We start from the raw sequence: 72089 nt of genomic DNA, 5'->3' as shown, positions 1-72089 counted from the left end.
CATGTTCAGGTGTGCTCCTGTTTGGCCGCCTGGTAAACCTTCTCTGAGCAGTGTGTGGTGGAGGAGGTGCGCTCAGTGGCTGCACACAGGTTCCACTCACTCCAGCCCAAGGGTACTTCGACAAGTAAGCTCTGGGCTCCACACCTGTTCCTACCAGACCAGCCCTCTTGAAGCCCCGGGAGCCCTGTAGCAAGAGTAGAGTGGAGGATAGATCATCATGAGGAAATATGTTTTTAAATGAAAAAAGAAAACATGTTTTGAATCTTATACATTATTTTGCACACAAAGCTGAAATGAGTTTGAGTGCATATGAGGGATGCAGTGTCCATGTCCATAAGTATGTGTGTGCATAAGTGAGTGAGTGAATGGACAAGGGAAGGGGAACATGCCTGCACCGGTAACATGCTGGCACACATTGTGGGTAATATCATGAAGCTGTGTGCAGTTGCACTATTGGCATAGATTTGGGCACAGCCAGAATTCTGGAAGCAGACACAGGCAGCCTGGTGCTTTACAGTGCTTCACAGCAGCAATGCTGGCGTACACGGTGGGCACCATCATGGCAGTGTTTTTCGCTGCAAATAATGGAATATATACGGGCATAAACATCGTGAACACGTTTTCTACAGGGCCATGTTGACATATGTTGTAGACAGTCATTTAACAATGACAGATCGGGTATGAATTGTGGGCTCCATCATAAACTATATTTTATAGTGGGAATACTGGCATACATTCTGGATGTAGATATCATGAAAAAGATTACCAACGCTCCTGTATACAGTTAGTTACCTGGCATACTCCTAATTATTATTTTGTGTTACCCTACTGAATTGACCGCGAATTCAATGGTGTTGTACCCAGTTTTGCACACATTGCAATTACAAAGCTGCAATTTAATGCATTATTTAAACAAAGTTCTAGGGGCCCTCTCTCCGCCTCGAGCCCTCTTACATTGCTTTTGATTGCCTTGCTATGCTCGGTCGCTTGCAGTAATCTGTGGATATGTCAATGCACATTCAATGAAAAAGAAACGATGTAGAAGACCTGATTCAATTATAATGGAGGTGCCTCCCCTTGATCTTTCATTTTTGCAGCACCGAAAGCATCCTCTGTCACAAGTATGGAACTCTTTGTACCTAATTCGCTGTCAAAACATAACTATGAGAACATCAAATACATTCACCTGGGCCCTTACAGTTTAAATTCCGGCTAAATAAGTTACAGAGGGTGCTCATTACCAATTCAGAAACTTCAAAAGACCACACTGTGTAGTATTGGCAACCAGAGCTAAGCTGAGCACAATACAATGACAGTGTTTCCACAAGAGGCTTATGCATCATACTACTAATACGGAGCAAACAGCCCCAAACCTAACACGTTAGTATTCACAGGTCAAATATTCAAATGTCCCACGAGTCATGAATATCCCTGGGTCTCTTCTGTGGATGTGAAACAGTCCCGCCCCACACCTCTCAACCACCGCTATACCCACCGCCCCCACTGCTCCCCGTAGCCTCCCCTACCGCACATGAAGAATCATTGAAACTTGCTTTCAATTTCTGTGTAAGAGGCTGTTTAACATGCACCACTGCTCTTCATGTGCTTTGCTGTCGCAGAAGGGGCAGTAGGGCATGATGTGTGGCCCGCTAGGGAATGGCAGCAGCGTTCAGTGTGTGACAGCATGACTTCTGAGGGAGCAATGATTACAGAAAAGAGGGTGCTTGGGTCAAGGGAAAGCTACCAAATATACAATGTGATCCTGGGAATGGTATATGGAAGATCAAAGGAAACCACAGTCTCGGATCACTGCCTTCACCTTAGTCCTTCTCCTTCCTCACAGTCCTTCAACAGAGACCCTCTTCATCACAGTATTTCTCTTTGCCACAATCCTTCATGACAGTTTTCTCCTTTATGACGGTGTTTTACTTCATGTTAGTTTTGTCTAAAAATCATTCTCTGTTGTCAGTCCTTCCCCTTCATCACCATCCTTCTTCATTGGCTGTCCTTTTCCTTTATCATAGTCCTTATTATTATTTTATTTTTTTACATTCCTTCAATATAGTCCAGGTTTGCATTGTCTTTTTCATCATCCTTCCCTGTCTTCAAAATCCTTCATCTCAGTTCTTCTCCTTTGGAATAGTCCATGACATTACATCAGTCTTTCTCTTTCATCTGTCTTCATCACAGGCCTTCTCTTTGATCACACTCTTTCTCCTTTGTCACAGTTTTTTTTTCCTTCAACACAGTCCTTCTTCGTAATCATCCTTCTCCTTGCTATACTCCTTTGTCACAGTTATTGGTCACAGTCCCTTTTTGTCAAAGTCCTTCATTTTAGGATTTCGTCTTTGTTGTAGTCCTTATCACTCCGTCTTGTTAGTCACAATTCCTCTTCATCACAGTCTCAAAGTGGTATTGGAATAGTATGACGAGGTTAATGGCTACAGTGGGGCAAACACGACCAGAGTGTGTGGAGCAAAAAGTCGACTTCACCAGGGATATGTGGTCCACTGCTCAGAGCATTGGCTGCATGTCTTTCACAGTACACTGGGTGGTCAACCATCTCTACAACAGCCAAGAGGGTTGCCAAAGTAATTACAGTTAAAATGTGTGTCATTTTGCACCAGGCAACCTTGTGCATGTCAGAATTTTAGGCCTGAACCAACAAGGGAGTTGATATCTGGGAGAAGCTGAAATAAATGAAAGCACAGTGGCTAAGGTTTCATAGTTTGCATGTTGGCTTTACTGAAGAAGACAATGGATGAAATGTCCTTTCTGTGTTATAAAGACAATGCACATCCTCTACTTTGAGCATGCCCTTCGGCTCATGGTTACAGCAATGTTGAGACTCTCAACAAAATGGTTTGCGGCAGAGAAGATAAGCTCACATTTCCACCAGGCTCACCATGCCAACAATCACCTGAACCAATTCAAGTATTACCCAATTGTTCATTGCTTATCCTGAAGACCTTTGTGGCCACCCATTGGACTATACTTTGCACATGCTGGTCAGGCTATGTGAGCCACTTGAATTACTTTTGTATAGGCGCGTTATAAATGCCATATCATATCAATCTGACAGACCACTGCGACACTCATAGCAGAGCTCTAGATGGGTCATTGTTATCATTTTGCCAACGGCTGCTGTTGCATAATACCTGCTCTGTATTAAAACCTTTTTTTGAGGAGGTCATCAAGCTGGTTAACCATCAGAGCCCTGAGTAAGGCTCTCCTTTGGTCGATCTGCTTCAGCTCAACCTGAAAACATGGGAAGTAGGTGGTTCTGATGTAATACAGCCAGTTAGCGATGTGCTTCCAGCTTTGTCTGGTAATGCACGGGTACCTGGATTTAAAGGTAACATTGAGCACCCACTGGCTTGCTTTGTCAACTGATCTTTCAAAGTAAAAGTAGTCGCTTTGCATATGCTTGTATAAGGGGATGAGGTCTTGCAGCAAGCATCACAAGATAAAGATACTGTGCAAACATGCAAGATTGCTTTTCTGAAGTGCTTGCAACATCAATTGAATACCGGCAGCAGGAGCAGCACAAACAAGCCCAAATATTGCCAATTTTGCACTCTGCTTGTTACCCCTAGGCAAGCCAGGCATGTCGATGTCACTAATGGCAGTGGTGTCACTGGGCAAATAACTGACAACTGTAGGTACATAATTGACAACTGACGAAGGCATTAAGAGCATTTTAGGTACATCCTACTAACTACATAGAGGAGAATCTGTGGGACACCCTCCTTACTGAATCAAACATCTTGAATACAGATGTGTCATCAACAAACAGACAGTGGACCATAAACTGCACAGGTGTGTGATACCTATTTACTTATGGGAAGGAAGGATGACCCATTGCAGTATTGGTACAGCGAGCAGCCAGTATGGCTAGCAGCCTGTGTGCACGTTGCTGTATAATTTCTAAGCTGCCCCCACACGTGTGCAGTCAAATAGAACTTTTCGTTTTAGTGTGACCCTGGCCATTTTCTCTAACAGCATGAGAAACCTAGAAGTACAGCACATTGAACAATGTATATGTATGCATCTGAACAGTAATTTAATTGTGGAAGGCTATGGGACATCTCCCCATAGTCAGCACACTGGGCTCAGAAGAAGCAGAAGATGATGATGATGATGATTTGTTACCCAGTACATGTCAGGCGCTGCAATGTGTAGAGGAGTTGTTTTATGGTGTGTGTGGCTGGAAACATAGTTTTAGTAGTGCATGTTACTGAGCATCTTTGACCAGTTGCTGCATTACACATTCCATGGTATTGACTCTATTGTAAGTAATGTTTTGAATACTGATTACAGACTTTTCACATGTTTCCATGTCCTTGACACTACAGCCACCCCTTAAGGTTCTCAGGTTTTTCTTACAGGGGGTGCCACCCACTAAGTCCCTCCGGTATTTTTACAGAGCACAGCTATCCTCCAAGATTCTCTTTTATTATGACAGGGCACAGTCACTCACTAAATTCATCAGGTATTCTCACAGGGCACATTGACAGCTTAAGGTTGTCGGCTCTTCTGCATGGTTCAGTGCCCAGTAAAGTTGTCCTGCTCTGCAACAGACACCTGACACTCTGACCATGAATGTTTTAATTCCTCCCACCCTGCACAACAATCTACAGGAGCAAAAGGAAGTAGAGCTGCATTTGTCTCCTCAGGATGACTAACATCACTATGCAAACCAGCTACCCATTGCTAACAAAATCTTGGCAATTCATGCAGGAGGTCTCCACATGCTTACATGATCTTGTCCAAGGGGTCCTGTGAAAAGCTGATTGCTGTTGGTGGTGGTACTCCACCCAACTACTTGTAAGGTTGGCACATGCAAAAGGAGTCTGTCACTGGCCACTGATGTTGACTGGGGAGGCTGGATGAGTTAGGCAGTTTTTCCATGATGCTTGGTATCATGTCTGTGCTGCAACTCAGCCCTGGGATGTGCTAGGACACTCCTCCATGCAGCTGGAGGGGATGGTAGAGGGAGCATTGCCTCAGTCCCTTTGAGGCTACATGTGCCTGGCATGGCTTCCTGTGCCACTGGCACAAGGGGTTACTCCTTGATGTGGTACCTATGTGATGACTCCCTTGTCACTTATCTTCTGTCCATGCTTGACTTGCCTCCCAAAGCAATCCCATGCAGGAGATCCCAAGCCCCGTTCTTATGATTCTTTTCCTGGACACAGGGAAAAATAGTGTGTTACCCAGGACTCTGTGGGACGAGTCGGATGGTTGCGCTTGCCACTCTCTTAGTCTTGTCCTGGCTTTCTCTCTCCACCAAGGCAAGAAGAGGCTTTGTCATAGTCCTTCTACTTCACCCCATCCCCTATCCATCATATTCCTTCTCCATCTTCACAGTTCTTCTACATCACAGTCCTTCTCCTTTGTAAAGGCCATTCTCATTCATCACAGTTGTTCATCACAGTTCTTCTCCTTTGTCTCAGACATTCTCCGTGGTTAGTGCTTTATCTCAGTCCTCCTTCATCAGATCTTTGACACAGTCCTTTTCCTTTCTCACAGTGATTCCCATTCTGCACAGTCATCCTGCATCACAGTCCTTTGCCTTCATTACTGAATCTTCTTGCATAAAAGACCTTCTCCTTTGTCATAGTCTTTCTCCTTTTTCATAGACCTAGCCTTCCCCATAGGCCTGCTTCTTTATCACAGTCCTTATCTGTCCTTGCAGTCATCTCCTTCAAATTCCTACAACACAGATCTTCCCCTTAATCACAGTCTTTCTCCTTCATTTTAGTCCTTCTCCATTTTCACAGTTTCTCCCTTTCATCAGAGACTTTCTCCTTGATCATAGTTCTTTTCAGCATGATCATTCTCTTTTCGTGAAGTTCCACTCTTTCATCAACGTCCTTCTTCACTGTTGTTCTCTTTTGTCTCTGAATGTCTCCTCGGTCACTGGAGACGTGAATGAAGCCATAGGCGTAAAGGTAGGAATCCCGAGGCCAATGGTGCCTTTGGGTAGGAGACACAGAGGGCGCCTAATTGAAAAGAAAAATGGGGAGGATGATGAGTATATTAGTGAGCTCACTCCTGATCATTTAATACATATTGTGCAAAGCACGAGGTACTGTCTTACTTATATTAAGGCAGCTGGGGAGCTGTCTTAATCGTATTCTGCAGCGTAATTTTCATAGATGTGCCCTAGATGAAATGCAGAAAAACAAAACAGCATCAGGATGTGTGCTGTTATGATTAGGGCAATGCAAGAAGTCAGTGTGTCAACTTGAATTAATGTATCTGTCATTTGTCCTGATGGCACAAGAAACCATATGGTGCATGTTACAAAAATGTACAAAAATTAACAAAGCGGGCTTCCCTATCTTGTGGTAGCCGCGGAGTGGAATTGTTGATCGCTTTCATGAGTATCGACATAAATTCGAGGACATGCCCTGGATGTGCAAGCACATAGGGGGTCGAGTCAAGGTCTATGTAAATACATGTGCGGGCATCGGCATGTATACTCAAAAACATGCTGGTGACAAATGGTAAGGGCATTGATTACGAACCTAGTGGGGTTGAACTTGTATTACCCCCGGTAGCCGGTTGGATCGGCAGAAAAGTGCCTCAATGATCTGATGTGGACACTAGGGCCGTGAGGTATGTAGTCAGCAGCTCTGCTCACTAGCACGGTAACCCAGCAATGAGGACGCCATTGCTAGGAGCGACTGCTACACATAGCGCAAAGGATACTTAATACAAAACATAGTCTGCAGTGCGACTATCCGGGTACTGAAGAATTGTTGGAGGAGAGATTATGGACTACACAATTGTAGTGTACTTTGTACAATGTGTGTGTACCCGTTGCCATGCTAATGGTGCACGTAACAAAACGGGCCACAACTGTTGTCTAAATACACTGAAAATGGCTTACGATCTGTGACGGGGCAAAACGTTGTGTGGTGACCGGGCTGAACATAGCTCGGTGAAGACAAACAGCGGCCATTACGGACCGTTGATGGATTTAATATTAACGAGCGCTGGTGCATATGTGTTAGCCCGGCATGTGAAAAATGCACGACGGACCACAACACGTGTGGGAGACAGCCGCGTGGCAAGTGTCCAAAACCCAAATATGGTGCTAGAGCACAGGTCCTCCTGTGGCAAGGATTATATCCAATGTGATGTCACTGGGGTCAACACCAAGTGGTGGTGTGGATCTGAGAAAGGGGAAAACAGGTAGGGTTGGTCCATCCGTTGTCCCTCATGCATTCAATTAGGCTAAGCATACATGCGTTATACAAATGTGTTACACAGCTTATTTACACAGCTTTACAGTATAAATCACAGTACATGACTGATAGTGGAAGCATTGAAAGGTAAATACTAGATCCAGCTGAGTGTTGTCTTACCCAGGGGAACAAATTGGATTAGCCCACCAATTGTCTGTTATGCACTGTGTTTCGCTAGACATACATGAGTTGTACACAGATGATTCACAACTTATTTCATCAGTTTTTAGTATACATCTCAGTGCATGAAGTGTTGATGAATAGAAGAATGGACACTCGGCCAAAGAGAATGTTGCCCTACCCAGGAAGGTTGTGCTCTGGAATAGTCTCATCTTTCTCATTTTCTGACCGATGGGTACAGTGTTTCCCCCAAAATCAGTTTTGTCACAGGGAACAAACATCAATTCATAAGAAGGATTTACATTCCACAGATATGTTGAGACCTGATTGTACCATGTCTATTCTATGGACCCATCTCTGTTCTAATTGTGTTAAAGCATTGTTCAAATCCCCTCCTCTCACAGAGGGTTTGTATTTCTGTAGACAAAAATGGTCCACTAGAGGTTTTTCAGGGATCTTATTCCTGATGCACGATCGATGTTCCGATATCCGCATTTTGATGGGACGGATGGTTTTGCCTACATACAGCAGGCAACAGGGGCACTCAATGATATAGATCACTCCCTTGGTGTTACAATTTGTGTGTTCCTTCATTGTCCACTTCACGTTCTTGTGTTCAAAAGCTTTTTTCTGTAGGGTTAGGGCACATGCCACACATTTACCACATTTGTAGTGTCCGACCACAGCGGGTAGGTTCCATAGAGTGTTCTCAACGGGAAGGGCTGGTTCCAGAAAGGTGTGCACTAGAGCATCTTTAAGATTCTTGTTCTTTTTGAAGGCAAAACAAGGGAATTTACGCAGTGTCCCTGTTTGTTTGACCAGATGCCAATTTTTCTTGATGATTTTCTGTATAAAGTCACTTAATGGGCTGAAAGTAGTGATGCAAACCAGTCTGTCAAGTTCCTTTTTGGATTTGGTTTCAAGACAGATGTCTCTCGGAGTATGTGTGGCTCATTTTCTGGCATCCCTGATTACCTTTCTTGGATACCCTCTTTCTGCTAGTCTAGCATGTAGGTCTTCTGCATGTATTTTAAATTTTTCAACGTCAGTGCAGTTTCTTCGGATCTTGAAGAACTGGCCATAGGTTAGATTATATTTCAGGCCATGTGGATGGTAACTTTGGAAATGAAGGAAACTGTTCCGGTCGGTTGGTTTACGATATAATTCGGTCTTGAGGAGGTCTCCTGTTTTATACATATGTACAACAACTGCAACAACCCTTTATTCAACCCAACCACAACTACCTTTTTTTCATTGAGGGGGCCAAAGCGGGAGACCCAAGAGGAGACCAACACCCTCGGTCCAACAAATGCACACCCGGCAGTGGTATTAAAATCAGGGTCCACAGGCGGGATACCAGTCTTCAACATATCCAAAAGTCTGATCACCTCGGCTGAACTGAGGCTCCTGGGAAAAGGACTGTACTATGTACCCGCCCAAAAAGCACAACCTTTTGAAACAGAATCAGAACTATGGAGGTTTTTTAGGAAAGTTTCACCTAAAATACTTTTTTGAGACCTATCTACCTGCAATGAACGGATTCGAGAGCAAAGTGGAATCCTGAAGAAGAGACACCATCACGGGACTAAAACCTAAGTCTACTTTTTATCCACCACCACATACTATCCCATGAAAAATTGAAGCATTTGAACGAATAGTTACCAAGACAGTGATGGCAGGCTTAAAAAAACAGAACTTTTATCAAGACAATCTGGAACAAGAAGAAAGAGCGGCACTACAAACTCTAAGAATGACAAAGCAATCACGATAAAACCAGCCGATAAGGGCAGTGGCATAGTCATCATGGACACCATTGACTATGACACTGAATGCCTACGGCACCTGGGTGACCTAAATGCTTACAAACCTCTCAATCACAACCCGACTGCAGACCTACAAGAGGAAATCAAAAGTCTAATCTTACATGATGTGGAAGAAGGCTGAATATGCGAAGACGAGCAACATTTCTTGAACAACACACACCCACACACACCAGCGTTCTACAGCCTACCTAAACTCCATAAGGATGCTACCAAGCCCCCAGGCAGACCCATTGTGTCTGCATGTGACTCACTGCTGTAACCATTGTCACTGTACACAAATTTCTTCCTAAAACCTTTTTGTTATCCAGATGCCTTTGCATCTAAAAGACACCACTAATACCATAAGTTTACTCAATCACATCCATCTGAGACAAGACAGCCTTCTAGTCACTATGGACGCTGAGGCTCTCTATACCTCTATTCCACAAGCAGAAGACCAGGAAGCCATCCATGGGGTTCTAGACCAGAGAACTGACACCTCGACAACCACCAACTTCATTCTGGAATATACCAGACTCTCCATGTCCGAAAAGTTCTATTTATTTAACAAACAGATTTACAAACAAGTCCAAGGGGTTAGCATGGGGGCCACTTTCGCCCCCGACATTGCAAACCTGTTCATGGCGCAATATGAAAAGAGCAATGTCTTCTCTGATGAGAATCCTTTTCTATAACAAATCTGCCTCTGAAACGATATGTAGATGATTTCATCTTGATTTGGAACCGAGCGTCGAGCAAACTACAGGACTTTCACCAATGGATAAACCAACGTGATCTTCACATTCATTTAACCATGCAATATGATCACCACCAGATTGATTTTCATGATCTACATATATATAAAACATGAGACCTCCTCAAGACCAAATTATACCATAAGCCAACTGACCGGTATAGTTTGCTTCATTTCCAAAGTTACCATCCACACGGCCTGAAATATAATCTACCCTATGGCTGGGTCTTGAGGATCCGAAGAAACTGCACTGACGTTGAAAAGACATGCAGAAGACCAACATGCTAGACTAGCAGAAAGAGGGTATGCCAGAAAGGCAATCAGGGACGCCAGAAAAAGAGCCACACATACTCCGAGACACATCTGTCTTGAAACCAAATCCAAAAAGGAACTTGAAAGACTGGTTTGCATCACTACTTTCACCCCATTAAGTGACATCATACAGAAAACAGTCAAGAAAAATTGGCATCTGGTCAAACAAACAGGGACACTGAGTAAATTCCCTTGTTTTGCCTTCAAAAAGAACAAGAATCTTAAAGATGCTCTAGTGCACACCTTTCTGGAACCAGCCCTTCCCATTGAAAACACTTTATGGAACCTACCCGCTGTGGATGGACACTACAAATGTGTTAAATGTTTGGCATGTGCCCTTATCCTACAGAAAAAAAAGCTTTTGAACATGAGAATGTGAAGTGCACAATGAAGGAACACATGAATTGTAACACCAAGGGAGTTATCTATACCATTTAGAGCCCCTGTGGCCTGCTGTATGTAGGCAAAACCATCCATCCCATCAAAATGTGGATATCGGAACATCGATCGTGCATCAGGAATAAGATCCCTGATAAATCTCTAGTAGACCTTTTTTGCCTACAGAAACACAAAGATACGGACCTCAGATGGGTTGTTATTCAAAAACTTGCAGCACCCACTGTGAGAGGAGGGGATTTGAACAAGGCTTTAACACAATTAGAGCAGAGATGGGTCCATAGACTAGACATGGTACAATCAGGTCTCAACATATCTGTGGCATGGAAATCCTTCTTATGAATTGATGTTTGTTCCCTGTGACAAAACTGATTTTGGGGGAAACACTGTACACATTGGTCAGAAAATAAGAAAGATGAGACTATTCCAGAGCACGACCCTCCTGGGTAGGGCAACATTCTCTTTGGCCCAGTGTCCATTCTTCTATTCATCAACACTTCATGCACTGAGACCTATACTAAAAACTGATGAAATAAGTTGTTAATCATCTGTGTACAACTCATGTATGTGTAGTGGAACACAGCACATAAGAGACAATTGGTGGGCCAATCCAATTTGTTCCCATGGGTAATAGCAATACTCAACTAGATCTAGTATTTACCTTTCAATGCTTCCACTATCAGTCATGCACTGTGATTTATACTGTAAAGCTGTGTAAATAAGCTGTGTAACACATTTGTACAGCTCATGTATGTTTAGCCTAATTGAATGCATGAGGGACAACGGATGGACCAACCCTACATGTTTTCCTCTTTCTCAGATCCACACCACCACTTGGTGGTGTCCCCAGTGACATCACATTGGATATAATCCTTGCCACAGGAGGACCTGTGCTCTAGCACCATATTTGGGTTTTGGACATTTGCCACACGGCTGTGTCCCACACGGGTTGTGGCCTGTCATGGATTTTTAACGTGCCGGGCTAACACATATGCACCAGCGCTCGTTAATATTAAATCCATCAACAATCCGTAAGGGCCGCTGTTTGTCTTCACCGAGCTATGTTCAGCCCGGTCACCACACAAAGTTTTGCCCTGTCACAGATCGTAAACCATTTTCAGTATATTTAGACAACAGTTGTGGCCCGTTTTGTTACGCGCACCATTACCATGGTAACGGGTACAAACACATCGTACAAAGTACACTACAATTGTGTAGTCCATAATCTCTCCTCCAACAATTCTTCAGAACCCAGCTATTCACACTACAGACTCTGTTTTGTATTAAGTATCGTTCCATAAGCAGATACTATTCTAAAATGGCTGCCCCTATATGTAGCAGTCACTCCTAGCAATGGTGTCCTTATTGCTGGGTTACCGTGCTAGTGAGCGGAGCTGCTGACTACACACCCCGCGGCCCCCGTTTCCACATCAGATCATTGAGGCACTTTTCTGCCTATCCCACCGGCTACTGGTGCTAATACACGTTCATCCCCACTAGGTATATAATCAATGTCCTTACCGTTTGTCACCAGTATGTTTTTGAGTATACATGCCGATGCCCGCACATGTATTTACATAGAGCTTGACTCGTGCCCCTATGTGTTTCCAGACCCCGGGCATTTCTTTGAATTTATGTTGATACTCATGAAAGCGATCGACATTTCTGATCCGCAAGATAGGTAAGTCTGCTTTGCTAATTTTTTGTACATTTTTTAAAAAATTTGGTACATGCACCATATGGTGTTTTGTGCGATCAGGACAAAATGACAGATACATTCATTCAAGTTGACACACTGACTTCTTGCATTGCCCTAATCATAACAGCACACATCCTGATGCTGTTTTGTTTTTCTGCACATAATCTAGGGAACATCTATGAAAATTACGCTGCAGAATATGATTAAGTCAACTCCGGCGCTGCCTTAATATAGGTCAGAAAACACCTTGTGCGTTGCACAATATATATCAAATGGTCTGGAGTGAGCTCACTAATATACTCTGCATCCTCCCCATTTTTTTGTTCAATTAGGCACCCTCTGTGACTCCTACCCAAAGGCACCATTGGCCACGGGATTCCTACCTTAACGCCTATGGCTTCATTCACATCTCCATATGTAAGTGATGTCCATCTACCACATGAAAGAAATTAAGTGATTCATTCACATGTTTTCCCTGCTATTATGCCTCGAGCTTCCCCTCACTATCCTTCATTCATCTTACACGGCATCTGAACATCCAGACTATATAGTCCGCCTCTGTCCTGACGAAGGCCCTAAGAAGAAACTGGCTCACCACAGCCCCGATATAGGGCCAAAACACCGGGTGTAGACATATTTTTCCTCCAAACACAGTGTTACCAATGTTTATTGTTTTACACTAATGCATGTATTATATACTTGTTTTTCACTTGTCTATCGGATCTTGACCCCTGTGGCCAACCCTGGGGTAGCGACAGTAGAAACTGTACTATGTCCATTGTATAGAATTTTGTGCAAGAGAGCCAACTTGCTACTGTTTTGTCTTACTGTGCAAACTTTGATAACTTGTTTTTCATAATTAATGATGTTCAGTACTATATCTAAACTACAGAGATAGGAGATATCAAAAACTATATAAAAATGAGTTTGAAATTGAGGTGTTATCTTCCTGCACTTTGATGTGCACATTTTCGAATGAACAGCAAGGGCGCCTAATTGAAAAGAAAAATGGGGAGGATGATGAGTATATTAGTGAGCTCACTCCTGATCATTTAATACATATTGTGCAAAGCACGAGGTACTGTCTTACTTATATTAAGGCAGCTGGGGAGCTGTCTTAATCGTATTCTGCAGCGTAATTTTCATAGATGTGCCCTAGATGAAATGCAGAAAAACAAAACAGCATCAGGATGTGTGCTGTTATGATTAGGGCAATGCAAGAAGTCAGTGTGTCAACTTGAATTAATGTATCTGTCATTTGTCCTGATGGCACAAGAAACCATATGGTGCATGTTACAAAAATGTACAAAAATTAACAAAGCGGGCTTCCCTATCTTGTGGTAGCCGCGGAGTGGAATTGTTGATCGCTTTCATGAGTATCGACATAAATTCGAGGACATGCCCTGGATGTGCAAGCACATAGGGGGTCGAGTCAAGGTCTATGTAAATACATGTGCGGGCATCGGCATGTATACTCAAAAACATGCTGGTGACAAATGGTAAGGGCATTGATTACGAACCTAGTGGGGTTGAACTTGTATTACCCCCGGTAGCCGGTTGGATCGGCAGAAAAGTGCCTCAATGATCTGATGTGGACACTAGGGCCGTGAGGTATGTAGTCAGCAGCTCTGCTCACTAGCACGGTAACCCAGCAATGAGGACGCCATTGCTAGGAGCGACTGCTACACATAGCGCAAAGGATACTTAATACAAAACATAGTCTGCAGTGCGACTATCCGGGTACTGAAGAATTGTTGGAGGAGAGATTATGGACTACACAATTGTAGTGTACTTTGTACAATGTGTGTGTACCCGTTGCCATGCTAATGGTGCACGTAACAAAACGGGCCACAACTGTTGTCTAAATACACTGAAAATGGCTTACGATCTGTGACGGGGCAAAACGTTGTGTGGTGACCGGGCTGAACATAGCTCGGTGAAGACAAACAGCGGCCATTACGGACCGTTGATGGATTTAATATTAACGAGCGCTGGTGCATATGTGTTAGCCCGGCATGTGAAAAATGCACGACGGACCACAACACGTGTGGGAGACAGCCGCGTGGCAAGTGTCCAAAACCCAAATATGGTGCTAGAGCACAGGTCCTCCTGTGGCAAGGATTATATCCAATGTGATGTCACTGGGGTCAACACCAAGTGGTGGTGTGGATCTGAGAAAGGGGAAAACAGGTAGGGTTGGTCCATCCGTTGTCCCTCATGCATTCAATTAGGCTAAGCATACATGCGTTATACAAATGTGTTACACAGCTTATTTACACAGCTTTACAGTATAAATCACAGTACATGACTGATAGTGGAAGCATTGAAAGGTAAATACTAGATCCAGCTGAGTGTTGTCTTACCCAGGGGAACAAATTGGATTAGCCCACCAATTGTCTGTTATGCACTGTGTTTCGCTAGACATACATGAGTTGTACACAGATGATTCACAACTTATTTCATCAGTTTTTAGTATACATCTCAGTGCATGAAGTGTTGATGAATAGAAGAATGGACACTCGGCCAAAGAGAATGTTGCCCTACCCAGGAAGGTTGTGCTCTGGAATAGTCTCATCTTTCTCATTTTCTGACCGATGGGTACAGTGTTTCCCCCAAAATCAGTTTTGTCACAGGGAACAAACATCAATTCATAAGAAGGATTTACATTCCACAGATATGTTGAGACCTGATTGTACCATGTCTATTCTATGGACCCATCTCTGTTCTAATTGTGTTAAAGCATTGTTCAAATCCCCTCCTCTCACAGAGGGTTTGTATTTCTGTAGACAAAAATGGTCCACTAGAGGTTTTTCAGGGATCTTATTCCTGATGCACGATCGATGTTCCGATATCCGCATTTTGATGGGACGGATGGTTTTGCCTACATACAGCAGGCAACAGGGGCACTCAATGATATAGATCACTCCCTTGGTGTTACAATTTGTGTGTTCCTTCATTGTCCACTTCACGTTCTTGTGTTCAAAAGCTTTTTTCTGTAGGGTTAGGGCACATGCCACACATTTACCACATTTGTAGTGTCCGACCACAGCGGGTAGGTTCCATAGAGTGTTCTCAACGGGAAGGGCTGGTTCCAGAAAGGTGTGCACTAGAGCATCTTTAAGATTCTTGTTCTTTTTGAAGGCAAAACAAGGGAATTTACGCAGTGTCCCTGTTTGTTTGACCAGATGCCAATTTTTCTTGATGATTTTCTGTATAAAGTCACTTAATGGGCTGAAAGTAGTGATGCAAACCAGTCTGTCAAGTTCCTTTTTGGATTTGGTTTCAAGACAGATGTCTCTCGGAGTATGTGTGGCTCATTTTCTGGCATCCCTGATTACCTTTCTTGGATACCCTCTTTCTGCTAGTCTAGCATGTAGGTCTTCTGCATGTATTTTAAATTTTTCAACGTCAGTGCAGTTTCTTCGGATCTTGAAGAACTGGCCATAGGTTAGATTATATTTCAGGCCATGTGGATGGTAACTTTGGAAATGAAGGAAACTGTTCCGGTCGGTTGGTTTACGATATAATTCGGTCTTGAGGAGGTCTCCTGTTTTATACATATGTACAACAACTGCAACAACCCTTTATTCAACCCAACCACAACTACCTTTTTTTCATTGAGGGGGCCAAAGCGGGAGACCCAAGAGGAGACCAACACCCTCGGTCCAACAAATGCACACCCGGCAGTGGTATTAAAATCAGGGTCCACAGGCGGGATACCAGTCTTCAACATATCCAAAAGTCTGATCACCTCGGCTGAACTGAGGCTCCTGGGAAAAGGACTGTACTATGTACCCGCCCAAAAAGCACAACCTTTTGAAACAGAATCAGAACTATGGAGGTTTTTTAGGAAAGTTTCACCTAAAATACTTTTTTGAGACCTATCTACCTGCAATGAACGGATTCGAGAGCAAAGTGGAATCCTGAAGAAGAGACACCATCACGGGACTAAAACCTAAGTCTACTTTTTATCCACCACCACATACTATCCCATGAAAAATTGAAGCATTTGAACGAATAGTTACCAAGACAGTGATGGCAGGCTTAAAAAAACAGAACTTTTATCAAGACAATCTGGAACAAGAAGAAAGAGCGGCACTACAAACTCTAAGAATGACAAAGCAATCACGATAAAACCAGCCGATAAGGGCAGTGGCATAGTCATCATGGACACCATTGACTATGACACTGAATGCCTACGGCACCTGGGTGACCTAAATGCTTACAAACCTCTCAATCACAACCCGACTGCAGACCTACAAGAGGAAATCAAAAGTCTAATCTTACATGATGTGGAAGAAGGCTGAATATGCGAAGACGAGCAACATTTCTTGAACAACACACACCCACACACACCAGCGTTCTACAGCCTACCTAAACTCCATAAGGATGCTACCAAGCCCCCAGGCAGACCCATTGTGTCTGCATGTGACTCACTGCTGTAACCATTGTCACTGTACACAAATTTCTTCCTAAAACCTTTTTGTTATCCAGATGCCTTTGCATCTAAAAGACACCACTAATACCATAAGTTTACTCAATCACATCCATCTGAGACAAGACAGCCTTCTAGTCACTATGGACGCTGAGGCTCTCTATACCTCTATTCCACAAGCAGAAGACCAGGAAGCCATCCATGGGGTTCTAGACCAGAGAACTGACACCTCGACAACCACCAACTTCATTCTGGAATATACCAGACTCTCCATGTCCGAAAAGTTCTATTTATTTAACAAACAGATTTACAAACAAGTCCAAGGGGTTAGCATGGGGGCCACTTTCGCCCCCGACATTGCAAACCTGTTCATGGCGCAATATGAAAAGAGCAATGTCTTCTCTGATGAGAATCCTTTTCTATAACAAATCTGCCTCTGAAACGATATGTAGATGATTTCATCTTGATTTGGAACCGAGCGTCGAGCAAACTACAGGACTTTCACCAATGGATAAACCAACGTGATCTTCACATTCATTTAACCATGCAATATGATCACCACCAGATTGATTTTCATGATCTACATATATATAAAACATGAGACCTCCTCAAGACCAAATTATACCATAAGCCAACTGACCGGTATAGTTTGCTTCATTTCCAAAGTTACCATCCACACGGCCTGAAATATAATCTACCCTATGGCTGGGTCTTGAGGATCCGAAGAAACTGCACTGACGTTGAAAAGACATGCAGAAGACCAACATGCTAGACTAGCAGAAAGAGGGTATGCCAGAAAGGCAATCAGGGACGCCAGAAAAAGAGCCACACATACTCCGAGACACATCTGTCTTGAAACCAAATCCAAAAAGGAACTTGAAAGACTGGTTTGCATCACTACTTTCACCCCATTAAGTGACATCATACAGAAAACAGTCAAGAAAAATTGGCATCTGGTCAAACAAACAGGGACACTGAGTAAATTCCCTTGTTTTGCCTTCAAAAAGAACAAGAATCTTAAAGATGCTCTAGTGCACACCTTTCTGGAACCAGCCCTTCCCATTGAAAACACTTTATGGAACCTACCCGCTGTGGATGGACACTACAAATGTGTTAAATGTTTGGCATGTGCCCTTATCCTACAGAAAAAAAAGCTTTTGAACATGAGAATGTGAAGTGCACAATGAAGGAACACATGAATTGTAACACCAAGGGAGTTATCTATACCATTTAGAGCCCCTGTGGCCTGCTGTATGTAGGCAAAACCATCCATCCCATCAAAATGTGGATATCGGAACATCGATCGTGCATCAGGAATAAGATCCCTGATAAATCTCTAGTAGACCTTTTTTGCCTACAGAAACACAAAGATACGGACCTCAGATGGGTTGTTATTCAAAAACTTGCAGCACCCACTGTGAGAGGAGGGGATTTGAACAAGGCTTTAACACAATTAGAGCAGAGATGGGTCCATAGACTAGACATGGTACAATCAGGTCTCAACATATCTGTGGCATGGAAATCCTTCTTATGAATTGATGTTTGTTCCCTGTGACAAAACTGATTTTGGGGGAAACACTGTACACATTGGTCAGAAAATAAGAAAGATGAGACTATTCCAGAGCACGACCCTCCTGGGTAGGGCAACATTCTCTTTGGCCCAGTGTCCATTCTTCTATTCATCAACACTTCATGCACTGAGACCTATACTAAAAACTGATGAAATAAGTTGTTAATCATCTGTGTACAACTCATGTATGTGTAGTGGAACACAGCACATAAGAGACAATTGGTGGGCCAATCCAATTTGTTCCCATGGGTAATAGCAATACTCAACTAGATCTAGTATTTACCTTTCAATGCTTCCACTATCAGTCATGCACTGTGATTTATACTGTAAAGCTGTGTAAATAAGCTGTGTAACACATTTGTACAGCTCATGTATGTTTAGCCTAATTGAATGCATGAGGGACAACGGATGGACCAACCCTACATGTTTTCCTCTTTCTCAGATCCACACCACCACTTGGTGGTGTCCCCAGTGACATCACATTGGATATAATCCTTGCCACAGGAGGACCTGTGCTCTAGCACCATATTTGGGTTTTGGACATTTGCCACACGGCTGTGTCCCACACGGGTTGTGGCCTGTCATGGATTTTTAACGTGCCGGGCTAACACATATGCACCAGCGCTCGTTAATATTAAATCCATCAACAATCCGTAAGGGCCGCTGTTTGTCTTCACCGAGCTATGTTCAGCCCGGTCACCACACAAAGTTTTGCCCTGTCACAGATCGTAAACCATTTTCAGTATATTTAGACAACAGTTGTGGCCCGTTTTGTTACGCGCACCATTACCATGGTAACGGGTACAAACACATCGTACAAAGTACACTACAATTGTGTAGTCCATAATCTCTCCTCCAACAATTCTTCAGAACCCAGCTATTCACACTACAGACTCTGTTTTGTATTAAGTATCGTTCCATAAGCAGATACTATTCTAAAATGGCTGCCCCTATATGTAGCAGTCACTCCTAGCAATGGTGTCCTTATTGCTGGGTTACCGTGCTAGTGAGCGGAGCTGCTGACTACACACCCCGCGGCCCCCGTTTCCACATCAGATCATTGAGGCACTTTTCTGCCTATCCCACCGGCTACTGGTGCTAATACACGTTCATCCCCACTAGGTATATAATCAATGTCCTTACCGTTTGTCACCAGTATGTTTTTGAGTATACATGCCGATGCCCGCACATGTATTTACATAGAGCTTGACTCGTGCCCCTATGTGTTTCCAGACCCCGGGCATTTCTTTGAATTTATGTTGATACTCATGAAAGCGATCGACATTTCTGATCCGCAAGATAGGTAAGTCTGCTTTGCTAATTTTTTGTACATTTTTTAAAAAATTTGGTACATGCACCATATGGTGTTTTGTGCGATCAGGACAAAATGACAGATACATTCATTCAAGTTGACACACTGACTTCTTGCATTGCCCTAATCATAACAGCACACATCCTGATGCTGTTTTGTTTTTCTGCACATAATCTAGGGAACATCTATGAAAATTACGCTGCAGAATATGATTAAGTCAACTCCGGCGCTGCCTTAATATAGGTCAGAAAACACCTTGTGCGTTGCACAATATATATCAAATGGTCTGGAGTGAGCTCACTAATATACTCTGCATCCTCCCCATTTTTTTGTTCAATTAGGCACCCTCTGTGACTCCTACCCAAAGGCACCATTGGCCACGGGATTCCTACCTTAACGCCTATGGCTTCATTCACATCTCCATATGTAAGTGATGTCCATCTACCACATGAAAGAAATTAAGTGATTCATTCACATGTTTTCCCTGCTATTATGCCTCGAGCTTCCCCTCACTATCCTTCATTCATCTTACACGGCATCTGAACATCCAGACTATATAGTCCGCCTCTGTCCTGACGAAGGCCCTAAGAAGAAACTGGCTCACCACAGCCCCGATATAGGGCCAAAACACCGGGTGTAGACATATTTTTCCTCCAAACACAGTGTTACCAATGTTTATTGTTTTACACTAATGCATGTATTATATACTTGTTTTTCACTTGTCTATCGGATCTTGACCCCTGTGGCCAACCCTGGGGTAGCGACAGTAGAAACTGTACTATGTCCATTGTATAGAATTTTGTGCAAGAGAGCCAACTTGCTACTGTTTTGTCTTACTGTGCAAACTTTGATAACTTGTTTTTCATAATTAATGATGTTCAGTACTATATCTAAACTACAGAGATAGGAGATATCAAAAACTATATAAAAATGAGTTTGAAATTGAGGTGTTATCTTCCTGCACTTTGATGTGCACATTTTCGAATGAACAGCAAGGGTGAAGCTCTTTATTTGTTTTATTTTCTCGAGCCTTTCATCTGTGTTTTATAAACTAATGCCCTCCTGGGAAGAATAGGGTACATCCTCCATGAGCCCTTTTTTTATACATACCTAGTTCTTCTCCTCAGACATTGACAATTATGATGTTTCCTTCATTACAAACCTTATTCCTTTTAGTCCTTATTTATTGTCAATGCTTCATCACAGTCGTTCTTCTTCATCATTTTTTTTTCTCCATCACTGTCCTTTTACTTAATCTCAGCACTTCACCTCAATGACGGTTAATTTCCTTTATCAAGGTCTACCAGTCATTCTCCTTCATCAAAGTACATTTTTAAAACAGACCTTTATCACAATCAGGCCACATTACATGTTTGGCCGTCCTGATATAAGGGTGCCGGTAACAATGTACCAGCACCATTTACGGACCAACAAAGTGTGAGTTTGCTGGTAGGGGCATGAACTCCCAGTAGTCCTAACCTTGCCGTGATTTCAGGTCCCTAACAGCATTGTTTTCATTGAAGCTCCAGATCCGTTAGCAACAGTGCTGGTGCTTTAGTGTCCCCAATCCCAGTCCTATAGGACTCCATGGGAATGGGGATTTACCATTCCGTCACCGCTCATGATATCTCGGTAGCACTGGGATGTCAGGCAGAGGTAACAGTGTTATGGGGTAGGCGTTAGCCGGGCTCATACCAGCGGGTTTTATCTACAACCTCATAATGAAGCCCCTCACAGTTATTATTCTTTGTCAAAGTCCTTCAAAGTCCTTTCTTTATCTCAGTTTTTCTCTTTGACCAGAGTCAGTTGCCACATTACTTCTTGTAGACGGAAATGTTATAAGTGCACTGTGTAAGAAACAGGCACAGGCTGTTTAGACACACAATAAACAATCTTTCAATTATGACCATATAACTCACACATGTCAGCCCACATGTCACCTTTCCTTGCATGCACTCCTGGGTGTTAAAGCCACTGAGGGTTTGTGCTCAGGGATAGGTGTAGATGCAGGTTCAGCAAGGCATGGAAGCATAATGGCAGGATAAGGTGAGGTTCTACAATTACTTTAAATCAGTCCACAGGAGCATTTTTAATACACTATAAAGGCACTATCTACATAAGGATGTAACAGGACAAAACATCTCTTTACAGAAGAGAAGTTTTTGTACTTACCCTTCACGCTTTTTTGAACACAACGCACAATTAAACAGAGGTCAAAAAGACTGCTATCTATACAAAAAACAGTTCACCTTAACATAGGGCATCATTATATGTTTGGCGGTAGCCTTGCCGGTAAAACCGGCAGGCTCCCCCAAACTTCTGAAAATTTCCGGTGCCCGCGAATGGGCAATTACCGTTTAATTATGGCCCTGCCAGACCCGGTAATTGCCCATTCACGGGCGCCATAATGAAATGCTCCCCATTTCCATTTGAGCCCCATAGGGCTCAATGGGAATAGGGAGGTTGGATGCACCGGCACCATTCACAATGGTGCCGGTGCATCAGACATGCTCGGCTCGCGGGTGCCATTCCTCCCACCAGGTCAGACCTGGCAGGAGAAAAGACACCCACGAGCAGTACTCGTAGTTTGCCTGTCCGGTAACTATGGTACCGGCAAGCTTACCGGTACCATAGTTACTGGAGCGGCAAACTTATAATGAGGCCCTATGTCAATAGATGTGTACAAAACCCTAATATATTTAGCAGCTGCTAAAATATTACAAAAGAAAATAAAGTGTGTGATTTGAAAATAAATAGTATTAAAATGTGGGCTTACTATTTTTAATAATGTTTGCAGCCTTGCTTATTCTGCATGGATGTCCAAATTCTCCAAACAATTGGCAAAGGATTCAACTTGACGCCCTACCTTGTCCCATTGATTGCCAGTTGGAACAAGGAAGAAGTGGCCCAGGTGAACTGAAGCTGCTGGAGATCATGCCTTGTGAAGCCCTTGAGCATCTATGCTAGGGGTGGACCTGCTGAAGAGGAGTAGAAGAGGTGGCCTGGCAAGGACATGACCAAGTCTTGGGCTGCACTCATCAGGAGTGGCCTTGGTGAAGAGAAGGTGGGGAGGAGCATCAGAGTCATCAGTAGATCATGGAAGGGTCATATGAAATGCTCCCACAGACACAGGGAGTGCCACTGGGAATAGCTGTCAGGATTACCAGCTTTTAAAGAAGAAGAGGGCCACTGTGGAGGGCATCAGATTAGGCTATTAGGGTGCTGCTCAAATGGTCCTCCAGGCAGGAGGGTGTGATTTTAACTGTCAACAGTACTGCATTTTACTTATTTTTTAAATTACTCACTTGTTTTTTTTTGTTTTTTTTTTTAAGGGGTGCACAAACAGCCCATTGGGTGCAGGATTGATTCACCATGTACAGCCGAGTTGAACTTCGGCAGTATCAGCAATGAGCAGTAAACATTGTTTACTTTCAATGAAATTCAAATTCATTTTACCAGATATGTAAATACACGCATGTGCTTAAGCTGTAACCACACTTTTCAGAAGAAGGTTACACACACCCCTCTCCCCCTTTAAACTATCCTAACCACTGAGGATAGCCCATTCTTGATTGGTAAAGGCATACAATTATGATGTATATTTAGTTGCCATTGATTACAGCCCACTATCATGAATCTTGGGCATGTACAACAGAACTGTTGATGTCCTGGGAATGTGCCCAAGTTAAGGCGGGACCGAGGACTCAGTAGAATAGACAATAGGATCCGTGCACTGCAACCTGGGAAATCATACAATCCTGCATCACCTACAAAGCAGTTAGGCCAGAACTCAGTGCCAAAACATTGCCATGCTGGAAAAAAAAAACAGACAGCAAGTGGGTAACAAATAGAAACAGAGATGTTCCTGCTAAGCATCCAGTCTATGGTCCATTTTACCAAAGTCAGATACAAATTGCCCCCTTCATCCTAATAATTCTGGAACGATTTGAAGACCCTACTCTTCAAAGAAAATCTTGTTAATCACTAACCACTCCACTCAACCCTTTCTCCTCATCTGGATTCCCCTTCTCCCTTTTTCCCACTATACATCCCATCTCCTATGCTTCTCCTGTACCCTGCTGTAACCCCTAGGTGTATCCCCTTTGTACAGGGCTCCATTGTTTCCCAGCTATATCTGTGCATTATACATACCATACATACATATTTTGTATTCTTTTTTTATATTTTCAAGCACAGACCTAGCTCGAGAGTATGGGGTGTGGGTAGCCAGCATTTGGCCAGCCATCGTTTAACAGTAGCAAAGTACTGTGAGGCCTGTGCATCACCCTACATGATCATTGGAATCAGGTGTTGTTGAAAGAGCCATGTTCTGAGAGATTTGCGAAATTGGAGAATTATGGGGCATTCCGACCCAACACCGGGATCGAGTTCGACTGGGTGGCTGCATAACAAGAGAATAATTGTTTGCAGATCCTCTATTTATGGACTAGTTGTTATTCAAGCTTGTTGGTCGATTTGCTGCATGAGGAGTGTGTGCTACCAGATATATGTAGCTTAGCCTCTAGGTACGATGGTGTGCTACTCGTGACTGCTTTGAAGAGGATACATGCAGTCCTGAACAGTATCCTGGCTTGGAGTGAAAGTCAATGTAGTTCAACTGTATATGGTACCTCCCTGCGCTCCCCGCACCCTGATGCCTGTGGGTTTATGGTGTGTTATAAGCACAAAGACATAGACATAGACAGTTCAGGTAGGATGGGGATAATTTGGTCAAATTTCCATGCTCCTGTAATAAGAAGTGCTGCAGCATGGTGAACTTCTTTTAGGGGAGCCAAGTGAGTGGCTGGGAGCCCTGCCAGGAGAGCATTTCCCCCATCGATGTGTGAGAATACAAGATCCTGCCCTATGGTCTGGAAGTCTTGCAGCAGGATGAAAGATTTGATGTTTGGAGGGTAGAGATTCTGAGTCAGGCTATTTGGGCCTTCTGGACTATGTGTTTCTGGCTGGACAGGCTACTGTCAATGGTGAAACCTAAGGATTTTGCTGAGTCTGAGAGTTGTGGATCAAATCCTTGTTGGCACATATCATTGTGCCATTGTTGAACAAATTGCTTTGTAGCTGGTGGACCGATGAGGACAAATTCAGTCTTGGATGGGTTTAGTTAGAGGTAGGCAGTTGACATCCAGGAATGGATGATGACCATGTAATCGTGAAGATGAATGCTGTCCTGCATGGTATTTACTCTCATGTACAACTGAGTATCATCCCCGTATTGGTAGATGGCTATATTGGGATTGTTGAGGAGAATGCCCAAAGGCTCCATTTAAAGGTTAAGCATGATTGGTGAGAGGATGGAGCCTTGGGGGACTTTGTATGTGACATGGAGTCAGTTAGAACACAACAAGTTAATTTAAACAGCCTGGTGTCTGACTGAGAGGTAGACAGTAAACCAATCCTGGACAGTGCCAGAGTAAACTGCAAAAAAGGGATGATCCTGAAAATCCATGGGCAAAGTCTCGGGTTTGATACATTACAGTCTCTCAAGGATGTTCCACTCACTTATTTTAAGTTATTTTGCATGTATTCTTTTAAAAGCCAATCTTTATTATTTGAGTTGTTATATACATTTATTTTGGTACAAAATAAAAAAGAAAATGTATTCTTAAAAAAGGTTTTTTACCAGAAAAATGTTATGCAAACAGTATGAAACTGGGTGGCTCCTGATGTGTGCTAGTCTTCAATGTAAAAACTAGGATCAATGATGTTATTTTAGCACTTTCAAAGTTAACAATTTTCACAATTCTCGAAAATGTACCCCAGGAAGTAAATTTGCTCAGTCAGATCTCCAAATCATCTACTGTTCTATTCTCTCTGTAACAGAGAAACCCATCCTGTCAGCAAGGAGTTAGAGAACGATGTGATGATCGACAGTGTCAAATGCAGCCAAGAGGTCAATGAGGACAACGTGGCATGAGTTGCCCATATCTATGATTTGGAGATCTACAACCTGGATGGTGGCTGTCTTGATGCCACACTTTGGACAGAACCCTGACCGACAATCATTCAGGAAGAGCAGTTGTTTGATTCAGGTGAGTAGCTGTGCAGATTTTGGCGTTTTCCAATAAACAAGAGGTTCATAATGGGTTGGTCATCTGGATTAGGATTGTGAGCTCATATGAGAACAGTTTTGTGGGTATCTGGGAATGATCCCCTGAGAGGAAGGCATTGATGATGCTGAGGAGTGCATTGAGCACTGGTCCCATCAATTGTTTAATGATGGTGGCCGGAATTATATATCATCAGAGTAAGAAGTAGGTTTGAGGGAGGCAATTCATTTTAAGCAAGGTGGGGACAAGAGTGGAGACAATTCAGTCTACAACAAAACTGTGTGTGCGGTGATGCAGGAGATGCAAATGCTGTGAGGGGTTGATTTGATGATCTCTATATTTTGTCAATAAAAAATGTGTTGATTCACTGTTCCTGAGTTGCTCGTAACTCGGGGTCGAGTGAGGTTTGGTACAATGCTTTACTACTTCAAAGAGGGTGTTGCTCCTGGTGGAGGCTGACACAACAGTGATGGAGTAGTAAGCAGCTATGGCCTTGCTCCAGAATCCAATGGTTGCACAGAGTGATGTGAGGTTGGTGAGGTCTCCCAAGTTATGGGTTTTGGGCCACCATTTCTCTAGTGATCTGATTGAGTGTTTGTTTGAGGCTAGCTCAGATGTGTACCATGGAGTTATTGTGAGTTCCATGCCTGGCCTGCTCTCCTTGCTGGAACAGAGAGAGTAAAATGTACGTATTCTACAGTCTCCTCCAGATCCTGATGGTGCTGAACTGATGTTGCAGGATTGCTGTCTTTCAGTGGAGAACTAACAGGTGAGGTAACCCAAAAAGAGTCCAGTCCATCTGGGACTAAATAGAAACAGGTTAGGTGGGCTCTGAGTCAGGATGAGCCTTGGTGCAAGATTCCAGATGAATACCTTTAAGGTTGGAGTATGTACAACTTCACTTCGGTTTCATAGCAACATGTGTTGCTCTGTGCTATCTTATTAGGCAGTAAGAAAGCTCAGTTGGTTAAGTGCTTACTGCTGTGATCTGCATGAGATCTGCAGGCTCAAATCCTGGCAAGGCCAACTTAGCCATTCAGCCTTACAAGGTTGATAAATGAGTACCAACTTTGGTTGGGTGATATTGCATGTACATATGTTCTATGTAAAGAGCTAGACGTACAGTTCTATGATGAAGAAGAATGGTGGAGCAGGTTGATGAGTGGAGAAAACGCTAACTGACTGATATTGGTCGTCGGTTTCTTTGAAAATCTCGGACTACTTGACAGACGGAGAACCCAATCTACCAACGAGACAGTGGCTAACTAAGCTAATTAAGAAACTGGAAAGCTAGAGAAACAGGTATAGCTGCAAACATTTGCCTGGAACTTGATGTGACTGATCTGTAAAAAGATTGATTTACCAGGATAATCCTTGTAAAAATTGTTTACATTTCAATTGAAACACGTAATTAAAAAAAGAATAGCTAGACTTAAGCACTATATAAATATAAACACATCATTATCACTCACTGTGTCAACCAGGCAGTGGTGCTGAACTTGCGCTAGCCTGCATTCGAGCTACTTCACATAGCTGATGAAGTTCTCAGTGATGAGCACAATTCTACAGCCATGCAGTCTGGTGTCTCTCCTAACGTTCATCTTATACACTGTGAACCCAGTGGCACACCTGCTCATGCCGTTGTAGGCATGGGTGAAGGTGGAAACATGCTGATTACATCTTTTCCTTTCCTTTGGGCCAGGAGATGCCCAACACTGTTAAGAGGAGACTACTACATCTCTCGACCTCAACATCCCCCAAAGCATTATGTGAAGTTGTATGGGTCTTCTTGATGCCAACCAGCTCCAGATTCTATTGCATGAGTGATGGTTGGAAATCCTTTCCTTCGTACAAATGGCTTAGGGCAGGCCAGTCATTGTGCAGACAATCTTTCTCCCGCAGCATGAATGCAACTGTTGTAGAATGTTGACCGTACGTGGGAGAAGTTTGCTTGCCATGGGTGAAGAGGTACGTCATCACCATGGTGTGCTGGACTCCATGTTGATTCATTTCTAGGCATACAACAACGATTCAGTTGGGTTAATGGGACCAGCGTGCTGCAGGTGATGGGCATATACTGTATGACAATCATCCATTTTCCTGGTGATGCACTTGGCCAGTAAAATTTTGTGCGGGCCAATTCAAAGATTTGATCGATGCCAAAAGGTCATGCTGGCCCTGGTTCCTCCGAATGGGGTAATGGCTGGATCTGTTAGCTGGAAAATACAGACCTCCTAATTTGTCCAATATGGTCACTAAGGCGCCTCCATGCTGGTGATAATACAATGCATGGCTTGTACTTTTTACATCAAGTAATGGACACTCCTGGAATGGTCTAGTTTCATGAAAGTGGTGGCCAGGCAGATAGCTAATACGTCAGCAGCAGAAATCTCCATTCACATAATGGATACACCTGAGTCTTCTGGTGAAATCTGTGGACTCCTGGAAAGGTCTATAGCAAAACAGAAAGGTGATGGCTGGAAGGTTGCAAATTAATCTGAACCTTTGGCATTGCTCTTGGTACCCCCCCAGACCATTGTTCCTTGCCTGCCAAGCCTGTATAAAAGGGGAAAAAACATATGCAAATCAGGCTTGGTCCCACCACAAAAGCGGTAGTCCATACTGTAATGCTTGGTCTCATCCCTTCTGTATGAGACCACAAGCATCCTCAAACATGTTTCCACCTTGTTGGGCCTCATCAGTGAGGAGTAGCTTGGGTCTCTAGGCCCAGCAGGCACAGAACCCACATCTTGGCATACCCGTTCCACTCGGGGTGACCACAGCAAAACAAAAAGGTGATGGCTGGAAAGTTTCAAATTAATCTGAACCTCTGGCATTGCTCTGGGCAACCGTCCAGACCATTGTTCCTTGCCTGCCAAGCCTTTGCGAAAGGGGAAAGACCATATGCAAATCAGGCTTGGTCCCACCCCAAAAGGGGTAGTTCAGCCCAAACTGCTTGGTCTCATCCCTTCTGCAGGAGCCCACAAGCATCCCCAAACATGTTTCAGCTTTGTTTGGCCTCATCAGTGAGGAGTAGCTTGGGTCTCTAGGCCCAGCCGGCAAGGAACCCATGTCTGGGCATACCTGCCCCGTCCCAGATGGTACAGTTAGGGCTGTAGATAGGGTCATCAGCTGGCTCTGACAACTGTAATCTTAGTCCTCTATCCCTCAAATCAGAGAGTGCACCTCTTGGACCAGTTCTTGAAAGGATGGTAGATTCTGGGTCTGTTCTTTCAATGCTGCTGCATGAATAATAAAAGCATTGATCTTCCTCGAAGCCAGGCCAGGTTCAGTCTTTGCAACCCAATCCCCTTCTGTTGGAATGCAAGATGATATGTTGGCTGAAGCCTACATAAGTGCCGCAGTAGTCTCTCGGGTAGTAGCACAGTGGCACAGCAATTCACCATCAACTCAGCAAATTATTCAGTGCCTCTTAATATGGTGTCTAAGGAGTGCATGATGCCAGCCGCTGAGGTGTCTCGAGGTGTGGAATGCGCTGATTGGATCATTCGTAGTTCAGACCCCTGCAGTCTTTCTACTACTCTGCTGAAAAGTTTTCATTCTTTCAGCGGGGGTCTGTCTGGGGAAGGGGTATTTGTGTTGTATCGTGGAGATGTCTGTGTGTTGGCCTGAGGTGGACGTGATAAGCGCTTTTCTGACTCAAGCTGGAAGGGAGTAATGCAAACACCTGGTAGAGTGAGAAGGGGCACAAAGAGGACCAGGGATGTCCACCCAGCATCTGCATAAAGGTGTTCATAGTTTCCTTTATGTGCTGGGTGTTATTCCTGTGAAGCATGGATAGATAAAGATAACTATGGTGGCTCTTAGGATAAGAGTAGGGATGTTTTTTTTGACTGAGAAATCACTGTTGCCTTACACCATTCTTCATTATATTCAAACAACAGCGGTTGTTGTAACAGCAGGCATAACATCGAACCATGAGAATGCCAGCAAATGCTAACAACAACCTGTTGTGAAGCAGTCAAGTCCTAAATTCTGCTGGAACTGCTAAGCTCCACAATCGCTTTTAAGTTTTACGCCCACCTTGGATCAAAAACCCTGTATTAAGCTCAGTATTCAAGGGGGGAGGGCGGGGTTAGAGTAAATAATAAACATCCACCAAATGTCTTCTGTTCACCATCATCACTAAGAGAAGATCCAACAACCCATATATGTGTTCCAAGTAACTGGCTAGATTTGATATGCTGCAACCTCTGCTAAAGGCTGAGAGCCTGATGAATTACAAATGACTCCTAACATGTGTTTTCAGCTGTGTACTCATTTCTGAATGTCTACTATCTTGGCATGGCCTGATCTGACATCATGCACAAGCAACTATCCCAGGGATTAAGTATGGACACCTAACTGTTTCATATCCTTATTTCTAATCACCCATGGTAAGTGTTTATATTACATCACAATAGGTGGAATTCATATCATGTTTTCCTGAAGCTTGCTCTGAAAATGTTAATACCCTAACTATTTTACTTTATCTAATCTCTCACACTCTATACTAGCTCTAACTAAATGGAATTTTGCCGACTCCTCCTGTGACTTCTACAAATATCCATAGACATTACTCCCTTCACAGTTTCAACCAAATTGTGTCTCTTGTCTCTCGCTCTCTGAGTGCCACATTTTGAGCAATTGCAGATAACATTTTTGATATTGGAAGGGGAATGAATTTGTAGAGGACTTCGTTTATTCCCAAGGTACCAGAGAGTAATGCTTTGCTCCCACAGTAATATATCCTGTAATCAGTTCCTAAGTTCTTTGCTCGATTGACAAGTATTAGGGAAGACCTGCTCATGCTATTGCATGACATAGGAGCCACAGTGGCATACTGATTCAATGATTTTGGATTGACCTGTGGCCTACCACTTCAGACCTCCAAAGATTGCTGCTGTCAACATTGTAAGGGCGTTACCTGCTGAAAATCAGCTCAAAGTCAAAATGGAGCCTCGCAAGGCAGCCAACTGGAAAAGGACTAGACCTCCTCCTGCGCAGAATTATGTTGGCTGCACCACTGCTGAAGAGCAAATGAAGGAATACTGAGTAAAACTTCCTCAACAACAAGGTGCTTGTTTCATGGAATTATTTGCGTAAAAAATGCAGATTTGCGTGCCTTTCTGCCTAAAAATCCACATAATTCAAACAGGTATTTTCAGGCAGAAAGGACAGCAAATCTGCGTTCTTCACGCAAATAATTCCATGAATCAGGCTGAAGGAGTTTTCTACCCAACCCTACTAGAAACATGTTCATCTTCTAAAGTGAATATACTGACCATGCGACCACATCAGGCAGCAACAATGCGCCGTCTGAGGCCCACTCTACTTCCTATCCTGAGGATTTCCACTGCATCAGGCATGCAATGGGTAGTCATGAAAGGACGCAGTAGGGGTCTTCTTCCTTGGAACTATGCAGTGGGGTAAAGGGGTACATGCTACCATGGACAGCAGACATTAAAGATGTTCTACAGAGGAATCATGATTACTGGGATGCTACTGTCCAGTGGACAGATGTGTAATGCTGTGGGGGAATGTTGTCATTTGATATGCGCTGCGAGGCTGGTCATGAGTGGTACCACACATTGGAACAGTCAGGTCAGTCCATGAAATAAGGGTCTAGCCCTGTTCCTTTTTCCCATCTATGCTGCCATCATAAACAGGATGGTTGGGCTTCTGACCGTTCCCTCGGTCTATGGTGATGTTTAGTGACATTGGCTCACCCAGGATGATGCCCAGCACTGGCAGAAGTGTTAGCTTTAAAGACAAGAACATACAACATGGTAATGACATGGGTTGTCTCAAATACAAAGAATACAACTGTACAATGTCAACATCTGTCAATGTCAATAGAGAATGAATAAGAAACGTGTAATCAAAAAGGCTCTGTCTATGACTCTAACAATATTGTTCCAAAAATACTCTGTGCCTGCATGGCCTGAGGAGTTCAAGGGTGGACTAAAGAGTGCCGTTTGAATCCCACGTAGTGTAAATAAAAAGAAAATGTATAAAATGTCTAGACTATGCAAGTAAAAGTATGGTCTAATAGACTTCCTTTCGTATTTTTATTTTTTAAACGTAACCTTCCTATTAAAGTGGGTGTTTTTATGCATGATTGGAGCTGTAAACATTTACAACAAAATAGCAATTCTGAAAAGCTACTAAGGCATGGATACTGTTGTTCACGTGCACTTGGCGCCAGGCAGGCAGCAAAAACGTATCCCAGACTCTAACCTGTGGTAAGACAATACAGCAGCCGGGCAAAGTAGTCCCTAGTCCAGGTATTGTTACAGGTATGGCAGCAAGAAACTGGGGTTAATATATGTAAGCGTTGATAAGGGAGGGGAAATCGTATGCCAGACATAGTGCGTGGTTAGGGAGGGCTGCGTGGGTGTCTGCGCGAATGCATGAATGTGTGTGGTGCCCACAAAATCAATGCCACTCCTGATCTGCACTCAGGAAGGAGTGGGACCCTGTACCAAGTAGGTAGCATGTTGCACTTGAACAGTGCAAAGCACTAGTGGATTGGATACCCGTCCCTTTACTTTGCCTAAAAGACATCTTCTACACCTGTTCTACTTTCCCTTTGTCAGACATTCACTTATTCATGCAATTACTTCTTACCTTTACTTTGTCTGAATCTCCACATTGTCATGGTGGCAATGGATATGGTAAGGTTAGCTGTAAGGTTAGGGTTGGGGCCAAGGCGGGGTAGAAGGAAGAATATATGGGTGAGAAAAGAAGGGGTGCTTCAGGGGGGTTCACCCCTGTCATGACGAAATTAACGTTAGAAGCAGTGAAAGACTTAAGAAGTAAAGGTATGAAAGGTAAATGTGACAAGGTGAATGTATGGCAAAGTGAATGCAGAAGAGGTAAAGGCATATATCCATAGAGTGTATGCTGGGATAAGATATACAGCAGTCAGTGGGCCCATCACAGGGCATATCGGAGCCCCAACCCACTAACAGTGATGTCTTGGACCCATGAGCCCTGTGTCTGTGTAGTGAACATTATCTACTCTTCAACCTACTTTGTGAAGCTGTAATGAGAGGCATTTGTTATGAATATTTAAATCACCCTAGTTATTTTTTTTTAAATTAATTGTATATGGTTTACATATGAAACCTTTACAATAAGATACAACAATATCATTCAAAGGAAACTTGCTAAAATACAGACCCTAGTCATAACCCATACAGCTTTCACGTTCACATTTATTTCCTTCAGACATCTATTTCAGTTTATGCCGTGGACTCCCCCGCATAATGTTAAACCAACACAATGCCGTGTGTTAAATTCTCCATGTCCTCTGGCACTGCTGCTGGACTCTGCTCCTGGCCTGCAGCCACGGAGGTGATTGGGCTTCCAGACAACGCTTGCACAGGAGTGCTCACGGCCTAATTACAGTGTTTAGAATGATCTAGATAAATTAATGCTTAACCATGTTTTCTCCTGTCAAACTGTGAACATTTTACCCCCCAGTCGTGCAGCGCTCTTGAATGTTTTTCCACAATGAATGAAAGTTGTACTCACTGCCCTGTAGAAATTGCTTATAATCGTTTAGAAAGGTAAATTAGTTTAATTGGAGAACTGTGTGGTTGGAAATCATTTGCAAGTTTACAATTGAGTGGCTATTTAGATAACAGTCCTTTTAAAATTAACAAGAAGCCATACTGTGCAGTGTTTAACATGTAGCTTCTGCAGCATAAACATTTAAATGCGTGAACTAGAAGAATATGACAAATAACATGTTTAAGTAGGTACAGCTCCTGGGGCCGATTCATAGAAAAGTGTGCAGAGATCCTGCAAAACCTGAGTGTGAGAGCCTGTGCACAGAAGCTTTCCTGCACTCTCCAAGTGTTCATGGAATTGTTTGCGCAAAGTAACCGTAAATGCAAGTGGCGGCCAGCAAGCCCCCGGCACGACCCACACAAAGCAACAACAGCCAGAAACAGCTACCTTTCTGTGCTCCTCAGGTGCAAACACATGCGCCCTTGAAACAGTGCGTGAGGTCCACACAACCAGGTCTGCAACTCAGGGACACTGTGCGGAGTCCAACATAAATGTTACCGGCACCCTGTCAACATGCATACAAAATTCTGTAACTCGGCTGAAACTCAGATAAATGTGCGGGCGAACACCCGTAAACCATTCCTGCACCCCACTACACTGTGTAAGCACATCCCTAAGTTAAATCCGGACCCAGGCTGCACATACACACCCCTGAATCCAACATGCAATCTTAACTCTGTGCTGTGAATGCAATGTGCAAGTGTTTGTACGCCTGCCTTCGGGTGGCAGATTGAATGAGGGCTTTGCGTGGACATTTACCCAACAAGAGATTCTGTAGTCGGGTCCATGAATACGTCTCATTCCGCGCATTTGCCGGCGTCGATGGACTGCCTGCAGGCCGTCCTGCCTAACGCCCACATTTTTCCTTGTTCTTCCTCATTTTCCGAGTTCCGCTCTCTACTCTGCCCTCTTCACAAGCCACGCCCAGACTCTCCATGGTATCTCGTGCAAGGCACTCTGCCTCTCGCAAGACGTGCCAAGCCTGTGCAATGTCTCTGCAAAGTACAAAAAGGTACAAGGCAGTCGATTCCATTAAATCATCAAACCAGGGTTTTGAGTGCTGACATGAATCAGGACCTAAGGCTGTTAATTTTCCTCTTTGACCCTGCTTCTTTACTGAAAAGATTCAGGAGGCAAATGTTTAATGGCCCTGCAATATATTTCTGCTGCAGCACCAACCCCAACTATCCAATATGCAGTAAACTGCATTCAGGGTGTTTTACCTAATGAGTTAGAACAAATCAGCCTTAAATCATGACATTGTTCATTGAATTGCACACCACCCCCGAATATCCAAAATGAAAGAATCCCCTGTCTGGGTATATTGCCTGGTGGCTTAGAACAAATCAGTCTTAAAGCACAAAACAATTCGATGCTGGATGGAGTGTAACTCTTTGGGATGGAGGTCTGTTGTGAAATCAGCAGACATCTTTCTGCTTTACTTTGGGCCACAATTGTGGTAGCATCATAAGAACCGTCCGCACACACAAAGCATTGTGAAGTGCTGCAAAGTGCAGTTTGGCAGGAGCTTGACTGGTCGTTATGTTCATTGCTGTGTGTGTTTGCTCGCTCTCTTTGTTTGGCCTTTTTGGAGCAGAGCTTCTGGGATGCAGTTCGACACTGGGTGGAGCGTGGCCTGTTGGGAATTAGTAGATGTTGTTCAGCGTGAATCTGAGCCACAACTTGGGCAGTGTCATAAATATCTGCCCCACACGCAAAGCCTCGCTAAGTGCTGAAAGTGAAGTCTGCCAGTCTGGTAGAGGGCTGCAGAGGGCCCAAATATGTGAGGATCTACCCCCATGTGGAGGTAAGCAAACAAAGTTTTGTGAGGACTTCTCGGGACAAACTAAGGTCAGAGTTCGAGATTACAGTGGCAGGTAAACGTAGCCAATCGCTTGGTGACATCAGCGAATCGACCCTGCACCCTGACACGACTGCATGTGCTAGGCAAAAACATATCATTACATATCACTATATCAGACATTCCAGATAGGGGTGTACCGAATTTAGGCTTCGAGTAAGTATTTGGTCGAATTCTGGCTGAAAAAAAGCTATTCGACTCCGTTCGAATAGTTTCTTGCTATTCGGCTCTTGCCGAATACTTTGACACTCTCATTTGAATACAATGCAACATGAACTCAGAAGGGCAAATATAGACTTCAGTTTGCAAAACTAAATAGAATTAGACCAGACAAATTGCTATCGAATAGCTGAAAAAATATCTTTTATTGTAACCTGCTCTTTAAGGCATGTTTTGTTACAGGTTCTTAGACAAAAAGGGGCTCATCTTTTATACTTGGCCTGCAACAATACAGGAACATCTTTTCTTTTGGTGAATGTTTATTTGCAATGTGCACTTTTTTCAGTTGGAAAAAACAAACTGAAAGAAATGTGCATAGATTCTTTCAGTTAGTCATGTCACTTCCCATTGTATACGTCATAGTCCCCCCTTTTCTTTTTTTAAGGACTTGATTCCTAAGTTAAACATTATCTGACAGTTTATCAGGAAATTATAAGTTGCATAGGTTTGTGTATTGGCGAGAAAGAGTGGCTAGGATAAGTGAAAAGTGAGCAGCATTTGTTTCAATGGGGTGAATAGTTGTGAGATGGAGTTCACGCATTTCAGAATTCCTCTTGACTTGAGCCAACATGAACCATTTTATACATTTCTATGTGAGCTGCAAAGAAGTTTTGAAACTCGACCACATTGACTTTGCAACTGGATTGAGAATGCAATGCATCTGATTCACAAAGGCAGTCCTTTTGCATTTGTGAATCCTCCTACTTTAATTGGCATTGAATATGCAATTATCTTCTGTACATTTGGTCCCTTCATTTTGGTCAAATATGCTTTATTTCTGGCTTTTATACTTTAAATAAAGATGCTTCATTAATTACAATGAAGAGAAATAAAAGTATAGAATGCATGTAAAATGGTGCTTTATTTGTTTTGTTAATAAGAGTGTTTTTTTCGGCTTCATATTTGGCTTTGGCCAAATAGTTGAAAAACAGCCCCAATTCCAGATAGAGCTTCAGATGAGAATGGAATACTGTCTACAGGCAATTCTGAGGCATGTGGCACACCCAAATGCGGTGACTGATGTTGTGATACCGGGGAAAATAGCATTGAGGCGAGAATAACTAAGGAGCTGCCTTTATGGCACCCAGCGATGTCCTCTGACCATCTGTCAGAATTTAGCACTCTGGTTTCTTCCATCATCAAATTACCCAAGCAGGGCACTCCAAAATAAGCACATGAAAGAGTGCATTATCTTGTGGATGTTGTAGGTCCAGCACTGGTTAATTAATATGAGCATATCAGTGCAGACTTGAAAGCACAATCAACAGCTGTGCTGGAAATAAGGCAATGCCTGTTTTCTGGAGAGAATGCATGGTGCTTGCCAAGCAGATCAGCGGACATCGCGACTTGCCTTCATTTTGAAGGTATGACATGTAGGACCTGATTTATAGAATTCTTAGCGTGTTGCAAAGTGACATTGATTTGATTTGATTTTAATTTTTCTAACATGCTAAATCGCCCATACACCTCAAAGCGCACACAAAACCGAGACAAGACACGCAACACAATGTAACAGGCAGTCCATGGGCGGGATATGTCATGGTCGAGAAAGGCGGTTAATACGCTGAACCGGCCACATTAACCATTATTTTCTATGTTCTTTCAGTTATTTTATTGAGCACCTAACAAATGGCCGATAAAGTATGTCTTGACGCCCTTCTTAAACACATTGATGGACTTTGCCAGCCTCAGATGGGTGGGGAGTTTATTCCAGGCCAGGAGGGTCTGGACTTCAAATCTGGTTCCACCAAAGCCTGAGAGTTTAAATCTGGGTTGAGTGAGCTTTGTGGGGTCATTGGATACTAAGGTACGAGTCACTCTTTGTGCCATTAGTCGGTCGAACAGATACTGTGGGGCATCTGCATGACGGCACTTGTAGGTGATGGTAAGCATTTTAGGAGTAACACGTTGCCTCACCGGAAGCCAGTGAAGTTCCCATCTGGTTGTGGAGAGAGAGGCCAAAAACGGCCCTAAGAGCATTATTTTGTGTGACCTGCAGAGTATGCAGGTTTCCTCTTGCAGTCCCTGCAAGGAGACTGTTGCCATAGTCAAGGCGCGAGTTAATTAGTACAGTTGCCAACACTGCCCTATTCTGTAGAGAAATGTACGGATGGATGTGGTTGAATAGTTTGGAGGTGTAACTACATGAGGCTTTTACTTGATATGGCATTTATAACACGCCTATACACAAGTGTTTCAAGGCGCGAAGAGACAAGGGAGGGGAACATAGGGAGGATAGACAATGATCCTACTAGGCCAGGTGTCCTTAGGATCGTGCAAGTGCATGAGAGGGTGGCAGGGACAGCGCAGTACATGGGAAAAGATAACAATAAGTAAGTAACGGCTAGCTAATGGCAAGTGCACGGGTAAGTGCAGACATCAGGTGTCAAGGGCTGGTAGGGGGGACTGCAGTAATACAGAAACAGTCACCAAGTGCTGGGGTTGACAGGTGGGCAGTGCAGGTGTGAAACACTGGTGGCAGGGAACCTGGGCCAGAGATCACAGGGTGTCCAGATGGCCAGTGCAGTTCCAGTTACAGCCAGGCGGTCAGCAGAGGATAGGAGGAGAAAAAGCGGAAGCAAAGAGAACGGTTTTGAGGTGCTTCCGGAACCAGTGATGGGTCTCCTCAAATTTAAGGCAGGCAGGGAGGCTGTTCGAGAGGGATGCACCAGCAGAAGAAAGAGATCTACCATCAACACGTTGCTTGGAGAAGCGACTGACCCTGAGGGAGTTGGAAGCAGATGAGCAGAGAGCTCAAGAAGGAAGATATCTAGGGAGAGAGTGTGAAAACAGAAAAAGAATATCGAGGCTGAGTACCCCAAAAGGAAAATACACCAGACACGGGTTGCAAAGGAACATACAAAGTACTTTATTCTATACTGAATCCAATTACAAAAACAGAGCAAAATCAGATAGCTATCGGCCCTCAGTACAACACAACGAACTCCAGCGTGGTTCAGTGTGTTCAGTGAGAGATGCTGTACATTAGAATGCATTTGCTTTTTATACATTTTGTGGGTGCGATGCCCAGCCCCACTTCGGGTTAATATTCCTTTTAATATATCACCGATCTAGGGTTTGTGCCAAGTCTCAAATAACCGCATATAACTGGTTTGCCTTTAATACATGTATCAACAAGCATATGCAATAGCTGTGTATTTGAAAGTTTTCCATGCAGGCCTTTTTAAACATTAATACAATGTAGTTAAACAGATGTTCTTTGTTCAGTATTTGAATACATTGTCTCGACATATGCTCGTGGATTAGTTTTCATTGCACGAGTAATCCTTCTACACATAGGTCAGTGAAGGACAAGGTCTCAGTTCATGACCTCAACAAGTGGCCTGCAGAGAGATTACACATTAGCTATGTACAGAGGTCAAGACGGCCATGTTGTATTTTACAATGACATTGTCCACCATTTTAGCTTTACACAACGAATCATAAAATGGCGGTTTGACCTATAATGGCGGCCTACATGGATTTAAGGTCAGGACCTTGCAACACAGATTTCTTTCACAAGCGACTTTCGAGCAGCTTGGCGTAGGCCAATATTAAATATATTTATTACAATAGGAGGCACGATATAGTTTTTATTTCGACAAACCCTCCTTTTGCCCTATGCCAAGTGCTAAAACTATTTTGGATCTCCTTTCAAATAACTCCATGCATCATTGTCCATGCACCCTGAATCACTATCAGAAATATCTATTGCCATTAGGTCTTTTGCTAAAATATCCTTCAATACATATTCTTTGGCAGTCTTATCTGGGGCATATACTTTATGTCCTATCGAACCTATCGCTTGTGCCCATCATCCCCCTAGTATTGAACACATACCAGGCAGACACTGAATACAACAACAAAGAAACAACAGTATTCCCAAAATAATCAATAAGACCGAAAGCACCTTCCAACCCCAAGACCGTAAGAAGTCCCAGAACCAAGCGCTTAGATCCCATTTTCCCTCGGGAACATACACTTCAGAACTAAGGACGTGCAGATTTTGTATTGCCTTGAAGATAGTTGGGGAGGAATCTGGTACGAAAACACAGCAAGCGGACCCCACTAATTTGCATACTCCACCACGCTCAGCTAGAATGACATCTAATGCCATCGATTTTCAAGTGCTACTAATCTTATCGCCTTTTGTTCTAACGTCATATTATAGAGTATGTCCGTGGTCTGGTTGATGGTTCTCTCCAGTACTCTTGTTAGTTTTCTCATATCTTCTGAGTTCGCTATCTGTCCCCAAAATGGCACAACTGATTTTGCTATATCTCCCAATACTTGTGCTGGGGTGTCACCATTCTCATCCCGCCGTGGACGAGCCTTCGAAACTTCTTTTGTACTAGCTATAAACACCCCAGGTAACAGGATCCCCAAATAACAGGTTCCCTGCCAATCCCTGGGCAACCATAGGAATGCTACATTACCGCAGACAAAGTAGATAGGTTCGCCTACATACAAAGGTCTGTTCTCTACAGTCAAATTTGCAACGTTGGCACAACCTAAAAATGTTCCCATTGACTGAGTTCCATTCCTCTGTATGCAAAAAGAAAATGAATCAGGGCTGTGGTTAACAGTGTGGCATCCTTATTGCCTATCAGAGCCATTTTAAAAGAAATCAAAGATTGGAAAGGACGAGACAGTTTGTCAGAAGGCCTAATAGAAGCAACATTCGGTTTACTCCTATTTGCAAAAAGCGATGTCATGATCACTGCTTCCAAGGAGTCAGGACCAGCCCAACGTCCTTGGAAGCAGGCCCCTAACCCTGACCCTAGGCACCAGCCGGTCCCCACAGGGACCTTTTGGACCTTGTCCTGGCGCCGGTGGCACCAGGCTCATCAGAAGCACAGGTCCCGGCACTGGAAGCGCCGGGCTCATCATTGGTGTGAAGGTGCTTGGGTGGACTTACCTGCGGCAGACCATGCTGCTTACTTACCAGACTCTTAGAAGTCCTCGGTGAACTGGGACTACTTTCTTACCTGGCTGGGGCAGCTCCACTCCCTGGATACAGCACTGGAACTCTTCTGGAAGCAGGAACTCTTTTCTTTCCTAGGCGGGGCCGTGGAAGAGACGCCTCATCACTCCTAGGCTATTTAAACCACACCCGATTGATGAAACGTGCTTCGCGTTATTCTGCATCTGCAGCAGAACGCTCACCGAGTCTGTTCCAGCCTTTCTTCTTTGGATCCTGAACCTGCAAGAATTATACTTACCATTCCTGTACCCGATCAACATCAGCACCTGCAAAAGACCAGAAACAACAGGTTAGCAGAACAAACTTTAACACGCAGTGCTTACTTACCTGATCCATCGGCAGCGGCCGTGTCTCACGCTGCACCTTCGCCGGCAAAGATAAACAGCATTTCCATACTCACTGGCACGCTGTGGATTCCGGCTTCTTCACGCTGCATCTTCACCTGCAAAGATAAACAGCATTATCATACTTACTGGCACGCTGTGCATTCCGGCTTCTTCACGCTGCATCTTCACCTGCAAAGATAAACAGCATTATTCTACTTACCGGCACGCTGTGCATTCCGGATTCTTCACGCTGCATCTTCATAGACAACAGCAGTGTTACACTTACCGGCACGCGGCGAATTCCGGATTTCTTCATTCTGCATCGTCGCCTGCAAAGACAAAGAAAGAGACAGTAAGAGCGCTTGCCATACTTACGCAATTCCAGGCGCTTCACCGCCACGCATAAAAAGACTATAAAGACTAAAGGTGTCCAGAAACTTACCGGTCGTGCAGACAACAACGGTACCCATCCTCTGAAGTCAAGAGGCCAACGTTTCACCAGTGAAGGAACTGGCAACGGCACCCTGCACTAGACGCAGATGGAGAGCCCAGCATTCACCTATCTAAGGTGAGCACGTTGACCTGGGAGGGGGGCTCAACAGTCAGGCTGGGAGGAGAGAGATAGGGACATTCACAACCCAGACCTTTAACCCCCATTTTATTTCACCTGCAGAAACCTCACCCTTCGAGTCCGACACACAATGCGGAGAGGTTCGACCCCAGAAGCCAACCGAATCCTGCACATCACGTTTTGTGTTACAGACACCTTCTTGCCAAGACCCGCGCCTCCGTGGGAATCAGGTGAGCGTTACAAGCGAGCATCCCAGGGGAGTCAAAATACGTTTCTCAAAACTATTCAAATTGGTGGCATCAAAGTTCCCTGAGATGCTATCATTCCATCGGCCAAAGAACAGTGCTCTAAGAGAAGCAAAGCAGGCAGTGTAAACGGTAAGGGATGAATATACCAACCTAGCCCCTTATCCCCATGTTGTGGTAAATGTGAACAGACCCAGCAATTGCATTTATTAAAAATGGCATGTGTAGCATTCATGATAAGTAGTAGAGTGTTATTATGGCACCTTTGTCTGTGCTGTGAATCCCAAGGGGATAAAGTGTGCAAATGTACAAAGGGAGTAGGAACAATGGGTGCACTTTCAGTAGGCAACAAAAGTTCTAAAGAATGAGTTTCCTCAAGGTACCATAATCCTAAGGCAGCGACTATAAAAAACACACATATAATTACAAGAATACATCAATACACTTTCGGGCCCAGGCATTTTGTCCATTGTCCTGGTTGGTCACCCGCTTATTTAAAAGTCCAATACGAGTGGCGGCGGTAGCAGGCATTGTAGTCTTCAGATGGAAACCCCAATGTTCGTTGATGGCAACCCCCGGTCGCGCAATTTCTTGGTCCTTCCAAAACACTAGCCAACAGAATCCCCTTTCTCAAATTTGAGCAAAAGCAAGCCCTTGATGACTCTTTTCCTTCTCCGAATGCACAGCCGAACCGTGCCGTAAGTCTATCTTCGTGGTCGCAAGTTGTATCATACTTTTCCTGGTACTGATTGATCCGGAAACAATATGTCGTCACTTCCAGCTGGAAGCAACGTGTCAGAGGCAAGTGAGGAGGCTGATTTTGAAACAGCCATTTCTGGGTACAAAATTTGCAGAGAGTGTGGAGACAAAATGGCAGCTTCCCCAAGCCTCCTGGGCTCAGAGATATTCTCCGACACACTCTCAGTGCTGCTTACTGCTTTGGGATCATTGGTTCCAGTATCAGCGAGGGGTTCCATTTTTTTCTGTAGCGTGTTCCATATTTTTCTGTAGCGTGTGGCACAGGGCGAGGAAGTTTCTTGATGTGTGACGCGTGGATCCAGTTCTTTTGTCCAGCAACCTGCACCGCTGTCTGGGTGACCAACAGGACCTGGAATGGCCCACGCCAGCGAGGCGCGAGGCAGGAGGTGCGCTCAAATGATTTGACGAGCACCCAGCTCCCAAGTCTTATACCGTGGCCCGGGCCCTCGTATCGCACAGGTAAAGCTTCTCGTACCTGGTGGTAAATCAAATACAGGTTTTTAGTCAATTGGCTACAATAATCTGAAAGTAGTACATTTTCAACATTCTTTAAATTTCGGCATTTTTGAAGATTCCAGATATTGGCAGGTCTCCCCATTACCACCTCAAATGGAGAGAGCCCAGTCTTAGTTTGAGGGGCTGTACGCAGGGCTAGTAACACGATCAGTAAGGCATCCGGCCCTTTTAGTTTGGTGCTGGCACACGTTTTACCGAGCTTGTTCTTGATGATACCGTTGTGTCTTTCTACTAGTCTGGTGCTCTGAGGATGACTGGCCGAATGGAACCGTTTGTCAATTCGTAATGCTGTACATATCTGTAGGCTTACAGCGGCAACAAAATGTAGACCATTGTCCGACCAGATAACTCTCGGCAAACCGAACCAGTGGAAGTACTTCTATAACATGGTTTTTGCAGTGGTCATAGCTGTAGCATCAAAGGCACAAATGACCACAAGGACATACTTTAAATTGTTATATCGTTCCATTTCAATGAAATCAAAGTGAATAACCTCAAAGGGGACAGAAGGTGGGCCAAAACTTCCCCTTGGAGTTGATGTCCCCTTTCCCACATAGTGTTGTAGGCAAATCATGCAGTTCTGGACGTAGTGCTGGGCAATTTTCGAAATCTTGTAATTTGCCCAAACTTTTTGTAACATTTTCATAACCTGCTGGGCACAAACATGTGTAGGGCCGTGTGCCATTACAACCATCATCATGACATAGGCGTCAGGTAACAGCCATTTTCCTTCGACCATGTCCACCCAACACCCATCATCATCAAGTTTTCCCAAGCCTTCAGCCCACCTCATAGACTCTTCCATCGTGGCATCAGCTTGGATATCCCGTACAGACCCAACACCCTCATCTACTACATAGGCATCTACAGTCTCCCTTGCAACATACATTTCCGTGAAAAGATCTGTGGCAGTTTGTCTAGCTATCTGATCAGCGAAAGCGCTCCCTTTTCCAATATCATCCTCAATCTTTCAATGTGCTGCACATTTCATAACTGCTAACTGAGTAGGGAGCACAAGCGCTGAGAGTAGTTGCCCTATTAGGGAGCCATGTTGAATCTTGGTGCCATGCAAGGTTAGGAACGCTCTTTCTGACCAAAGTCTCCCAAAGTTGTGAACCACCCCAAAGGCATACTGACTATCAGTATATATATTTACTGCAAGCCCTTCGGAGAGTTCACAAGCTCGCTCAATGTTATAATCTCTGCGGCCTGCGCTGAATTATGCGTAATTCTCTTAGTTTCCACAACCGTGCTCAATGTAGTGATTGCATAAGCGGCTGTGTATGTACCATCCGGAAGTTTAAAGCAGGAGCCATCACAAAACAGCTATCCTTGCGGATTATCCAAAAGAGTAACTTTCAAATCAATTCTGCTCTTTGTTTCTTATTTGGTCGTATACAATTATGTGACTCTTCATCGCCGCAGGTAGTATCTTGCGGAAAAGGTAGGAGTTCAGCCGGATTAAGGACACAGCACCTCTTAATTTGAATGAGAGGAGCAAACAAGATCAATTCATATCTTGTCAACCATGCAGAAGTGAGGTGTTGCATTTCAGTTTGGTTCAATAGAACATCTACAGAGTGAGGCACCATCAGGGTTAGATCATGTCTTAAGACCATTCCCTCACTCTGTTTTACAGACGCGGCAGCAGCAGCGACAGCGCGCAAACATCTTGGCAAAGCGCATGCTACAGGATCAAGGGCGGAAGAATAGTAACCACACTGCCTATTCTTCCCTCCATGTTCCTGTGTTAATACAGCCAAAGCACATCCATCACATTCATGCACAAACAATTCAAAGGCCTTTTCATAGTTTGGTGTGCCCAAAACTGGTGCAGAGCATAATGCAGTCTTAAGCAAGTCAAACGACTGCTTGTGTACCGGGTTCCATGGCAATGGCGAAGAAATGCCCTTCTTTGTCAAAGCCACCATCGGTTTGATCACTAGTGAGAAATTCAGGATCCACAACCTACAGTAAGAAGCCATACCTATCAAGGCCCTTACTTCCTTCTGTGTATTTGGGACAGACATGCCAGAAATGTGTTTTATTCTTTCAGGTGTCTATCTTCTTCCCTCCTTTGACAGGAGATAGCCTAAATAGGCGACCTCCTGACAACAATATTGAAATTATTTAAGAGAAGCTTTGTGACCATGCTTAGCTAGATGAATAAGTAATAACACAGTGCCCTCCTTACAGGCACTCTCAGAGTCAGCAGCTAGAAGCAAATCATCAACGTACTGAAGCAAAGTACAGGTAGAGGGCAATTCAAGGGTATCAAGTTGTTCTTACAAAGCCCTACTATAAATAATAGGACTCTCTGTGTACCCTTGAGGTGCACGAGTAAATGTAAACGAGCATCCCCCTAAGGTGAACGCGAACAAATATCTACTATCCTTGTGTATAGGAATACTAAAGAACGCATTTGTTAAGTCCACAACACTAAAGTAAGTAGCTGTAGCTGGAATCATAGTTAGGATCGTCGTTACATCGGGCACAATTGGAAATTGTGGTGCCACAACTTTATTAATGGCACGTAAATCAATTATAAAACGGAACAGAATTACATTATCGCCTTTCTTGTACACGGGTAAAATCAGACTATAAACAATACATTTCAAAGCTTGCTCACCCTCAACCGAAATCTTATACTGGGGAATGCGTGGCAACTCAATTCCATGTTTCAAAACTATCTTAACAGGCTCGATCTGTAAAACACTGACATCATTGTCGTCTACAGCCCACAAGCTCTCTGGTACGTCAATGAATTCTGGAGGCAAACGTCTAGTCAAAAATTGCGAGGCAGAAAATTGCTGTGGTGTAATCGTCAAGCGCACTCCATCAGAAGAACAATAAATCACTGCATTTAATTCTTTTAACAAATTCAATCCCAGCAAGTTCTCTCTGCAATCCGAAGTCAATAGAAAAGGACACTGGTCCGTAAAGGGACCCAAAGAAATCGGTACCGGCATAGAAACCGGACAAACAACTGGCGTACCAGAAAACCCTACAGAAACATTGGTTTGCCCTGACAGTGGAATGTTTGGAACCTGTGAATGATCAATGGAGCACTTCTGTGCTCCAGTTGTCTATCAAAAATCTATGTTTCCTATTTCCCACCACCATTTCAACGTAGGGACCTTTCTGATTGACGGGAATAGGTGAAGGTTCCAAACCATGCTTCGGGCAATCCTAACGAAACAGAATATCATCAAAAGGAAGCTCTTCAGATAAATATGCAGCAGAAGGATGATCAAATATATTCCTAGTGTCCGCACTAGGAGTCTGATTGTCCTGCGAAAAAGGTTGTTGAGGGTCCTGTGTAAACTGACCTCTACCAGGGCCCCCGACGCCCAGGCGACCTCTGGATCGCGTACCCATATTACCAAATGTATTATTCGACCTTTGTTGAAGGACGGGGCATTGTGCTTGCCAATGACCCTCTTGACGACAATAAGCACACTGATTAATATTCACAGGACCCAAGGGCACATTCCCCTGTGGGATATACTGACCTCTAACCTGAGAATTACCCCCTCTGGGGCCCCTAACAATTTGCTGCAATAGCACTTTAGTTTTTAAATTGCCTTTCCGTTTTTCAATCCTATCTTTTTCATTATTGACACGGTTCTCATAGTACTGAGCCATGTGCAGTACTTCTGATTGTGATTTTGCCTGCCAAGCGCTCTCAGAAGACATAATCTGTGACCGGATGTCAGGCAGTAATCCACGTACAAATTTGTCCACCAATCATCTTTTCCCAGACTCTGTGCCTAAGTCTTGTCCACTGAAATCTGAGAATACCTGTTCGAACCGATTAAAGAACTTGGTAGCTCCTTCAGACTTTCCTTGGACACAGGCCGTAAGCTTGTCCCAAATAATTCTCTTTTGCGGGAATTATGGTTATGGTTTTTAATTTAGCAATGATTCTATCAGGCAGAGTTAATATCACCTGTTGTGGTCTTTCGCCAGCTGGTCTTTCCCCATCGAGTCTAGTTATATTCACCCATGTAGCTCCCAACCTGGGTACATCGTCAATAAGTCTAACTTCTTTCCATAAATCTACTGGCAGGAGTACAGGAAACAACAAATCAATGTCACCTAAGGTGAACACTGTGGATTGCAAAACAGATTCCATCTCTTTATAGAATCCTGTCGGATTTTTCCTAATGTCAGGAATAGACTGTCTAATCGTGTTCACTTCCTGCCGTGAAAATGGGATGTGAACAAACTGTGACACATAATGTGCAGGAATGCTTACAGCGAGTGTACCCTGTGCAGCATCGGCCGCAACCTCAACCTTCGGGACAAATGTCGGAGGAACCTCTCTCATAGGTAGCTGAGATGTAGGCTACTCCGAACGCTTACTAAGCAACAGAGCCAAGTCGAGCGCTAAAGCAGTTGAAGAAGTGTCAAGTGAAAAAACTCTCTTATAAATGCTCAATAACTCTGTGGGACAACTAATCTTCCTTTTTAAACACTCATCCTGCAGGTACTCTACCATTACCTGTATCACTTTCCTCTGCATTTCCAACGTATATTGACTATATGTGTCATATATCTCAACTGGAGTTATCGATGTGTCTGAAATCCATCTAATCGCATCTTTCTTACAAATTCGCATTTCCTCCGATATCGGTTCACGACACAGAATGAACCGTTTTTGCACCTACTCCATACAATGCTTAGCCCATGCAATTAACTCACGTTTCTTCTCCGGCAATACAGTATTGCGAGTGACAACTTTTGTTCCCGTACCACGATCAATTACAAGAGGCTCAGGACCACTTGGAAGAGAGGGAGCAGGCAAATTTGATGGAGGTACCATAACTAGTGCGATAAGAAGAGGCAGAGGAGCTGGTGGAGGGACACAAACCGGAGGAGTAGGAACAACAGGTTGAGTAGGAAGAGCAGGAATAACAGCAGGAAGAGGTACAGCAGTGGGAAGAGGAACATACCGAGGGTGCACAGAGGCACCAGGCCTTCGTTCATTTCATAATTTGTCAATAAATTCATCAGAAATTTGAAGATCTTTAGAAGGATAGATTTTCTGAATTCCAAGTGAGAAAGCCCTATCCATATTTTTAGTCACCTCAGAGTGTTTGTTTTGGTCATATAACAATGCTTTTTTGGCGTTCGTTTTATGATGACGTGCATGTTTCTCTCTACCTTTAAGTTGTTGCAACGCTTCTTTTTTCCAATTCTGCAAAACATCAAGTGCTGCAGGTCTAGCCTTTTTCTTTAACAAGACTGACTGCAAATATTAAATGCGAGGGATCTCGAAACTACCATTGATTGGCCACTGAAGTTCGGAGGCATGTCTGGATTGTCTGTGCCAAATATCATTAAATACTATACTTCCAATGTCGTACTTACAGTACATAGTACATGCTGGCAACCCCTCCTGTGGTGCAGGACGGCTAAATTCCAACGATTGTCTATCACTACGGAATAATGCCCTAAAGCAGGTAGACTATTTCCCAGGCATATCTCAAATTCCTGGTGTTACCTGTTCAATAATTGTGTCTGCAGATACAATGCGCCAAAATTCGAATTGTCAGGGTTAAATTAAGAATCGGGTCACGACACACCTGACCAAACCTAAGGAGGACCGATCGGTACTTCTAAGAATCTTACCTAACTAATCTTACCTTGTGTATGGTGATTTCGGCAAATCTGCCCGCCTCGATAAGTGGACCCTCGTCAAGATGCCGTCTCAGACCACAAGCTAATCGTCCAGGGATCGGGTCGTGCAGTGCTGCTGAGGTGTCGCGTCTCATCCAGGGGCCCCTTTATATCACACCATCCGATCCCCTTTATATCACATCGTCCGATCCCGGCGGATAGCGTGTGTCAACCTTCAACAATCCGGCATCAATCTTGAGGGTCCCTATTTGGGCGCCAACTGTGAAAACAGAAAAAGAATATCGAGGCTGAGTACCCCAAAAGGAAAATACACCAGAATTACAAAAACAGAGCAAAATCAGATAGCTACCGGCCCTCAGTACAACACAGCGAACTCCAGCGTGGTTCAGTGTGTTCAGTGAGAGACGTTGTACATTAGAATGCATTTGCTTTTTATACATTTTGTGGGCGCGATGCCCAGCCCCACTTCGGGTTAATATTGCTTTAATATATCACCGATCTAGGGTTTGTGCCAAGTCTCAAATAACTGCATATAACTGATTTGCCTTTAATACATGTATCAACAAGCGTATGCAATAGCTGTGTATTTTAAAGTTTTCCATGCAGGCCTTCTTAAACATTAATACAATGTAGTTAAACAGATGTTCTTTTTTCAGTTTTTGAATACATTGTCTCGACATATGTTCGTTGATTAGTTTTAATTGCACGAGTAATCCTTCTACACATAGGTCAGTGAAGGACAAGGTCTCAGTTCATGACCTCAACAAGTGGCCTGCAGGCAGATTACCCATTAGCTATGTACAGAGGTCAAGACGGCCATGTTGTATTTTGCAATGACATTGTGCACCATTTTAGCTCACAGGGTGACTTTTACACAACAAATCCTAAAATGGCGGTTTGACCTAAAATGGCGGCCTACATGGATTTAAGGTCAGGACCTTGCAACACAGATTTCTTTCACAAGCGACTTTCGAGCAACTTGGTGTAGGCCAATATTAAATATATTTATTACAATAGGAGGCATGATATACTTTCTATTTCACAAGAGAGTTGAAGGTATTGAGGCCCCAGGCCGCAGAGGGATAGAGAGGGTGTTGAACTTAATCTTTGCAGCCACTTGGAGCCAGTGCAGAGATTTCAGTCCTGGAGAGATACGATCTCTGGGCTTGAGGCCAAGGACAAGTCTCACAGTCCTGTTCTGGATAAGTTGCAGAGAGCGGAGAGTAGAAGCAGGCAGATTTAGAAAAAGCCTGTTGCAATAGTCCAGCCTAGAGAGAACCAGAGTCTGGAGACAGTGAGCTTCTGGGGGAAGGAGAGGAAAGGAAGAATAACTCTGAGGAGGTGCAGCTGGTAGTGTGACTGCTTAGAGATGTCAGAGATGTGAGGGGAGAAGAGAGTGTGGAGTAGAATACGACCCAAGGTTTTTTGCCTTGCAGGTGGGAGCAGGAAGAGGGTCAAGAGAGGCCGGCCCTCCTTGGGTGGCATGGGGCCTCACAGAGAGTTTGGCATCCAATGTAATGCCCATGGTCTTCACTGATATTGGTGATGCTAAAGGCATTGTAGTTGGAACTGAGTGTTTTTAGTTTACTGCCAGATGCCATAATCAGGAGCTCAGTTTCTTCGGAATTCACGGCCAATGAGTTTGTGGCCATCCATACCTGAATGGATTTATATATGGAGTTAATAGTATAAGTGTCCTTAATGTAATCTCCAGACAATTCAGTGATGACTGGGTGTCATCAGCATAATTAGTGAATTGTACTCCCAGGTCATCGAGAATAGTAAGAATGGTGGGTATTAAATAATGTGGGGGAGATGTAGGAGCCCTGCGGCACTTCACACGTAATGGGCACTGGAAGGGAGCATGCATCTTCCACTGTTACCCGTGCGTATCTGGGACTGAGAAAGGATGCAATCCATTGAGTGGCTAGAGGAGAATAAAGTGATTGAGTGTGCAATCTTTTGATGAGCAATGAATGGTCGATCAAATCAAATGCGGCAGACAGGTCGAGGAACACACCACACTTAACCTGAGATTGAGAAGTGTCATTTCAGTCACATGCTTCTCTCGAAAGTCTGACTGCTTGACCTTAAATAGGTGATTACTCTCCAGATGTTCTTGCAGTTGAACATATGTGACTCGATCAAGTATCTTAAGCAAGACGTTCAAGGGTACTCCTCATCATCAGGGAAGTAATCCATGACTCTTTGAGCAACAGAGGTGCACTAGCTTCCTCAAAGGAAAGATTTACTAAATGAGCAACCCATGGTGCTAGTATTTCATTGGAGTCCTTAAAGAGCCTTGAGGGGCAAGATCACCCATACAGGAGGTGGGTTTCATTTTGGCCAAAATTTTACAGATCTGCGTCTCTGAAATGGGTTTAAAGTAAAAGGACCTCTGCAGGGAGTTGTTTTTGTTTGTATGTGGGAGTACATCCGAGAGTTTAGGGGGGACATGTGTCAAGGAAACAATCTGGTTAATCTGGGAGTCAATGGAACGTTTGTGACCCACAGTTTTTCGATCACATTCATTATGAATGAGCTGTCACCAATAATTATCTTTTTGAAAGGAGGGACTCACTTGAGTTTTACCTTCAAATTCTTTAAGCATGGTGAATAATTAATGTGCATTTGATTTGCAGAGGAATTATGATTATTATAGCTTTCAGATTTGGCAGATGTAATACATTGGTTAAAATTAGCTGCTAAGTGTTTGTAAGCAGAAAGGCACAAAGGGGTGGAATATTTTCCCCATTCTCTTTCTGCCTTCCGCTTATCATGCTGAAAGGCAATAATGGAGTCATCAAACCAGGAATTAGTAGTATTCTTTGTTTTTTTTTTGTCAAGAATTCTTCAGCACGAGGGAATTTATAATGTGATTAATGGTAGCAATAAGGTGATTACTAAGGTCTTTGGAGTTTTTAAAGCAAGGACCGGGTTTTAATAAGTGCAAAAATGAGAGGAGAAGAGTTGGGGACATACATTTTTTACATTTCTGACGAGTGCCTGTTGTCAGATCATCACTTTCAGTGGAGTAGACCAACTAGGGATACAAATATCAAATGTATCTGACAGTGATCGGACCAAGGACTCTGAGCAATATCCAGTTCAGCTATAGACACATGATGGGTCAGGACCCCATCCAACGTATGACCAGCATTATGAGTAGTAGTCAACATGTGTTGAGTAAAACTAATGAACTTAAGGGAAGAATGAATGGAGAGGGCATGGGTGTCAGTAGAATCATTGGCCCATAACTTGAAGTCTCCATAACAATCATGGGGGTATTAGTTTTAGTTGTTTTGGAATGATAGTTGACAAGTTGCTTCTCAAAAGTGGGGGTTTCAGTCGGGGGTCGCTAGATGAGAAGTATAGTCAGAGAATAGTTATCATGTAGCTTAACATGGAGCTTCATTTTGGCCAAAAGGCTCTCACAGCCCTCGGGTGTATCATTGAAATGTATTTTTAAGTGATCGACTGTGAGTAGGGCTACTCCCCCATCTCGATGATCTAGGTGAATTAGCCTGTGCAAAGAAAATCTAGGGAGTAAAACCAGGGTGCCAGCACCGGGTGTGCTGGGGGTAAGCCATGACACTGTAATAGCCATGAGATCACAGTCTTTGTTAATGAGCCTGCCTGAGACTGCAGCCCATGTTTAACCATAGATTAGGTATTTAAATGTGAAAAGCAAAGTTTACAAGGGGAGGCAGCAACTTCATTGTGAGGGTTATCAGGCTGAAATGAGCCGATTAGTGGCTTTAATATAGAATAATTAGTTAATGAAAACCGGGGTGGGACGGGGGGATACCGGCAGGAGGGATGTCCGTGGTAGGCATGCCACAGTAGCCCAAACAGTTTGTGCAAATCTTGCTGATAGTAAACAAGGAGTACCTGATCAGGCAGCTGGTACATTTGCGGACACAAACCAGCTTTAACCGGCTTGGCATCACGCGCCAGAGCTCACACGCCTGGTCATCGTATAAGACGACGCTAGAAGGACCACAATATCACAGGGAATTGTAGTTCCTTTGCATGCTAGGCAGCAAACTGTACAGCAGGCATGCAGAGTAACAGAAAATAAAACAGGTTCAAGTGCAGCGGTCGCAATAACTTCAACACTTGATTTTAAAGGTAGTTTGAAAATGATAACAAGGAATACAAATTGATAACATTATTTAAAATTTAAGTTAATTCAAATCTATCAATCCTAGCTTCTGCTAAAAAGTAACAATTAATTAAATTCAAATCTAGGGCCTAGGTTCTGCTATAATTCTAAAATCCAACAATATCTATCACATGTAGAGAACGCTATTTAAACGCAAAGAAAAGTGTTTTCACTGACAACAAACACCCTCGTATACAGAATAGTGCAAAGTGATTTTACAGTGCAAAGTCCCTCTAAACAGCAAAAATACACTCTGTGCTGTTCTGTAAATCACCTTGCACTGAAAAAGTACTCTTTGCACTGCACAAATGGGCCCAATTTACAGTGCAAAGAGTACTTTTTCAGTTTAAAGTGTTCTTTAAATCAGTATGTTTGTTGGCAGTGCAAAGTCACTTTGCTCCAGTATAAACTCACTTTGCACTACGCAAAAAATTTGGTAAATCAGCTATGTAATGTCATCTCAGATTGGGCAGAGGAAATTCCGGACCAATTACATCTATTTGAATGCAGCAAGAGACCTATGAAGTAATATCACGTGAGTGAAAAGAGCCCTCCCATGGAAGATCCAACACAAGAAAGATAAGAAAAAAAATATGTAAGGGAAATATAACAGAAATTGTCTGGGGTGAGGTCTAAGAAATCCTTTCGGAACCACTTGTGATAGTTGAAAAACAAAATATAAAATTTAGGGTATGAAACCGAACCTAGAACTGTGGCAATGGAACACATTCCAGAAGAAGGCATAATTGAACAAGAAGCTTCCAGTCCATCCAAGAGTCACGTGTCAGCAGTTCAAAGTGACTTTTCAGTAGTGCAACGTCACTTTGAACCGTGCAAAAAAATTCCAAGAATCAGGCACACGGAATACTCAGAATAAAAGCAAGCCCAAACAGATTGTGAAAAATAAGTGTCAGAAACAAAGAACTTTGATCACGAATTACTTTGATATTCAACTAGAGTCAGTTCATATAAGTAATGAACATCAAAAAGAGGAAGGAAATGTGCCCAAAACAACAGATTATGAGGTTTCTAGTGATATTGCCGTTATTGTGGTAGTGGGTATCTACCTTCTCGAACTGCATTAGAACCGTCAAGGTCACTAGTCGGCCAATTAATGAGATTGTGCTCATTTGTGGGACCGCATTAACATCTGCAGCGTAAAAGAGTAGACTTTCCAATGAAATACAGTTTGCACAAAAGATGGGCTTGGAACTTATAATTCATACTGAGGTGAATGACATCCTAACTAAAGCAAATGCATTAAACCAATTTCATGAATTTCCCACGTGTACAAAAATTGCTATCAGCAGACTTGACCTTGGTGGAGTTTGCAAAGGATATCATTTGTATTAATTTATTTATGTATTTATTGTTTATTTGCACAGCGCTTATTCACAGGTGAAGCGCTTCAAGGGACTGCTAGCAGAAGACGCACAGAACCTGCTTTTAATGGGGTATGACATATTCTGCCCCATGAAGAGAGCCTTGACTTCTTCTAAGATCAAGCATGCAGAGTGGTTAGTCCATCGGCAATCAGAAGTGGCTATGCATTTCAATGAAGGGGCATGGGGCAGCATCTCCTAATGTTATGCTTTCCGAACCCTAAGAGGAAAGCGAAACAATATTTATCTGAAGGAGACCAAAGGAAACAAGAGAAAAAGGAGGTCCGGGCCTGGTTACCCTTGGCCTTGCAATCTAAAGAACTGAGAGCCAGACCAGGAGAAAGGGCTCTTTAACAAAAGAATGACACTATAACATCTTGGAATTTGTGTGGTCTCAGAGCACTTTTTGATAAATCCGTAGCTGGCCCGAATTTCAATACATATATAACATCATTATGTTGCAGGAGCTATGGTTGACAGAGACCCCCCCTCTTGCATGGCGTTGTTTCTATTCTTCAGATCGCTGCAAAGGATGCAATCGGTAAACACCCAAGGTACAATTATTGTTTAAATAGATTTGTGTCTGCCAAAATATCCTATTGATCAAAATATATTGAAACCGTGTGAATATGGTATTGACTCCGTGTATTGAGCATCACTCACTAATGATTGAGGAGTGGTTTGGGGGAGACCAGTTTTGGTCCTATTGTGATAGGGGGCGATTTTAGTACTTTTTGTCATGAGATTCGTTCCATGACAGGGCTAGGGGGCAAAGACAGACATGACCCATATAAAGCCTCTATAGAAGATGCACTTACTTGGCAACATTTCTGTAAAACTTGGACGTTTGGCCACCCAAGAGTTGGAAGTACAAAACAGAAACTGACGAATTTTACGTGGCACTGAGTTAATTCATACTCCTATATAGATTACCTTTTGGTAACTAAAGATTATCTGAAACAATGTAATTACTTTCATCTAATTAGGACTATGATTAGTGATCATAATGTCTAGAAATTAATATAGACTTGAGGCTGCCACCGCTGTTTATCAATGAGGTCAGTATTTAATGGTCTGCTCAAATGGTGCGCAATTACGAGTACGGAATAAAGAAATTGAACAAATAAATGCTGGCTTTATATTCCTAGCAACTCAAACTCTCAGGAAATGAGCTTTTGAAAAATGTTTACAAGAGAACATAACTACCTTATTGGGAGGGATTAAGAATAAGCAGTATAGACCATAGAAAAATAGATTGCACCAGAGAAAAATGTATTGAACCAAATGGACCGAGAAGATCATTAAACAGTGGTGTTAAAAATGTATAAAGATTTTATATAGGCGGTAAACAGTTTAGAGGTAAAACCATTGTGTTAAAAAAGAATGATAAAATATGGCTCTGTCAACATGAGTATACAATGGCACTTGCAGATAGCGCACTCATGTTAGATACCCTTATTAAAAAGAAGGAGCTGGGTTTCTGGTCACAGACTAACCAATAGGAATTGACACAAGTTTCTCAGTTCTCAAATATTATAAGTGAAGAGCAATGGAAACAGCACTTTCCCCATTTATCTGGAAAATCTAAAAAATATACATAGAAACCCTTTAGAGCATAATCTTATTAGTTGAGACTTTAGTATAGATGGGGAGACTATTGAACCCAAATCATGCCGCTGAAAGATTCTAATGCAGCAGGCCCTGATGGACTATCAAATGATGTGTTCAAAAAAGATCCAGCATTATGGACAGAGATCCTATTGGTTTTATTCATGGAATGTGTCACTTTGATAAGGAGTCCTGAGTCTTTCCGTTCACAGCATTGCACACCACTCCCAAATAGCTAATATGCAGGAAACCACTGTCAGGAAATGTTAACTAGTGGCTTAGAACGAATTGGCCTAAAAGCACAAAACAATTCTCTGAATTGGCCACGCTCCTAAACATCTTAATATACAAGAAATGTCATGGAATGTTGAGTAGTGGCTTGGAACAAATCAGCCTTAAAGCATGAAACTATTTACTGAATTGCACGCCACGGATGTACGTGATTATTTTGTTGATGAAAATTTCGAAACCGAAAATCACGCATTTGAAATTTGCATTTGATCACAAAATAATCACGTACACCCCCCTGCCCGCTAATAAATAAATAAATAAAATATTTTTTTTCAAAAAGGAGGACGTGACCCTAGGCCCTCCTCTCCTAGCAGTGGGCAGTCTTCTCATTCAAGAAGTGAATTTGAGGCGCATGGAATGGAAGCTCAATAACCTATTACCAAAAGTAAAGAAAGGAAAAAGGCAAGAAATCCTTTTTTCTAAAGACAATCAGGGAACAAGATGAATGGAGTGGGAAGATGGCACATGAGGAGAAAGAAATGAGATTGAGGAGAATATGGTTTGCAGCAGGTGTTCAGTTTGTAATATGGGAAATAGCTACGTAGAAGCGACAAAAAGGATTGATGGCAGATACAAGGAAGGATGGGTTTGCCCCAAAAGAAACATGGGAAGTAGGGGAAAATCGATAATCAAATCTTGAATTAGTAAGGCAGGACCCATGAAGCGGTAAGGTCAAACTGTGTCACAGCAAGAATAAGCAGAATCGGGGAGCTGCAAGACAAGGTAGTCTGGCCTGAGTCAAGACTGAAGCAGCCAAGGTCAGCTATCTATTTTTGAAATGAGTGAGCATGTGGAGGATGAATCTTCCCTTGTAAGGTACAAAGAACGAAAACAAAGAGTGCCAAGTTTTATTCATTTAGAGAATTTAAATACTGCAAAATGGACCAAATTGTGGTCTCCTGTCACGTGAGCCAAGGTTGAAAATAGAGTTTGAACTTGGAGTCCTAGACACAATAGTGAGTGCCCTCACTGCCATTCATTCTCAAAGACAAGGATACTTTGCAAGGCCAAGTACAAAAACAATCTTCATGGAAGAAGAGATGCTTGGCTAATTGGGTGGGGAGATAATGGCATGCCTGATCTCCTTTCACTTGGGTCTGGGCTTACGTGCTGCTAAATGAACTGAATGTTCCAGACATGGCACAAGCGTGCCAACCGATTATATCAGTCCATTTAAAAATGTATTTTATAGTTTGAAGATCGATGAGAAATCAATGAGAAGCTGTGTATCTAATGTTTCTGAAGATTACATGTTTTAGAGGTAGGCACATGCTGTCCACCTGACAGTGGATAGCCAATCACAATCCTAGCTCCTATAGAAAAGTATTCTTAGATGTTTCCTTTAGCCAATCCTGATCCTTGATAGGTTTTTCATTATTGCCACGCAGTATGATGTCGTTCTGACATATTTTTGGTATAGCAACTATGTTTTGTTTAAAGATCACTCAGAGACTGCGCGTCCATCTGTTGATGTTCATTGTAAACTTCCTGTTTTAGATACTTGTTAATAAAACAGTATTTTGCCATCTTCCTGAATTGGGGCTCTGAATAAAGGGCCCTAAGCTCAAACCTATGTCATAGGGCCAATTGTAAATAGGGCATTTGGCACCTTTTCAAGATCCTCCTGAAAAAATACTGGTTGTTGCCACATTATCACCATTCTTTGTGCAACATCCCTTTTTTCTATCATTATCAAGTATGTAATGCACATGAAGAAAACCACTTCATCATCGGTTCGGTCTTACCTGAACATATCATCATCGGTTTTGTCAATCAATCTGTACCCCTCCTAAAGAGATATGACTGTTCTCCATGGTCTACCCTCATCACCTATCCCTTTGAGCATTGCCATCTCTCTCTGTACTATAACTGCTTCCAACTCTATAGGAATAGTCTGTCCACCTTCCTCATCCATAGGTATTTGTGGTCTGAATAAAAACTCATCAGGTAGACTCAAAACCTTTCCTACCAGACCAGGTAGCCATGTCAGCAAAATGCTTACTCCATACAGAAACATCTCTGTATCTACTGGAACGCCTCACAGAGTCACTTGCCCTGTGAGCGCCAGTATGAACTCTCCCACATTTAAATAGTGTATTCCTGGAGTGGAGCACACTATTCCTTGATCAGTAAATTAAATTGTCATATTAAGTTTTGTCATTAGATCTCTTCCTAAAATATTAACTGGAGACTGTCGTGAATATAACAAAGGGACAGAATTGTTACATTCTCCTATGGAGAACGGTAATTTATCAGTAAATGTAACTAGATTTGTAGCTCCAGAGAACCATTGAGCATTCATGGGAATACCTGACATTGGATACTTTCCCACCCTTATACATGAACGAGGTGCCCCAGAGTCTACAAGAAAAGATAAAGAGTTTCTTCCTATCGTCACTTCAAACCTTGGTTCCTCTTGGTGGTCTGGTGTCACAGATAGTACTGAACACATCAAGTCACCCTGTGAGCTGTCCTATTGCGTATACAAGCTCATCCCCATCCCTGCGAAAGGATTTCCTCCTACCACAGTGACACCTCCTATTCTAGGTATTAGTACTTGTCCTTTATTTACATACTGCTGTGTCTGCAGAGTGACCTGTTGCAATTGCCCCTGCAATGGATTAAGTTGTGCTTGTCCATTCTTGTCCCTGCTGTAGCACCTGCTGTACTTGCAGCGCTTGTGCCTGATGAGATGTGTGATCTTGGGCAAAGTCCTCTGTGATCTGTGTACTGTATGGTGGTGGAAAAACTGTCCCCCTCTGGAAAACTTGCCGTTTTGTACACTCGCTCTCGTATACACATTCAATATGTCCTGTCATTCCACAATTACAACACACTGGGGAAGCCCTTCTGGTAAACCCTCCTTGGTTATATCCTCCTTGAGCACTCTGTTTATCATTCTGTGTGTTCTGAAACCCACTTTGGTTATTCTGAAATCCGTCTCCTCTTCCCCTATAATCCATACTTCTGCCTTGTGGCATAAACCCATGCCCACCTTGGTCTATCGGGAGCAGATTATTTGCCTGTGATGTACCTATTGCTTCCTGTATTCCCAATTCTTCTCCACTTGTCAATTTTTCTATTTTCATCGTTCTTCTTGTTTTTTTTCTTGTAATAACGGGCAATGGTGTACTATTGACAATTGTTTCTCAGCCCATGGCTTCACTTTTATCCCACCATGCTTTCTCATCTGCCTCTGTACTGGCTCAGGCAACCCCCGGTATACAATATGGTATAATAATGCCACTGTCTCTTCCAACAGCCTGCAAGTTTCAAGTTGCCATTTCTCCTGAATATCGTGAATGTAAGCAATAGAGTCTTCATCTTCTTTCATTTTTCATGTCATAATTGCACCCATATCCGATGTATCAGGATATTGTACCCTGAGAGCACTCCAAACATCTGCCCTACAATTATTAAATGGTGCTCCATCATGCACTGTGTTTTGTGCAGTCACACTTAAATGTCCCGCCCTCCTTCAGATGTCATCAGCCCTCTCTCCAAGAATGACCGCCTGAAAATGCTTAATGTCCCCTGTGGCCAACGTGTTTTCCCCTGTCATTTTCTCTAATTCGTATATCCATTTCCCAGCACCCGAAGTCAAACTAGGGGAACTTTTTTAAATGATCCTTGTCCATCAGTGGCCATGGAATAAAATTGTGGTCTTACGCCCTCCTTCACTAATAAGGGGAACTGCATGAACCCCATCTCTTAGTTGAATCCCATTATTAGGTTATCCATGGCAGGGATAATCATCCCTGCCTGTCTACTTGCCGATAATGACCTTAACGTGCTTACATATGGTGGAGACTCTCCATTCTCATTACACAATCGTCTTTTGGTAAATTCAGCATATGATACTGGATCTGGTGTTCTTTCTTTAGGATGTTCCAGATCCGACCATCTCACTTCCTTGTCCATTTGCTGGCTTCCTTCAGGGGCGCACATTCTCCCTCCTTCTGCCCCATGACTGAGCTCTCTTTCCTCATCCAACATATCTAGGCCTCAACTAGTATTACTAACATCCTCCTCACCTTTGTCTAGGTTCAATCTGCTCAAAGACAATGCTTGACGTTCATCACTAAACGGGCTTTCCTGCTCATTTCGTGATTGCGGTTCTGGGGACAGATCATCATTCCCACAAGTTCTATGCTCGCTCTCTTGTCTTGATTACTGATAGTCCTTATCAATCCCTTCTCCAATGCTTATCATGTGATATCGTTCCTTGTCTAGCATTGCTCTAGGTGTTTATAGCGTCTTTTCCTTCATTGGGAGAATATCTCTCTGTCTCCCATCTTATTTCTGTGGTCGGCCTCATTTGTTCTTTACAAATAAAACTGGTATCCAAACATTGCTGCCTTCCGTTTTGTTCTATTTCTTCATCTAATTCCCTTCACTTTCTTGCATCTCTTCTAACTCTGTCTTCTTCCTGCCTTTGTTCTACCCTCCTTACACCTTCCCTTGTTTCCTCTTCTTCCCTTTGTCTGTGTAATCATTTATCCCTCACTTTTTGTGCTTCTTCCTCTTCTCTCTTTCCTTCCTTTCTGTCACTTTTTTTCTATCGCCCTTTGAATATTGTCATACTGTCTTTGTTCTTCTGTCTGTTTCTCTTATTTTTATTGCTCCTCCTGCTATATCTGTTCTTGTCAATCCCTACTTTTCCTTCTTTGCTCATCCTCCTTTAATCTCTTTTCTTGTTCTTTATCCTCCCTCTCTTGTTCATCCTTATCTTTTCTTTGCCTAACTTCCTCTATACTTTTCCCATATATCTTGAGTAATATCTGTCGCCCCATCCATTCATTTTTTATGGGTGCTACCTCGTCAGCCTTATCTTTTTCTCCTTTCCATCGCTTGATTTCTCTATCTATTTCTGTTGACAAATTCAACCGTCCCCTTCTTTCATCCTTGTCTTCAATGAATTTACAAATATCTTCCTTTCTTTTATTGGCTTCCGAACTATCATCACTAATGTAAGCAGCGTGTTCATATATTGGATTAATAGACCCTGTCGCTGCTTTCAATTCCTTTAAAGGATATACTCCCATCTCTTCTGTATTAATAATCTTCATTTCAGACAAGGAAAGGAGGGCTGAGGGCTCGACGCCTTCCCACTTAGGCTGATTAAGAATTCACTCCTCAGGTGGCAGATCTTCATTTTACTATTGGTACATCTTCCAAAGTTCTAACATCTGTCTTCCTATATGAAGTAAAATCTGTCTTCCTACATGAAGTAACATTTTAGAACCAACTACAAGGCACAAGCATGGGGGCCACTTTCGCACCGGACCTGACTAATCTATACATGGATTATCTTGAAACAAACCCGATCTACCACCAAAACAACCCTTTCGGTTCACAAATCATATCATGGCTCTGCTACATTGATGACATCTGCATGGTTTGGAGGAGGACCAGTACAGGAATTAACTCCATTCCACATATGGTTAAATGAACAATATCCATCCATTAAATTCACCATTGAACATAACAAAAGACAAATACCTTTCTTGGATTTGGAAATTCTTAAAACTCACCAGGGCAGTTTAGAGACAGTTCTCTACAGGAAGCCCACAGATAAAAACATGCTTTTAGATTATGGAAGTGTTGATCCTCGGAACCTAAAAGAGGGACTTCCCTATGGACAATCTCTACGCATCCGCAGGAGTTGTAGGCAAATTTAAACATACAAATAACATGGAAAGATATTAAAAACAACATTGAAAGACAGAGGATAGCCACATACCACAGTACAACGGGCTTACAAGAGAGCTCAACACATTAATAGAGACACATGTTTACAGCCCTTAAAGAAAAACACCCTGGACAAAATAACATGTGTCAGTATCTTCAGTCCCATAAGTCATTTACTCAGGAAGACCATCCTAAAAAACTGGCAGATGATTAGAACAGATGACTGTAACCCTTCGACACCATGGTTTGCCTTTAGAAGGCATAAAAACTTAAGAGACATCCTGGTGCATACGTAGCCGGACACAACACAGAAAAACCAGTTACAACTGCCACTGGGGGTCTTCGACCAGTGACAGGCCATCATCGATGCAGAAAATGCTGCGTATGTGGACAAAATAAAGATATGAAAAGTATCCTCTTGACGAATAGAGTCATTCAACTGACTAGTTTCACCAACTGTCTTACCCAATGGGCGGTTTATGCAATTAAAGGCCCCTGCGACCTGGTATACATCGGCAAAACAAAAAGACAAATCAGACAGAGGATTTTTGTACATAAATCATGCACAAAAAATAAAGCAGACAAAAAACCACTGGTAGTTCATTATATATCGAAACAACATAAATGCACAGATATGCTATGGTGTGTACTTCAAGTCATTAAACAATCCCCTAGAGGAGGCAACAGAGACCCGCTTTTAACAAAAATGTGAGCAAAGATGGATATATGACCTAGACACAGTGAAATATGGACTCAATGTAATGGTCGAGTGGAATGTGTTAATCTGAATACCATTCCCCATAAATAGGATGTCCAAAATGTAGAAGTATTATCATCACAACATTTCCTCCATTTATCGCCACTTTTTGAACTTAGGGACGCAGATTCAGAAGGGGAAAGGAAATATCTATATCATAGAATGGGCATATAACCACAAACTTATCTCTGCGCCCTCTACAATAGTGAAACGATGTGGAGGAGACATGCATAATGATGCCCGTAGCAGATTAAGTTCCTCTAATAACAGACATGATCACGTAGTGATATCTTAAGCATAAACTAAATTAACATGCAAATTCACATGAATCCAAGTCAGAGTTTAAAACCAAGCCTATGAAAACAGACATCATATGTAGACAGATTAGCCCAGAACTGAGTATAAAGTTGAGGTACTGAGACCATCTACAGTAAACAATACAGTAATAGCTGTGTAAGCAAAAGAAAAGAATAATAATCAACTAATCAAACCAGCTCTGACTTACAACACAGTAAGCTAGATTAGATTAAGAAAAGTGCATAAAATGAAGAACACCATAGAGTGACAGTTGAATGCAAGAAGGCAATTCAATTATACCCATACACGGAGCTATACGGTACACAGAGCTATACGGTAATAGTAATAGAAGACGCTGAAAAAATATGTAAAGTCAACAAATGTAGTTGGCAGAGAATAGTTCGACAGGTAAAATGATTGAAGAACAACAATGTGATGAACATTATTAATTACAACATCCGCATTTAAATTTAGAATAAAAAAAAACAATCACATGACACAGGTTGTAGTCACGGTACCGGAAACCTTACAAGAGGGGACAGAAAAACACTGCACCTCTGAGGATAGGCGTCGAGTTACACGGCGAGATAGCGGATGCTGTCAAATGGCAGTGCTCTAAAACCACGGTAAGAAAATAGGTTCAGCAATATCCACCACGAGGGGATGTGAATTAAACACTTTAACAATTGACAAGGATAAAAGCAAGCACACAGTGAGTGCCGGTGCTGCCATTTAAAGGCATAGTTTTTTCAAACTAATAAGGATTTAAAGAAAGTTTTCAAAAGTTGAATGTATAAATGAAGCATGCAGCCAAGAGAGAAAAGGATATTAAACAAACATCCTTTCTCTCAAACAGAATTTTCTGTGGCCAAAAGGGTGTGTCCAAAGTGGAACTGATACTCCAAAAGTCACTCAATTACCAACCCAGATCCGGGGCAGAATCCAATTTGAATTAATCAACTGGACCTCCAACAATTAAGTGTATTACATCAAATAAAATACTATGGACCTAATTTAACAGGTATTCATAGAAAATGACTAAAGCAAAGACACTTGCTGTGATTTCAGGTAGCATATAAAGCCCCTGAGGCCAAGACCAATATCATGCAAGGTCTTTTTTTCAGAACTCCCAAATTCTAAACCATGGACATCAGATCAGTAACCATGTCAGAAACTCTAAATGATATAAGAGACATCAACTCTAATGCACCGCTGTTTAAACATCACATTGTTTTAATTAGAGCTTTAAAAGTAAAGCAGTTTTAACTTGTCTTTTTAGATCAGAAGATCTACCAAATGGGTGTTTGGATTGATTTCCCTGAACAAATCATTTTGTCCTGAAGATGGCCCAAACATTGAACTGATTAACAGCACTTGAGATGGTGCAGCACATACAATAGAGGCCGAAACATATGTCGACCAGTCAGGAAACACCAATCTGTTTCCTAATCTCTTAGGCAATACAAAATAATGTCTTGCGATGAATGCAATGTTAATCATTTTAGATACCCCTAACATATTTTATACAAAAGGAAAAAGTACTTAAAAATCTTTGCTTGTTTATAAGAGATCATTATTGACATACATTAGTAACATATTCATATGAATTGTTATGTTATGTGGCTGAACATTTTTGAATGATCTGTGTACATGTTACAAAGTGATCCAATGTTTTTTCCATGTTTTTTAAAATATTTAAGTAAATAAAAATGTATGAGTTGAACATAAGGTGTATGTGTTAAGAGAGGTATGCTCTACTAAATAAGAAAGTAGCTGTACAATTTACCTGCCAGATGCCTATGAAGGGACTATAAAGAGTGGTAGTCAATCTGTCTTTCTTTCTTTGTGCCGTAAAAAGATTCTCCCAAACTGTACAAACTTGACCCCCCGTTATCAAAAAAAGGGAGTTCCCAATGTCTTTATTCTAATGACAGCCGTGCTTACTCAAAGGGCAACATTGGGGTACAAACCATAGGCATATTACAAGAGGATTTTAGACCCAGTTATGAGAGGATACTTCCCTTGCTAACAATCTTTGGCGGCTACTGAGTTTGCAATTGAGAAGTCCACAAGTATTGTCATGGGCTGTTCTATGACCGTTTACATGGAGCATACTCTATTTGCCATTCTAGAGGAACCCAAGGGCACATTAACATTCCAAAGAGCTTCAGTTTACAAAGTTATGATTTCTAATCCAACAATTAAAATTGTAAGATGTTAAATAGCAAACCCGGCCACTTTGTAGTTGAGCAAATAGAAGAAGATGATCATGTGCCTGACTGTGCACACTATATTGAATTGTATGATGATATACCCCATATGAAAGAGAATGTTTTGGCGGGAGGGGAGATAATTTTTATTAATGGTTCTTTTAAAATTTACCAAACTAGTGGGGCGAGGCATTCAGGTGCTGCAGTAGTAAGACACAGATTAAATGAAGAATTCGAGGTGGTGGCAAGTGCAAGACTACTGTCTCATTTTACAGCGCATGCAGCAGAATTAGTAGTGCTTATTGTTGCACTTGAGAAACATGAAGGGCAGGAAGTGACAATGTACAGTGACTCCGCCTATGTGACGTCAACCGTACACACAGGATTGTCACGTTGGAAAAGTAGGGGCTTTGTCTGTGCAGACAGCTCTCCGGTGCAACATGCATCCATATTGAATAGACTCATTGAGCAACTCAAACTCCCAGTGTCATAGCGGTCGTAAAATGCACAGTGCATACTAAACAAACAGACTGTCTTGCGAGAACAAAGCTGCAGACATCGAAGCCAAAAGGGTTGCATATTCGCCAGATGTTTTGCGTTTTGATACTGAGGATAATAAAGAACATTTGATTGCAACCAGGAAAGTACAGGAGGGGTTTAATATGCTGTTGATAACCCAATTAATAGAGATTCAGGGAAGAGCACCACAGGAAGAGCAAGAACTGTGGAAGCGAAGGGGGTGTTCTTTATCCCCCACGGAAGCTTTATGGGGACAGGTAAGCACTGGAAAACCAGTAATGCCAAGAACTGTTTTGAAGGTCGCACTTGAACAGCTTCATTACCCCATGCTGTAACTAGAGAAGGTCTTGCTGCCAATATTGCAGAGGACTGTTCATTCCTAATTTGTTGGACGTTGCACTGTTTCTGGTGAATTGCATGTGTGTCAAAAGTTTACTGCTGGGCATACACTGAGAACGATTAGAGGAGTAATACCTTGACTGAATTGTCCATTTCAGCATTTACATATTGACATATGCTGTAGACATGTAATGATTATAGGTATCATTTAGCGGTGGTGTGCCCCTTCTCTAGATGGATCGAAGCAGGTCTGTGTGCACACCCTAAAGCCACTTGTGCAACAAAGTTTTTAGTATGCAAAGTTTTCCCAAGGTGGGGTGTGTGTGAAGTACTAAGATATGATAATGGGCCACATTTTGTAAATGAGCTATTTGAACAAATAGGGCTTTTATTAAGTATAAAGCACAAGTTCTCTTCTGCTGATCACCCAAAAGTAAACGTGATATGTGAGAGACTCAATGGCCTCCTCAAAGAGAGGATCACCAAGATTAAATTGACTTTGAAAAAGGGATGGTATTGTTTGTTTATTTATATAGCACTACACACCGTGGGTAATAATAAGCAGTACTCAGATGCCTGAGGGTTCGTAGCGCTATATAAATGCTAAATTATTTTTATTATTATTATTATTATTATTATTATTATTATCATTAATATTATCATCATTATTATTATTATTATTATTATTATTATTATTATTATTATTATTGCGCCTAAACACAGGCAAGTGTTTTAAAGCGTTCAAGGAGGGTGGGAACATGGGGAAAAAACAAACAGTCACTTAGAACCCTTGAAATTCTGAGATGATATTAGTCTGCACAAGCGTAAAAAATACATTTAACAGTTTGGGAGACAGCAAATAGGCCTGATGGCGATTCTGCAGTTTTAACAGTGCAATTTAGGGGTGAAGACAAGGGAGAACAGACAGACTATCTTCAGGTGTAGTGCATACGGATGGCTGTATTGCCTACCCCATGGCCATGTATGCCCTTCAGAATCAGCCAGGTTTAGACCACCACCTCACCCTGCACGAGCTAGTAACAGGGCGTCGAATCAGAATGCTCCTTACACATCCGTCTAGGATCAGGAGTGATACCCAGAGAGTAGCCAGAACTCTAGGTGATGAAATGCATGATTATTTAACATGTTTGACTACCAGTATTTCGTTCATTTCAGATCAAGTCAAGCATCCGGGGGAAGCTCTAGGAACACGGAAGAAGATAATTTAGTGACCAATCCAAGTAAACTATTACCGCCACCTAAGTTATATATTGGGGACATGATTTTGATTAAAAACTTCACCCGGAATTGGCATGAAACTCGATTCAATGGCCCATTCCTTGTTGAGGAGGTATCCCCTTCTGCAGTTAAAGCTTCAGTAAACAAGCTTAGTTGCATCCGAACGATGTGAAGATTCATAAAGGCGAGAACCTATGCTGATCTAAAAGCAAGTCAAGAAGAAGAATTTCCATGTGTGCAGACCTGATTGATGACTAAGAATAAGGACAAGGGCAACAAGTGACTAGCACCTACTTTAATTGGACTGGAATTCAATAGACAGTCCTTATATATTTTAGCAGGAAGTCCAAGGACTTGCAGAGAAATTCCATAGGTTGAAATAAAATATTAGCAATGAACAATGCATCAGAATTATGCTTAAATGTCAATTCCTGATCAGAAATTGGAAGAGAGATCAATATCCAGATTCATTTCAGGGAGAATATTTGTTTTAAATGATTTGTTTTAATTGCATAAACCGCCCATTGGGTAAGACAGTTGGTGAAACTAGTCAGCTGAATGACTCTATTCCTCAAGAGGAACTTCTTACACTTAAATACCAGATGTGTCAATGTCTCTGGATATTCTTGGCTGTTGCAGAACCGGCAAGAAGCATAGTCCGGGGAGATCTGTTTCTCAACTGTTGTACTTCCCTCGTATGCAAAATATTCAATCTGCATCTCAACAGTAGATCCTGATAGAAGGGGGAGGGGAATTTCGCAAAGTATTTAGGCAATTGATTCAGTGCTTTCCATTCCTACCATGGGAGAACACTGGTCTTGCTCTGTTCTCTCAATACCAATGTCTCCATCCAATCCCTCCTTTGTAAATTCTTTTTCACTTTAGTTGGGGTGTCCATCAGCATTTTCGTGTCCATCTCATTTGCTGTCAAGTATTCGGTACAGAGTGATCCACAAACTTGTAGCAATTTGTCCTTTGGGATTTCCTGAATATTTATTGCATTTCTTAAACAGGCAAAGGGTTCACCACATTGCTATGGATCTTAGTGATTCTAGGCATAGTTTGTATCTGATCATGTATGTTTTTGTAATTACCCTTAAATAATGGCTGTTGTGTGTATGCATATACTATTAACAATGATATTAGTCATGCTATATAATTTGTTTTTTGCTATAATACCGCCCTGATGAAGGTTTTATCCAAAAAGCATTGGCACCAGAGTATTATGGGCAATTTGAGATGCAAACTCATTGTGTGATTTACAAAGACAAACTTTGGCGGCAAACATTACAGGAATGTGAATTAAACAATTCCTGCTAAAAATCAAACAATTCTTTGAATTTCATTACTTTCATATCGAAAACTTGATACTTAATCTACAGCATATTAAATATTAGCAACCTAATTGGGGCTAACTGTGATGCGCCTTTCCTAACAAAGTGGAGTCACTTTGTTTCCTTGAAGGATTTATAAACATCTCATAGTTCTCACAAATCAGTTTGTTTCTTATCCACATTTCCTGAAGGCAGACAATTTCAAACTCATCTAGGAATCTGGCCCCTTCAGAGTACAGGTGTTGAAAACCACAGGTGTTCCATGAGGCACAGAGAAGACCATTATCATTTCCAGACCTCTCATTCTATGTTGATTTGGTCGCCGCTAGTGCCCCAGCAATCCACGGCCAGTCCTGGTGCTGTTCACTCATCGGCTTCCTTGATTTCAAGGTCTTCATTTGTTTTCTTGAATTGTCCAATTTTAATTTAGGAATTGCAGCTAATTTCTCCAGGTTCTTTATGTCTGCCTTAGCAGTAGTCATTAAGTCAATTTCCTTGGTCCTTTCCGCTGGATTAGACTTTCTTCCATCAATTTTTTTAGCATTGTTCCTTTCTTTAGTCTTCTCTGGACTTCACACACCGTATTGGTTTGTGGTGGCTTGGTTTCTCCTTGATACCACTTTTCCTTATGGTTTCATTATAGTCCGATAGCTCATAGCCCCTACCCTCCAATTCCTTTCTTGCTGCTATTATTCGGTTTTTAATTTTGGTTGAGACCAGATGTAGTATTACTGCGTCCATCATATGTTGACTTTCAAATTCAAGTATTCTGATGTCGTTTGAGGAGATATTTCTTAATTTAGATTTACCACTTTTTCCCTATGTAAGATCGATTGTTTAGATTGATTAGCCATGCTAACTAAACATACCTTATGAGACTTTTCCTCTCATGATGAATGAGCTCTATCGATCTTCATAGAGGACCTTTGGGCATGGATTTCTTTACTTCTTTTGTCTTCCTTTTTTTTGATCAGGCTTTCTCCCCTATTTTTTCTCTGCAGGATCAAGTCCGACCTCGGGCAGCCATTATTTTCAAATTGAGCGCATTTCTCCGTTTATCTTCCAGGGTAACAAACTCTGTCAACTTATTGTCCTTCTCCTTCTGGCGCCCTTTGCTTTGGTTAAATTCTTGTTTTCTGTCGCCCTTTAGGTTTTTACTCTGAGGGGTTAGTTTCTCTTTTGGTTGTGGTTTTGCCAGCTCTTTCTGGACATTACCTTCGATTTCTTCCCCTTCATCAGAGTTTAGGTCATTCCATTCTTCCGCCTCCTGATTATTTTTGATGGCTACCAATAAATCACTCAGATCGGCAACCGATTGCTCTCCATTAAAATCAATGTCGAGGCTTTCATCCAATATTTCTATTGAATTGACTTTTTTATTGGCCAGTGCTGAGTCATTTCCAATGATAATTTCATATCTCGCCTTCTTCGCACATTGAATGGGGTCCAATTTAGGTGGAGTTCTTATATTCCTAACGAATGCACATGAGCAATTAGACTTTTTTTGTTGTTGTTGAAGTTTTCATATTCTTCTCTTTCTTTTCCCCATCCTCTTGAGCTCTTTGACTCTGGTTGTTTACTTCCAGATCCCGCCTTGTCGGTGCAGATGATAGCTCAGGGCCGGGGAGGCCTTTAAAAATAGGAAAGTTTGTGCTTGTGTTCTTTTTCACCTCTTGTATCTTAGGACAGATGACTGTACCGACCCCACTTGGGACAATATCATTCTCAGCAATATCTAGCTGAATCAGATCCTGTTCATCCAACACTTTCAATAATGAGGATTGTGCTTTCTTCATGACTTGATCCTTTACTCGTAGTTCTAGCCTTGCAGAGGGCATCTGTTCCTCCGCGGTAGAGCTTTCCACTGATCTGTCATTGGATTCTTTTGTAGAAGTTGTGACGCTCTCAATTTTATTCAAACTTTGTTTCTTACATTTATAGAATTCAATGATGAGTTCCATGAGTTGCGACTTGTCATTGGTCACACTCTGAAACAATTCCGATAGGCGGTTTTGCCAGTTGTTTGTGCGCAATTTTTCAGTTATGAAGGATCAGCTCTATTGCGTTTCTCTTGCAATTCTCCCTGTTAGTGCTGTTATGTCTTGGGATAGTTCCTCAGCTTAGGTGGAGTTCAAGTAGGATTCCGTCTCTTTGATCTTTATAGATCGACTGGACTTTCCTTAGTAGTTCTCTGCGAAATGGGGGAGATCCTTGGACAGTAACTGGAAAGAGTCCCACAGCTTATCTTTTTCTGACTCCAATCCGCACCGATTGGGATTTTTTTCCATCCATAACCCTTCAGCATCCTCCTCCCAATCATCAAGATCTTCCCAATTGGAGTTATCATTGCCATTGATTCCAGGGATCTTGGGAATAGGGTTTAGGGTCCTTAAGGTAGAAGCCGGTGCTGCATGAAGCTGCACTGATAGAAGCCCCGTTTGAGTGGTTTTAATCTGCATACCTTGGAACTCACATTCCTGCAAAGATCTGGCATGTTGTTTGACCATAATATCTGAGCTACCCTGCAAGGCCTTCGGGTTTGTGTGAAATCCTTATTAGGACAGGTGCCTATTAACCCCATTGAGTTATTCAGATTGGGCTTGGTGTATTCGTCCACCGATGGGTCCTGCTTCCGTGGCAAGCTAGTAGGAGCTTCTGGGTTTGTAGAGGACCCCTCCGTTGAGTCATTGTGTAAGCTCCCACTTGAATGATCATCCTTTGAGATAGGAGCTAACATCACGGATGGTTGCAGGTTTTTACTGTCCATGTTATTGGGGGGACTTTCATTTTCTTCACCTCTTTCGACTCCAGGCCTCCTCCCCCCAATTTCCCAGTATCCACAGGCAGAGCACTACACAGAGTTTCCTTGGCGGGAACAGACTGCAAGCCTCTCTTGCATAGTGGATTGGCACTTGGGGGTGAGATCATTCCACCCAACAGCCCCTCAGGGTTGCCTATTAGCTCAGTACTTTTCGGCAAAAACAACAGCAGACAGTCGGCTGGATTTTCCCAATCAGGCGCGGTTGTGCCGCTGACTCCTCGGCTGGTTGGCCACAGACTCGGCTCGCCTGTTGAAGCGTTTATCCTCAAGTGATTTAAAGTGACTTCCGCTTTCTCTGCTTGTCGCACGGGGGCAACACTAGTGTCTGCGCTGTGCCTCCCAGATTCTTTCAATGATCGTCTATCTTCCCCTGTCGGGTCTGGAACAGACTCTTCCCCCCCTCATCCTCGCTAGGCATAGAGAGGACATGTGCATGGCTAGAGGGGGAACAGGGTGATGGGGGAGCAGCTGACTGTGAGAGAGAAGTCAGCCATTTTCTCACGTCATTGTGCTTTCGGGCTGGCTTCGGTTTTCCGACACTTGTCATTTCACAGGCTGGTTTTACGTTGAACAAAAGTTGTTTTCCCATTCGCACTCCCTGGAGATCTTCACTCAGGGTGGCCGTCATAGTGCAGCTCCTCTAACAGATAGCTAGATCCCCCAGCGAACACTAGCAAACACCACTTGCTACCACTTTCACTCCGCTTTTGTGGGAGGAAGTGGTTTTATGTGGTGAACAGGATGTATTTCAGCAACTTCTCCTCCAGGGGAGTTAAAGGTCCAATAGCATCAATTACAGGAAAAGTCTTTCTCCAGCACCAGCAAACACCACTTGCCACCACTTTTGCTCCTCGTTCACGGGAGGAAGTGGTTTTATGTGGTGACAAGATGTAATGCAGCAACTTCGCCTCCAGGGGAGTTAAAGGTCCAGTAGCAGGAATTACAGTAAAAGTCTTCCTCCAGCACCGGCAAACACCACTTGCTACCACTTTCATTCCACTTTCATGGGA

This window comes from Ambystoma mexicanum, chromosome 3p (assembly GCF_040938575.1).
Source record: "Ambystoma mexicanum isolate Mex_15411 chromosome 3p, UKY_AmexF1_1, whole genome shotgun sequence".
Classification (NCBI taxonomy): Eukaryota; Metazoa; Chordata; class Amphibia; order Caudata; family Ambystomatidae; genus Ambystoma; species Ambystoma mexicanum.
Note: the sequence above shows the minus strand (reverse complement) of the source record.